Source organism: Triticum urartu, chromosome 7A (assembly GCF_056163025.1).
Source record: "Triticum urartu cultivar PI428250 chromosome 7A, HENAU_Tu73, whole genome shotgun sequence".
Lineage (NCBI taxonomy): Eukaryota > Viridiplantae > Streptophyta > Magnoliopsida > Poales > Poaceae > Triticum > Triticum urartu.
The window spans coordinates 548,557,584-548,629,672 of NC_141879.1; positions in this window are offsets into that span (position 1 = coordinate 548,557,584).

A 72,089-nucleotide genomic window follows, 5' to 3' on the forward strand; every position below is an offset into this window, starting at 1 on the left:
TAGTTAATTCTTTTTGCAGATTATTAATAGATAAATTTCTCACGTCCAGCAATTTATTGTAGAATTTTTGGGGTTCCAGATCTTGCGATAGATACATATTACTACAAACTGTTCTGTTTTTTGACAGATTCTGTTTTTCGTGTGTTGTTTGCTTATTTTGATGAATCTATGGCTAGTAAAATAGTTTATGAACCATATAGAAGTTGGAATACAGTAGGTATAACACCCATATAAATAAAGGAATGAGTTCATTACAGTACCTTGAAGTGGTCTTTTGTTTTCTTTCGCTAACGGAGCTCACGAGATTTTCTACTTTAAGTTTTGTGTTGTGAAGTTTTCAAGTTTTGGGTAAAGATTTGATGGATTATGGAACAAGGAGTGGCAAGAGCCTAATATTGGGGATGCCCATGGCACCCCCAAGATAATCTAAGGACACCTACAAGCGAAAGCTTGGGGATGCCCCAGAAGGCATCCCCTCTTTCGTCTACTTCTATCGGTAACTTTACTTGGAGCTATATTTTTATTCACCACATGATATGTGTTTTGCTTGGAGCGTCTTTTATGATCCGAGTCTTTGCTTTTTAGTCTACCACAATCATACTTGCTGTACACACCTTTTGAGAGAGCCATACATAATTTGGAATTTGATAGAATACTCTATGTGCTTCACTTATATCTTTTGAGCTCTATAGTTTTACTCTAGTGCTTCACTTATATCTTTTGAGTTTTATAATTTTGCTCTAGTGCTTCACTTATATCTTTTAGAGCACGGTGGTGGATTTGTTTTATAGAAACTATTGATCTCTCATGCTTCACTTAGATTATTTTGAGAGTCTTAATAGCATGGTAATTTGCTTAAAATCCTAATATGCTTGGTATGCAAGATTAATAATAAAACTTTCTTATGAGTGTGTTGAATACTAAGAGAAGTTTGATGCTTGATGATTGTTTTGAGACATGGAGGTAATAATATCAAATTCATGCTAGTTGAGTAGTTGTGAAATTGAGAAATACTTGTGTTGAAGTTTGCAAGTCCCGTAGCATGCACGTATGGTAAACGTTATGCAACAAATTTGAAACATGAGGTGTTATTTGATTGTCTTCCTTATGAGTGACGGTCGGGGACGAGCGATGGTCTTTTCCTACCAATCTATCCCCCTAGGAGCATGCGCGTAGTACCAAGGTTTTTGATCACTTGTAGATTTTTGCAATAAGTATGTGAGTTCTTTATGACTAATGTTGAGTCCATGGATTATACGCACTCTCACCCTTCCATCCTTGCTAGCCTCTTCGGTACCGTGCATTGCCCTTTCTCACATTGAGAGTTGGCGCAAACTTTGCCGGTGCATCCAAACCCTGTGATATGATACGCTCTTTCACACATAAACCTCCTTATATCTTCCTCAAAACAGCCACCATACCTACCTATTATGGCGTTTCCATAGCCATTCTGAGATATATTGCCATGCAACTTTCCATCATTCCATTCATCATGACACATTCATCATTGTCATATTTCTTAGCATGATCATGTAGTAGACATAGTATTTTTGGAAAAGCCACCATTCATAATTCTTTCATACATGTCACTCTTGGTTCATTGCATATCCCGGTACACCGCCGGAGACATTCATATAGAGTCATCTTTGTTCTACTATCGAGTTGTAATCATTGAGTTGTAAATAAATAGAAGTGTGATGATCATCATTTTCTAGAGCATTGTCCCAAGTAAGGAATATAAAAAAAGATAAAGGCCATAAAAAAAGAGAAGTCCCAAAAAAGAGAGAAAAAGAGAGAAGGGACAATGTTACTATCCTTTGCCACACTTGTGCTTCAAAGTTGCACCATGATCTTCATAGTAGAGAGTCTCTCATGTTATCACTTTCATATACTAGTGGGAATTTCTCATTATAGAACTTGGCTTGTATATTCCAACAATGGGCCTCCTCAAGTGCCCTAGGTCTTCGTGAACAAGCAAGTTGGATGCACACCCACTAGTTTCTTTTGTTGAGCTTTCATACATTTATAGCTCTAGTGCATCCGTTGCATGGCAATCCCTACTCCTTGCATTAACATCAATCGATGGGCATCTCCATAGCCCATTAATTAGCCTCGTTGATGTGAGACTTCCTCCTTTTTTGTCTTCTCCACATAACCCCCTCATTATATTCTATTCCACCTATAGTGCTATGTCCATGGCTCGCACTCATATATTGCGTGAAAGTTCATAGGTTTGAGATTACTAAAGTATGAAACAATTGCTTGGCTTGTCATCGGGGTTGTGCATGATGATAGCATTCTTGTGTGACAAAAATGAAACATGACTAAACCATATGATTTTGTAGGGATGAACTTTCTTTGGCCATGTTATTTTGAGAAGACATAATTGCTTAGTTAGTATGCTTGAAGTATTATAATTTTTATGTCAATATGAACTTTTGTATTGAATCTTTCGGATCTGAATATTCATACCACAATTAAGAAGAATTACATTAAAATTATGCCAAGTAGCACTCCGCATCAAAAATTCTGTTTTTATCATTTACCTACTCGAGGACGAGCATGAATTAAGCTTGGGGATGCTTGATACGTCTCCAATGTATATATAATTTTTGATTGCTCCATGCTATATTATCTACTGTTTTGGACATTATTGGGCTTTATTATCCACTTTTATACTATTTTTGGGACTAACCTATTAACCGGAGGCCCAGCCCAGAATTGTTGTTTTTTGCCTGTTTTAGGGTTTCGAAGAAACATAATATCAAATGGAGTCCAAACAGAATGAAACCTCCGGTAACATGATTTTCTCACCGAATACAACTCAGGAGACTTGGACCCTACGTCAAGCCAATTAACAGGAGGCCACGAGGTAGGGGCACGCGCCTGCCCCCCAGGCGCACCCTCCACCCTCGTGGGCCCCCTGTTGCTCCATCGACGTACTTCTTCCTCCTATATATACCCACGAACCCGAAACGATCTGATACGGAACAAAAACCCTAATTCCACCGCCGTAACTTTTTGTATCCATGAGATCCCATCTTGGGGCCTGTTCCGGAGCTCCGCCGGAGGGGCATCGATCACGGAGGGCTTCTACATCATCATCCAAGCCCCTCCGATGAAGTGTGAGTAGTTACTTCAGACCTACGGGTCCATAGTTAGTAGCTAGATGGCTTCTTCTCTCCTTTTGGATCTCAATACAATGTTCTCCCCCTGTCTCGTGGAGATCTATTCGATGTAATCTTCTTTTTGCGGTGTGTTTGTTGAGACCGATGAATTGTGGGTTTATGATCCAGTCTATCTATGAATAATATTTGAATCTTCTCTGAATTCTTTTATGTATGATTGCTTATCTTTGCAAGTCTCTTCGAATTATCAGTTTGGTTTGGCCTACTAGATAGGTTTTTCTTTCCACGGGAGAAGTGCTTAGCTTTGGGTTCGATCTTGCGGTGTCCTTTCCCAGTGACAGAAGGGGCAGCAAGGCACATATTGTATTGTTGCCATCGAGGATAACAAGATGGGGTTTTTATCATATTGCATGAAACTATCTCTCTACATCATGTCATGTTGCTTAAGGCGTTACTCCGTTTTTAACTTAATACTCTAGATGCATGCTATATAGCGGCCGATGAGTGGAGTAATAGTAGTAGATGCAGGCACGAGTCGGTCTACTTGGCTCGGACGTAATGCCTATATACATGATCATACCTAGATATTCTCATAACTATGCCTAATTCTGCCAATTGCTCAACAGTAATTTGTTCAGCCACTGTAGAATACTTATGCTCTTGAGAGAAGCCACTAGTGAAACCTATGGTCCCCGGGTCTCTTTCTCATCATATCAATCTTCATCACTTTATTATTGCTTTGCTTTTTTACTTTGCCTTTTACTTTTCACTTTGCATCTCTATACCAAAAATACCAAAAATATTATTTATCATCTCTATCAAATCGCACTTTCGTAAGTGACCGTGAAGGGATTGACAACCCCTAAGCGCGTTGGTTGCGTTGAGCTATTCTTTTTGTGTAGGTACGAGGGACTCGCGCGTAGCCTCCTACTGGATTGATACCTTGGTTCTCAAAAACTAAGGGAAATACTTACGCTACTTTGCTGCATCATCCTCTCCTCTTCAGGGAAATCCAACGCAGTGCTCAAGAGGTAGCACCGCCACCCTTGACCAAAGATCGCGGGCTCAACTTTAAGCGTCGGGCCAATTCGGTAAGCCATCAAGATATAGTCTTTAAGGACACACTTGGAGGAACGATACTAAGGCTTCTTGTTAATTTCTTTTTCAGGCCTGGGTCGACCTAGCGGGACGGATTAATAGTCTAGCTCCGTTGCCCGAAGACGAAGAAACCCCACTCCTTATGAAGATGCTTTTTCCGGTGCCTTACGACGTGCTGGAGAAGACGGTCAAAACCACGGCCAAGGGGACCAGGAGTGGGCTTCGCCGAAGGAGCACCTTGGGCATCTCGTCTGACAATGAGACAGACCCCTCTGCCACCGACGATGACGACGAGGAGGGAGGCGACTCCCCTCCTGCGAGAGGACGGGAGAAATGGGGGGCCTCCACGAGTTTGGAGGCGGAGGCGCCCAAGAGGGGGAGAGGCTCCCTCGCGGATTACTCCGCGTGGGATGTTGACAGCAGTCCAGAGCGACCTCGCCGGACCAAGCCTCGGGCCGCCTCGTGAGTACCAGAATCAAAAACATCTGGCCTTCTTGGTTTGTAATATTGATGTATCTTAAACCTTGTCATTGTAGTCCGACATGCAACGACTCCCCGTGATCCTCGACAGAGGATTCGCTGGACTCAAAGGAGATGGCTAACATGTCTCCGCCATCTACTCATTCCATCTCACCGAAGGGTGATGAAGAGGTGGTGTCCAGAAAGACTTTACCAGGCCGGGGGGAGGTTCCGGAGACCATCGGGGTGACGTCCCAGGATGATTCTTCGGCCGCCGGACGTACAGGGGAAAAAGTCCCCACGGGAACTGGTGAAGGGGGCCGAGTTCCCTTCGGGCCTCAGCCGGATACCACTCCAAAGATCTACATGGCCCCAGGGTCTAGCGAACGGCATTCCTCCCAAGGAGGGGATGTGCCTGTTCCACCGGTGACCTCTGTCCAACCAGAGGCATCGGATAATCTACTAGAGGCGCTACGAGGCGCTTCTATTGTGGATGAGCATTGTGTCCTTATAGACACGATAATAGAGAAGGTTCAGTTCGAAAGCGGACTGGCCGAAGCCTGCGCCAGCCATCTAACGGGCTTTGAGGTAAGTAAAGTGATTGTAGGAAAAATATCACCGTATAGACAGTAGCCCCTGATGCGCTGTTTGGTGTTCGGGAGGAAAAGCCAAATAGAGGATCGAGAATAAATATCGCAGGAGTCTAACATGAGTTGTCTATGTGAATAAGCAGGTATTGCTGCAGGCTGCTACTGCTCATGTTACGGAAGTTTCTGGACTGAAGCGGAGACTAGAGCGGGCCGAAGAGGAGCTCGGCCTCGTGAAGAAGCAGCTGGAAGATAGCCAAGGTATGCAGTAACCTGTGGGTACATTTCAAAAAAGTGAGTGGTCCAGCCGGACTAAAGTGTCATAAACTTTATTAGTGGCCACGACCGAGGTGGCGGCCCTTATGAAGGCGCTGGCTGAGGCCGAGGACAAAGCGGCCAAGGAACACGCCTCGCGCGAGGAGCACGAGGCTCGGGTTGGCGAGGCGCAGCAACAGCTCCAGGGCGCGATAGAGAGGTTTGAGTCCTTGGAGCGCGATTGTAAGGTGCAAGAGTCTGAATTGGCGAAGGCCTGCCAGAGCGCGCAGGATGCACGAGCCAAAGCCCAGAGCGCTCTCGAGGATATTCAGGCGGGCAAGAAGATTACGGCGGGTAAATCTTTCACCTTACATAGCAAGTGTGTGTAAGAAACGTTCCTTGTACTTATCCGAATTCGGGTTTTCCAGGGGCGTTTACGGATCTTCCACGCAGTATATTGGATGCTGCTGAGTATTACAGAGCCGAAGAAGGGATGTCTACGGAGAAGCTACTCTGGTCCCAGTATCTTGGACCAGAACATCCGTTACCCTTCATCGACCAGCTGAAGCAGTTGGTCGAGGTGCACAAGTCGGCGGAGCTAGCCATGAAGGACCTGATAGTCCGGCTGTGGCCTGTCGAGCATGTACCTAGCAGCTATTTTGGACTTGTAAAGCGGTTTGTTAATGCTCGTCCGTGGCTTGAAACCGTGAAGCGGTCGGTCTGCATTGAAGGTGCACGTATGGCCTTTGCCCGCGTCAAGACGCATTGGGCAAAGCTGGATGCCAAGAAGCTGATGACCGAGGGGCCGTTAGAGGGCAAGGAGCATCGTCGACCCGAGCTCTATTTTGATGCTGTCTTGGAGGGGTCCCGCCTTGTGGCGGAACAATGTTCGAAGGATATCATTTTCCCATGAGAACATTTGTATTATCCTGTCCTATAATATGGAGCGGTGATGTTATGTATTATAATGCTTATGATTTACATTTTACCTCCTGTGAGGCCGTTTATGAAATCTGAGGGTTGACCAGTCGTCGGCTTCTGCCCCCACGTAGATAGTACGGGGGTGTTCGGGATAAATCTAAACACTCTTTACTCCACATTCTGGTCCTTAAAGGAGGTGTTTAGCGCAACGAACAAGGCAATCAGACTATGCGGCCTTTACCACCCTCACTTAGCCATAGGAGTTTGACAAAAAGGTTTGGCGAAGTCCCTGGTATTCGGAAGGCTGAACTAGGGGCGCTGTACACGCCTAATCAGAGGGACCGATTCTTCGCGCGAAGTGGAAAAAAATCCCTAACGATTTGGAACCTCTCGAACAGCTGACCGGCTCTCGCGGCATCATGACAGCCAGTTTTCGGCTTTCTCTACTGAGGTGCTCGTCCGAAAGAACCGGGACACAATCGCAGTAGTTCTCCCTTTACTACCCTAGCCGATATAGCGGAACATAAGGTAGTAAGCACAGGAGCTGGGCAACCCAACTATTGACCAAAGACATGATTCGGAGCCGATGCATATAATGCTATAAGTTCGGGGTGCCGAACTATACTATAAAAGTGTTCAGACTTTTTATTGCCATAGTGTTGGGTGTAATGAAGCCCCTGGCGCAGTAATACGTACCGTGGTGTACGTGTGCAATAAGTAATATATACAATGGATAATTAGATTTATGCCCCTAGTTGTGTCCCACTCGTCTGTTTTATCCCTAGTTCCCAAAAGTCACCGGTTCTGTCCAAGTCACTTTGATCCTCTTATGCTTTTGCCCTTTGACCGTTTGACCGTCAGTTTGAAAACTTCATAACTAATTCAAACAAAATCAAAAAAATGCAAATAAGATACCAAAATGTTCAGAAAAACATCACCTATATGTCAGTGTCATTTGCATTCATGAATAAAGTGTTGGGAAGTGCACATCCGAGTTTTAGCTCTTCTGATACCACCATGAATAGTAAAATCTAAAAAAATTAAAAAAAATTCAAAACAAATATGGTGGCAAAGAACGACAAGTGTTCTAAGTGCTTTCCAAGTTTCATTAGGGAACGACATTGCTAGAAGTCGTGGCAAAATATTAATCTATTTTGGAGTGCTGATTGTTTTTTTTGCCGCGACACCCACGAATGTTATTCCCTGATGAAACTTGGCAGACACTTAAAACATTTGTCATTCTTTGCCACCAAATTATTTTTGAATTTTTTTGAATTTTTTTAGATTTTACTATTCATGGTGGTAGCATAAGAGCTAAAACTCGGATGGGCACTTTCCAACACTTTTCTCATGGATGCAAATGACACTAACATATAGGTGATGTTTTTCTGAACATTTTGGTATCTTATTTGCATTTTTCTGATTTGGTATGAATTAGTTATGAAGTTTTCAAACTGACGGTCAAATGGCAAAAGCATAAGAGGAGCAAAGTGATTTGGACAAAACCGGCGACTTTTGGGAATTAGGGGTAAAACAGATGAGTGGAACACAACTAGGGGCATAAACCTAATTATCCCTATATACAAAGGTGAGAAAACAAGAAAATTAGGTAACAAGCTGACGCCACCGTTCATTCACCATTGTGATGTAATTGGTACGTCGAGGCGTACTTTGTGCAAATAATGCGGTAAGCAAGTAAAGCTATTTATCATGCCGTAACCAAGGGCGAGCTGCGTGCGGGTATGTAAAACAAATATGGCGATCGTTAATAGAGACCACCTAGGGGTTCCCTTGTACGCCAGAGCTCCTTGCCTCCTTGGTGTGTTCTGCCAACGAGTCATCCGCATAGACCTCAAAAAGAGAAAGAACTCGTAATAAAAAGCAAAAGTAAAGGTGTGTGAATCCCGGTGTCGGTCAAGCCATACAGTGGATTGCGGACGAGTTATGGCTCCGTCGATTCCCATGGTGTTTCGAGTGCGTAGTTTGTGTATGCGTGGTATTAGTGACGTTGCCTCATCGGGGCTGGGACGGAGGTCAAATTGCTAATTCGGCTCTTGTCAAGCTGAGTTGTCCTGCTGCAGTGTGGTCCGGACCCTCTTGATGATGTCCAGGGGCTCGGCAGCCGGATTGTAATGCTGCTTGAGAAGGCCGCTTTGTACCTCTGCTGCTAGGGCAGAAGTGTGCTCCTCTGTACGGAGGGAGCATTCTGTTTTTCCATTACCATAATGATGCCACATGGGCCGGGCATCTTGAGCTTGAGATAAGCATAGTGTGGTACCGCATTGAATCTAGTGAATCCGGTTCATCCGAAAAGGGTGTGATAGCCGCTGCGAAATGCGACGATATTGAAGATCAGTTCTTCGCTTCGGAAGTTATCTGGGGAATCGAAGACCACCTCCAGCGTGATCGAGCCCGTACAACGGGCCTCTACGCCAGGTATAACTCCTTTAAAGGTAGTTATCGTGGGCTTGATTCATGAGGGATTAATGCCAATTTTGCGTACTGTATCCTGATAGAGCAGGTTGAGGCTGCTACCACCGTCCATTAGAACTCGTGTCATGTGAAATCCGTCGATGATTGGGTCGAGTACCAATGCGGCCGAGCCGCTATGACGGATGCTGGTTGGATGATCACGACGATCAAAGGTGATCGGGACTGACGACCATGGGTTGCATTTTGGGGCGACTGGGTCTACCGCATAAACGTCCCTAAGTGCGCGCTTGCGCTCCCTTTTGGGGATGTGTGTAGCATATATTATGTTCACCGTTTTGACTTGAGGCGGGAATTTCTTCTGCCCCTAGTGTTCGGCTGCCGGGGCTCCTCGTCTTCGTCCTCACTCTGTGATTCCCCTTCCTTGTTTCCTCTATTTACCTTGCTGGCTTGCTTAAAGACCCGGCAATCTCTGTTAGTATGGTTGGCCGGTTTGGCTGCGATGCCATAGGACGATCGAGTATGCGGTCCAAGCTGGATGGTCCTCCACCGTTCCTTTTATAGGGCTTCTTTCGCTGGACGGACTTGGAGCCACTGAATCCGGCGTAGATGGTAGTGTCATCGGTGTTATCGCCGTTGCTTCGGCGCTTGTGTCTGTTGCGCCGAAGCTTGTTGGTGCTGTTTTTGGCCTCGGAGGGGCCTGCTTCGTTGGTTGTGTTGGTACTGCGAGCCAGCCAACTATCCTCTCCCGCGCAAAAGCGGGTCATGAGTGCCGTGAGGGCTGCCATGGACCTCGGCTTTTCTTGGCCAAGGTGGCGGGCGAGCCATTCGTCATGGATGCTATGCTTAAAGGCCGCTAGGGCTTCGGCATCCAGACAGTCAACGATCTGGTTCTTTTTGGTTAGGAACCTAGCCCAGAATTTTCTGGCTGATTCTCCAGGTTGTTGAACTATGTGGCTTAAGTCATCGGCATCGGGTGACCGGACATATGTACATTGGAAGTTGTCAAGGAAGGCTTCTTCCAAGTCCTCCCAGCTGCCGATGGAGTTCTCGGGCAGACTATTTAGCCAGTGTCGAGCTGGTCCTTTGAGCTTTAATGGGAGGTATTTGATGGCATGGAGGTCATCTCCTCGGGCCATGTGTATGTGAAGAATAAAATCTTCGATCCACAATGCGGGGTCGGTTGTTCCGTCGTATGATTCAATATTGACAGGCTTGAACCCCTTGGGGAATTCATGATCCAGCACCTCGTCTGTGAAACAGAGAGGGTGTGTGGCACCTCTATAGCGGGCCGCGTCACGGCGTGTCTCCGACGACGTCCGTCTGTGGTTATCGACCCGGGTGTGATTATGTTTGTCACGTCTGAATAGGTAGTTGTCGTCCCGAGTATGGAAACGTCCTCGCGATCCGTATATAGATCTGTTGTGTCCTGCTCTATTGTCCAATTCCTGCCGAAGATCGTATGTATAGTCCCGAGCTGGTATGTCCCTGTTTTTGCGAGGCAGTGGGGTGTGCTGCTTTTCGGCCTGAGTTGCCGCTTTATCCCGACCGTAGGGTGGCCGTTCAGCCACCCTGTCCCGACCACATGGTGGTCGGTCCGCACTACCCGAGGGAGATATGTGCTCCGGCACCACCTCATCGAATTGAGGTAGCAGTATGCACTTCGGGTAGCTCTTGGCTGGGTGGTTGAGGCCGTATTCCTCGGCTGTCAGGACATCAGTCTATCTGTCGACGAGCAGGTCTTGTTCAGCTTGAAGCTGCTATTGTTTCTTTTTCAGGCTCCTTGAAGTGGCTATGAGCTGAAGCTTAAAGCGCTCCTGCTCGAGAGGATCCTCAGGCACGATGAAGTCTTTGTTGCCAAGGCTTGTCTCCTCCTCGGAAGGTGGAAGGTAACTATTGTCCTCCGAGTCATCTTCTATGGCATGTTCGTCAGGGTTGTCTTGCCTGCTGTCGTGTTCTTGTTCGGATGTAGCCCCGACAGGGTCTTCATTGTTTTCGGCGTTGCCCGGAGTACTATTTTATCCGGTGCCAGTGTTGTCGTCCTTTGAGCGGCGGGGCTCGGGGCGGCATTTGGGCCGCCGGCGCTTGGACTGTGTCTCGGAGGTTTTATTCGCATCTGGCTCTTCTTTGTTGTTGCCAGATTCTTTAGGTGTATCAACCATGTATACGTCGTGCGAAGAGGTAGCCGTCCAACGTCCAGTGAATGGCGGGTCTTGGCCTTGCTCCTTGTCGGCATCATCGTCCATACCGTCAATGTCTTCCGAGCCATAGTCAAGCACGTCGGTTAAGTCATCGACGGTGGCTATGAAGTGGGTTGCGGGCGGGAAGCAAAATTCCTCATCATCTGTCTCTAGCTCGAACCGGACATAGTTCGGCTGTGAGTCCTTCTCCAAGGACAAATACTTTAAAGATTTTAGCACGTCACCAAAAGGCGAGTGCTGGAAAACATCAGTGGCACTGAACTCAAAGATCAATAACTGATCTAGCTCGGTGTCTGCGAGCGTACACAGTCCGGAACTTATAGCCAGAGATGAGTCCGAAGTTCCGTTAAAGCGAAGGGCGTCGAGTCCATGTGCGGTTCCAACACCGCGGACTCAGCGGCCTCGTATGGCTCGATCTACTTCGGCTCTAAGGTCGTTGCAGCCGCAGGAACCATCTCCTGGGTGTGGTCTGATGACAGATTTATGTCACGTTCATCAGGATGAGGGGGAGCGATCGCCGCGGGCTCAAATCCCTCGAAGATCAGGTCTCCTCGGATATCCATGGCGTAGTTTACGCTACTGAATCCGACTTGATGGCTAGGGGCGTAGCTGTCGATCTGCTCCAGATGGCCAAGCAAGTTGGCCCGCAGTACGAAGCCGCCAAATACGAAGATCTATCCGGGGAGGAAGATTCCACCTTGGACAGCGTCATTATTAACGATTGAAGGGGCTATCGAACCTTTTGTCGACGACATAGTGGAACTCTCAATGAAAGCACCAATGTCGGTGTCAAAACCGGCGGATCTCGGGTAGGGGTTCCTGAACTGTGCGTCTAGGATCGATGGTAACAGGAGACAGGGTACACAATGTTTATCCAGGTTCAGACGCTCTCTACGGAGGTAATACCCTACGTCCTGCTTGATTGATATTGATGAATATGGGTGTTACACAGAGTTGATCTACCATAAGATCGTAATGGCTAAACCCTAGAAGCCTAGCCTATGAATATGGTAATGAGTATATATGTGTTGTCCTTTCCGGACTATCCCCTTCGGTTTATATAGACACCGAGGGGATCTAGGGTTTACATGGAGTCGGTTACGTAAGAAGGAATCTTCGGTCGCCAAGCTTGCCTCCCACGCCCAGTAGAGTCCAACCCGAACATAGTGCAGTCTTCGGCCTTCATGTCTTCACGGCCCATCAGTCTGGCCCATGGATAACAGGTTGGACGCCCGAGGACCCATTAGTCTAGGACTCCCTCAGCCGCTCCGGCCCGTCGCCGCCCCCCGTCGCCCAGCTGTGAGACCCCCTGCCGCCATGGTTGCGCCCTCATCTGATCGAGCCCGCTCGCGCACACACTGATGTGCCCCTCGTAATATAAGTACCGAGGTCGTCAATGTTGCACCTGAATTTAGTGTTGTCCAAAAATACGCTACATATACACCGGATTATGTACGACCAAGTTACAAACGTGCATGCACGTACGCATATGTTGGAGGGCTCGGTTTGCATGGTATTGGTGCACATCAAGAATCCATATTTTTAGGAGATGCTCAAGGGGATAAGGCAAGTGACTTTCTGTTTAATTATTTGTTAGTTGCAGCTGGGGCTAAATCAAGTCCGTTTGAATACAAAAAAGAGCATCCTGGAACCATGTGATATCCGGATGGAGATGGAAATAGAATTCTAATAGAGATGTCCTTCTTCCTATTTTTATCAAAGAAAGAGAAGGTTTCTTGTCATGGCAGGAGGCTACTACGTGAGTTGTTCTCGTTAAAGGACATGGGCTAGGGTCCACCTACAGCACTGCCTTCATTAAAGTATATGGCGAGATGTAAAAGGCATCTTAATTAGATAAGAGCCTAGTTTGCTTTACGTACTTGAATTTTTATCTCTTGCGGGTCAAGTTAGAAAGAGCCTGACTACTATTATAAAGTCTGGCTACGAGTCATGTGGTAGTTAGGTTATTTTGAGATGAATTAGACACTGTGTGTGTTTCGGCCGCCGGCCATTATCGAGTTTAGAGAATTCTTGCCCAAAATCTCTACTGGCGTGTGAGTTCCTATGACTTGACACGTAGAGGATTACAAGCTGAGCCTATACGGTTCGTCCATGTTATTCCTTCAAATTGAGGGGTTGACGTGTTGTTTTCGTGGGATTTGCGAACATCTTTATAAACCCGCGACTTGTTCTTGCTGCGATGGAGGTTTGTGCCGTGAAAGATCGGGCCAACAACAGATCGACCCTCGTCTCGAGGTTCGCTCCTCATCACACACACAGAGTATACACACACACATACACACACACATTTTTCTTAATTATTTTCTATTTTCTGTTTTTTTGTTTTTTATACTTTTAGTTATAGAAATGTTATATTAATTAGATATATATAAATGTTAGATTAATGCCAAAGTTTTAGCTATATGAATTAGATTAATGTCAAATGTTAGATGAATTAGAAATATTAATGTTAAATGGTAGATGAATTAGATAGAAATGTTAGATGAATTAGATAGAAATGTTAGATGAATTTTTTTTATATTTTTAGTTATAGATGAATTAAATATATTAATGTTAGATGAATTAGTTTTCATACTTTTGTCAAATGTTAGATGAATTAGCTAGCTAGATATCATATGTCAAAGTTTGAATTTTGACATATGCAACATTTGATCATATATAAAAGTTTGATCATATGCCAAAGTTTGAATTTTGACATATGCAACATTTGATCATATGTCAAAGTTTGAATTTTGACATATCCAACATTTGATCATATGTCAAAGTTTGAATTTTGACATAAGCAACAATATTTGATCATATGTCAAAGTTTAACTTTTGACATAGATTTATCAAGAATGCCCCTATTATGTATGTGCACAAGGTGATCCAATTTTTTTATGAAATCAAGAAGGCCCCCATTATATATATATATATATATATATTCTTTCTATATGTCACGTTGTCTATCAAAGTATTGAAGAAATTCATGGCTTCATCATTAGCCGGAAGTAACAGGCGTGTGATGCTACGAAGCTCTTCAAAGTTGTTTTGGAATGGAGTTCCAGATAGAATAATTCGTTTTTTGGTACAAATTTCAGCAAAGGCCTTCCAAATTGTGATATTCGGAAGGCTCTTGCTGAACTTCGTATCAAAAAGCTAATTATCCTATCCAGGACTTCGTTCCAAAACAATTTTGGAGAGCTTCGTACCATTATGCGACTATTACTTCCGGCTAATGATGAAGCCATGGTTTTCTTGAATCCTTTGACACTAGAAAACGTGACATATAGAAGGGTAGATGAGATCAGGTAAAATATGAACCATTTTCTGCACATCCAGGATGGCACCATTTTGTTAAATCCCTTAAAGGTTAAGAGAATCTGTTATGTTACATTTGCATATAGAATTTATATATAAGAAATCACAATCCAATCATTTAAAAAATGTTACATTTGCAGATAGAATTTGTTATCGACATCAGCGATGCCCGGCTCGCATCCTCGCCGTCGACCCGTTCGTGACGACGTCCTACTTCAAAGGAGCAATGTCCGAGACTAGGCTCCGCTGGGCTGGCACTAGGAGGTGCTACCTTCAGGGGGCGCCGCTTGGTGAGGAACCCGGCCCTGGGTCCCGTCGTCGACCCAGAACTCCTTTGTGGCGTTCGCGTGGGCCACTTTTCGGTGCGAAGGGAGCCGGCCCCGTCGGAGGTGGTACGTCATCGTGTCAGGGAGGAGGACGAGCACGTCCGTCGCTACATGGCTGCATTGGACGTCAGGTTCTCCAATACCTGGCAGGTTCTTCGGGGATCTCACCCAAGCTATGATCATGTGATGGTTCCTTCTCTTTAGGTGTCTACCGCCGGCGCCTCAGGAACCGCGAGTGAACTAGATTATTCGATAGTATTCGATCTGTATTAGCTAGCTCGTGATGTATTTGATAATATTCAAGACGATGTATTCGAGATTATATTATTCGGTAATATTCGAGACGATGTATTCGAGATTATATTATTCGATAATATTCGAGATGATGTATTCAATATTATATTTGATGATGCATATTATGTACTATGATTCAGTTTTTCCTTATTGATTGCATGCATGCATTCTAATTTGAATACTAAATTGTTTTATATTTCTTCTAGATTAGTTAAATAAAAGCAATGGACAATACCGACTGAGAAGGAGAGGAGGCCCTATTCAACATCATACGCTCATCCCCTCGCCCAGATGAGTTTGAAGAAGATGACGGCTCGCAATATCTGAACCATACCGGTGAGGGTATGATATTTTATGAAGACGAATGAATAGATTAAGTTGAGAACTACGATGACGAAGAAAATGTTGTTCTTGAAATAACAAAGACCGGCGAGGTATATTTATATATATAAGCAGGCATATTGTGATCATCACATGTTTTAATTGATTTTTATATATATTAACGAATCGATCTTTCTTCTTTCATCCCTCCGAATCAAGAAAATCTTCTACAGGTAGCAGAACAGTGCGAGGCCCAGCCAAAAAGATGAAGGATGGCTTAAAGTACAACATCGATGCCATCAAAGCTAATGGCAAACCAAGCGAGCCTAAGAAGAATACGGGCAAGTTCGTTCGTCAGTGCGGAGTTCTTGTGAAGGACCTAATCCTGATCTCCATTCAAGAATGGAAAAAGCCAGCAAAGGAACGTCCAGATCTTACTTTTGTCGACCAAAGAGCAAAAGATCGGCTTTGGGAATCTCTCATGTGACATTTCACCCTACCAGATCATTACACAGATGCAGATGTGGAGAAAGTCAAGAACGCTGCTCTTAGGAAGATGGCGGCAGCATTCAACAACCACAAGAAAAGTATATGGGCCAAGTACGTCGAAGGAGGACAGAAGACTCCAGAATTCAAGGGAACACCGGAGAACTAAAGAGATCACGAGAACACTTTCGTGAAATTCAAGGAATCAGAATTAGCTCAGGAACGGTCAAGAATAAACAAGATCAATGTCGCGAATAAGGAGTGGCACCATAAGTTGGGGCTAGGTGGCTACGCAGTGGCCCGGCCTAAGTGGAATAAGGCTGAGCAACAGATGGTGGATGCAGGGGTCATTCCAGTTACATTGAGATGGCCCCCCAGGTCCAGGACTTGGTTCTATGTGCATGGGGCGACGTTGGACCCAAAGACATGCCCGGTTTTGGAGCGGGCAAGTCATAAAGGAGCCGACCTCAATATACTTGTTGTAATAGAAGAGGCTCGAACGAGGGTGTTCACGCCGAATAGAGAGAAAGACGAGCTTACGCGCGCCCTGGGAAATCCTGAACACTCGGGAAAAAACGAGGCAAAGGCGTTGTTTCGTGGTATGAGGGGTTTGCAGAATGGAACGCCGACTACAGAAGCCATGTGAGAAAGAAGATGCAGGAGGAGAAGAAGAGGAAGTTGGAGGATGAGGAGAGGAAGCAGGAAGCAGAACGCCTTCGCATAGTAGAATCAAAGCACGCAGAGTTGGCACTCGCTTTCCAACGGCAGCAACAGCAAATCGACTCACTTAGCCAGGAAAGGGGGTCTCAGCAGCGGCAGCGGCTAGCGGATCCAGCATTGGATAGCACCGTCCCATCCATGCCGAGAAGCAGCGTGGGTTCCGCCCTGGGTGATGAGGCACTGCTAGATAGATACCATGTGGATGACATCATGGATAACACTAATTGTGAGCTACACTCCAAAATGAAGAACATATCAATGAGGGTGGCGGACGGCGTTGCTTATACAAATCCCCCTGAAGCAACCTTTCATTACAATCCGATTCTAGCTGGCTATGCTCGTGTCGTGGTTGATGAAGTGGTGTCACAATATTCGGGGCTAGAGCTTGACATTCCTGGAGGTGACGACGAGCGCACACCGGGAGATGCCATCATCGTATCATTCTATGTAGAAAGGATTGCATCGTCTTTCCAAGGCCACCGACACTGCGTCAGCCGGCTCCTCCTCCAAGTCCGCCACCGCGTCAGTAGACTCCCGCTTCTCCAAGTCGGCCACAGCCTCAGTAGAGTCCTGCTCCTCCAAGTCCACCAACGCGTCCGGCCACTCCTCCTCATCCAAGTCTGGCACCATGTCAGCCCACTCCTCCTCCAAGTCCGGCACCGCGTCAGCCCAATCCTCCTCCTCCAAGTCAGGCACTGCGTCAGCCGTCTCCGCCGCCTAAGCAACAGCGGAAGAGAGCTGCCGCATCTCCGATGGCTAGCGGTACAAGTACAAGAGGCAAGAGATACCAATTTGGTCCAAGCCTCAAGCCTCTTCCGAAGAGGCCTTATGACTTGTCTCTGGAGGAAAACGAACTTGAAGTGCAAGCCCAAGTGAGGGCCCATTTTGGACCGAAACCGCCACCGCCACCAAAGGAGAGAGTACCTGAGCATGTCATTGACCACTTTATTCATATGGCTGAACCACCAGCTCCCATGCAGAGGGACTTGGACTATGAGCGCCAAATCAAGAAGGCATATCAAGCACAAAAGCATGACTCGAGCTCGAGCTCCAGCCATGCAGCTGCCAAAAAAAGGGGAAAACTGTTCCCCAGCTGGGAGAACAGGTGGTGCAATCAACCCCCCCCCCCTCATTGTACGAACACATGTGAGTACCGGCGCCGATCAACTGGTAATAACCGACGATCATAGAAGGCAGGCTGCAGAGATCGGATACACTATAGAACAACTCCTAGGCATCGAGCCCATGGAAAAGTTTACAGAGCAGCAACTAAAATGGAAATATGCCCGCAGCCAGCCTCTGGTGAAGCCTTAGGAGGTCAAGCTTCTATCGAAGAGAATGTATGAATTGCATGAATGGTACATGAAAGAAGCCAAGACTATCGACCGAGAGTCCCTCATGGTGAAAGTCGGGCCAAAGCATTACTAGCATGAAAATGCTCTGTATGTTGAGTTCACAGAAATGTTTTAGTTATTCAATCAAGACGCACTCGACAAATCAATCGTCGGTTGCTATTGTCTGTAAGTGATTTCTTTCTGTAATTTCTTTAAGTCTCTAGCTAGCTATAGTGCTCATTGATCATTACTTGTAATTATCTTCACTATATTCTTTTCTGTGGTATTATGCAGAATGAATATCTATGAAATGAAAAAAAGCTGGACGCTATGGCATTGGGTTCATTGACCCAAATGCCATTAATCAAGAGACATGGATGCGTGAATGGGATCGAAGAGACACAGAGAAAAGCTTGCTAGAGTTCTTGAAGCGCCTAAATACCTGTCCAGAAATACTACTTCCTTACAACTTCGGGCGAGTCACACTATCTTGTACTACAAATTCTGTTTTTGCTTACTAGCTAGATGTTACTAAGTGTATAGAGGGTTTAAGGTAGTTGATGAGTTATGCACATGCCCGCTTAATTATACATGGAAAAGTGTGTGCATGCAGTTTTTCACTGGATCTTGTTAATCATTGAAGTTGACGAGGGAAAAGTTCAAGTACTAGGCTCACTACTTAAAGACATTAATGACTACTCAATTGTGAGGGGGATGATCGATAGGTAATTTCAACCATTATCGATCTATATGTCGGCCTATTTAGTTTGTCATTTCCTGATATCAACTAATTAATAACTCCTTTATTCATTTTCTTTGCCGGCAGGCATAGCTTGAGAAAAGTTCATCAAACAGGTTGATGGCCAGAGGGAAAAAGAGTTGACATGGTGTCAACCCAAGGTAATTAATTAAGTAGCTAGTACCAGCTAGCTACCATCTCTTTAATTCTAGTTTCAATACCATTATCATGATTGACTAATTATTATCTGATTGAATTCTATTCTCGTAAAGGCACTAAAGCAGGCGGCGGGGACTGATTTATGTAAATACTACATTTGCGAGAACATTCGCATGATGATGTCCGAAAGGACCAGAACTGATAGAGACCAATGGGTACATTTGCCAGAACACAATTCACAATTTTTACATCATTATCTAATATATATATATATAAATATATATACACACACACACAACTAATAATACATGCATATTTTGATCTCTTCTTTAAACATGAAGGAGATGCGGGATCGGCTCCTACCAGAGGATCGCGTACGAGCAGTTTAAGAGAAAATAGCAGGATTTTTGATCGACCAGGTCATACATCCCAATGGAGAATTCTATTACCCGCTACCGCAGTAATGCCTCCATGTAATGATCAGCAAATCGTAGGAGAAATTGTATATATACATGTGTATGTGTGAATGGTCGTGCGAGACATTCGATGATATATATATATATATATGTGTGTGTGTGTGTGTGTAGGACAGCACTATTCTAATCCCAGGATTAGAGTAGTTATTTGGATCACAACAGCCTGATAACCCACAAGTATAGGGGATCGCAACAGTTTTCGATAAGTAAGAGTGTCGAACCCAACGAGGAGCTAAAGGTAGAACAAATATTCCCTCAAATTCTATCGACCACCGATACAACTCCAAGCACGCTTGGCGTTCGCTTTACCTAGAACAAGTATGGAACTAGAAGTACTTTGTAGGTGTTGTTGGATAGGTTTGCAAGATAATAAAGAGCAAGTAAATAAAAGGTAGGGGCTGTTTAGGTTAAGAAACAATAAAGTAAATATAGCGAGTGTGGAAAAGTGGTGGTAGGAGTTGCGAAATTGCCCTTAAGAAATTGACTACTTTACTAGACCGAGAGCAAGTATTATGTGGAAGAGGCCACTTCTAGCATGTCATCCCTGACTTGGAATTCTATGCACTTATGATTGGAACTATTAGCAAGCATCCGCAACTACTAATGTTCATTAAGGTAAAACTCAACCATAGCATTAAGGTATATTGGCCCCCCTTCAATCCCGTATACATCAATTTCTATGCTAGGTTGAAGCTTCTGTCACTCTTGCCCTCCAATACATAGTCCTATCAACATACAACTAACCCTAGGGTGTGATCCACGCGCGCAATCATATGATGGGCACCAAAGGACAGCAACATAACCACAAGCAAATTAAATCAATCATAGCAATTCATCAACCATCGATAGGACAATGAAAATCTACTCAGACATCATAGGATGGCAACACATCATTGGATAATAATATGAAGCATAAAGCACCATGTTCAAGTAGAGGGTACAGTGGGTTGCGGGAGAGTGGACCGCTATAGATAGAGGGGGGAAGGTGATGGAGATGTTCGTGAAGATGGCGGAGGTGTTGGTGTAGATCGCGGTGATGATGATGGCTCCCGGTGGCACTCCGGTGCCACCGGAAGCGAGGGGGAGAGAGCCCCCCTCCTTCTTCTTCTACCTTGACCTCCTCCCTAGATGGGAGAAGGGTTTCCCCTCTGGTCCATGGCCTCCATGGCAAGGGAGGGGCGAGAGCCCCTCCGAGATTGGTTCTTTCTCTCTGTCTCTCTCTGTTTCTGCGTTCCCAGATTCTTCCCTTTCACCGTTTCTTATATTCCCGGAGATCCGTAACTCTAGTTGGGCTGAAATTTTAACGCGATCTCTATCCGGATATTAGCTTTCTTGCGGCGAAAGAAGGGCACCAACCGCCTTATGGGTGGCCCACGAGGGTCAGGGCGCGCCCAGGGGGGCAGGCGCGCCCCCTGCCTCGTGGCCACCTCGGGCACCGTCTCGCGTGGATTTTTCTTCCCAAAAATCATATATATTCCAAAAAAATCTCCGTCAGTTTTTATCCCGTTTGGACTCCGTTTGATATGGATATTTAATACGTCTCCAACGTATCTGTAATTTTTGATTGTTCCATGCTATATTATCTACTGTTTTGGATGTTTATGGGCTTTATTATACACTTTTATATCATTTTTGGGACTAACCTATTAACCCAGAGCCCAGTGCCAGTTTCTGTTTTTACCTTGTTTTAGAATATCGCAGAAAAGGAAAACCAAACGGAGTCCAATTGACCTGAAACTTCACGGAACCCATTTTTGGAAGGAAAGAAACCCAGAAGACTTGGAGTGCACGTAAGGGGATCAACGAGGAAGCCACGAGGCAGGGAGGCGCGCCCACCCCCCCGGGCGCGCCCTCCACCCTCGTGGGCCCCTCGTGGCCCCCCTGACGTACTTCTTCTGCCTATATATCTCCATATACCCTAAAAACATCCGAGAGCACAATAGATCAGGAGTTCCGCCGCCAGAAGCCTCCGTAGCCACCGAAAACCAATCTAGACCCATTCCGGCACCCTGCTGGAGGGGGCAATCCTTCTCCGGTGGCCATCTTCATCATCCCGATGCTCTCCATGACGAGGAGGGAGTAGTTCTCCCTCGGGGCTGAGGGTATGTACCAGTAGCTATGTGTTTGATCTCTCTCTCATGTTCTTGAGGTGATACGATCTTGATGTATCGCGAGCTTTGCTATTATATTTGGATCCTATGATGTTTCTTCCCCCCTCTACTCTCTTGTAATGAATTGAGTTTCCCCTTTGAATTTATCTTATTGGATTGAGTCTTTAAAGATTTGAAAACACTTGATGTATGTCTTGTCGTGCGTATCTGTGGTGACAATGGGATATCACGTGATTCACTTGATGTATGTTTTGGTGATCAACTTGCGGGTTCCGCCCACGAACCTATGCATAGGGGTTGGCACACGTTTTCGTCGTGATTCCCCAGTAGAAACTTTGGGGCACTCTTTTAGGTTCTATGTGTTGGTTGAATAGATGAATCTGAGATTGTGTGATGCATATCGTATAATCATACCCAAGGATACTTGAGGTGACATTGGAGTATCTAGGTGACATTAGGGTTTTGGTTGATTTGTGTCTTAAGGTGTTATTCTAGTACGAACTCTAGGGCTGTTTGTGACACTTATAGGAATAGCCCAACGGATTGATTGGAAAGAATAACTTTGAGGTGGTTTCCTACCCTACCATAATCTCTTCGTTCGTTCTCCACTATTAGTGACTTTGGAGTGACTCTTTGTTGCATGTTGAGGGATAGTTATGTGATCCAATTATGTTAGTATTGTTGAGGGAACTTGCACAAGTGAAAGTATGAACCCTAGGCCTTATTTCCACGCATTGCAATACCGTTTACGCTCACTTTTATCATTAGTTACCTTGCTGTTTTTATAATTTCAGATGACAAATACCTTTATCTACTATCCATATACCACTTGTATCACCATCTCTTCGCCTAACTAGTGCACCTATACAGTTTACCATTGTATTAGGTGTGTTGGGGACACAAGAGACTCTTTGTTATTTGGTTGCAGGGTTGCTTGAGACAGACCATCTTCATCCTACGCCTCCCACAGATTGATAAACCTTAGGTCATCCACTTGAGGGAAATTTGCTACTGTCCTACAAACCTCTGCACTTGGAGGCCCAACAACGTCTACAAGAAGAAGGTTGTGTAGTAGACATCAATATTCTGTGAAACAAAAAACATGCAACAAACAGGAACTGGCACTGGGCAGTGGATCAATATGTTAGTCCCAAAAATAGTATAAAGAGTTGCCAAAAGTATATGAAAGTTGAATAATATTGGCATGGAACAATAAAAAATTATAGATACGACGGAGCCGTATCAGCATCCCTAAGCTTAATTCCTGCTCGTCCTCGAGTAGGTAAATGATAAAAAAGATAATTTTTGATGTGGAATCCTACCTAGCATAATCTTGATCATATGTCTAATCATGGCATGAATATTAAGACACGAGTGATTCAAAGCAATAGTCTATCATTTGACATAAAACAATAATACTTCAAGCCTACTAATAAAGCAATCATGTCTTTTCAAAATAACATGGCCAAAGAAAGTTATCCCTACAAAATCATATAGTCTGGCTATGCTCCATCTTCACCACACAAAATACTAACATTATGCACAACCCCGATGACAAGCCAAGCAATTGGTTCATACTTTTTAACGCGCTTCAGCATTTTCAACCTTCACGCAATACATGAGCATGAGCCATGGACATAGCACTATAGGTGGAATAGAATGGTGGTTGTGGAGAAGACAAAAAGGAGAAGATAGTCTCGCATCAACTAGGCGTATCAACGAGCTATGGAGATGTCCATCAATAGATATCAATGTGAGTGAGTAGGGATTGCCATGCAACGGATGCACTAGAGCTACAAGTATATGAAAGCTCAAACTGAAACTAAGTGGGTGTACATCCAACTTGCTTGCTCATGAAGACCTAGGGCATTTGAGGAAGCCCATCGTTGGAATATACAAGCCAAGTTCTATAATGAAAATTCCCACTAGTATATGAAAGTGATAACTCAAGAGACTCTCTATATGAAGAACATGGTGCTACTTTGAAGCACAAGTGTGGTAAAAGGATAGTAACATTGCCCCTTCTCTCTTTTTCTCTCATTTTTTGTTTTTTTTGTTTTTTTCTTCTTTTTTTGTAGGCTTCTTTAGCCTCTCTCTCTTTTTTGGGGGGCTTCTTTGCACACTTTTATTTTGATAACCTCACATGGGACAATGTTCTAATAATGATGATCATCACACTTTTATTTACTTACAACTCAATATTACAACTCGATATCTAGAACAAAGATATGACTCTATATGAATGCCTCCGGCGGTGTACCGGGATGTGCAATGATCTAGCATAGCAATGCCATCAAAAAACGGACAAGCCATGGAAACACCCTGCTAGCTATCTTACGATCATGCAAAGCAATATGACAATGAATGCTCAAGTCATGTATATGACGATGATGGAACTTGCATGGCAATATATCTCGGAATGGCTATGGAAATGCCATGATAGGTAGGTATGGTGGCAGTTTTGAGGAGAAGGTATATGGTGGGTTTATGGTACCGGCGAAAGTTGCGCGATACGAGGGAGAGGCTAGCAATGATGGAAGGGTGAGAGTGCGTATAATCCATGGACTCAACATTAGTCATAAAGAACTCACATACTTATTGCAAAAGTTTATTAGACGTTGAAGCAAAGTACTACTACGCATGCCCCTAGGGGGATAGATTGGTAGGAAAAGACCATCGCTCGTCCCCGACCACCACTCATAAGGAAGACAATCAATAAATACCTCATGCTCCAACTTCGTTACATAACGGTTCACCATACGTGCATGCTACGGGAATCACAAACCTCAACACAAGTATTTCTACAATTCACAACCACCCACTAGCATGACTCTAATATCACCATCTTTATATCGCAAAACTATTGCAAGGAATCAAACATATCATATTCAGTGATCTACAAGTTTTATGTAGGATTTTATGACTAACCATGTGAATGACCAATTCCTGTCATCTCTCTAAATAGATATAAGTGAAGCAAGAGAGTTTAATTATTTCTACAAAAGATATGCCCACACTCTAACAAATATAAGTGAAGCAAAAGAGCAATCTACAAATGGCGGTTTTCTATGTAAAGAGAAACAGGCAATCCAAACTTCAAATGATATAAGAGAAGCACATGAAGCATTCTATAAAGCCATACTCAAAAGATATAAGTGAAGTGCAATGAGAATTCTATAAATCAACCAAGGACTATGTCATACCAGCATGGTGCATAAAATAAAGATGAAAACTAAATGCAAAAGACCATCCAAGTTTGCACATATCGCATGAACGAAACGAATCCGAAAACATACCGATGCTTGTTGAAGAAAGAGGGGATGCCTTCCAGGGCATCCCCAAGATTAGACGCTTGAGTCTCCTTGAATATTTACATGGGGTGCCTCGGGCATCCCCAAGCTTTAGCTCTTGCCTCTCTTCCTTCTTCTCACATCAAGACCTTCTCGATCATCGAACACTTCATCCATAGAAAACTTCAATAGAAAACTCGTTAGATCCGTTAGTATAATGAAGCAAATCACTACTCTAAGTACTGTTGCAAACCAATTCATATTTTTTTTGCATTGTGTCTACTGTAATATAACTTTTTCATGGCTAAATCCACTGATATGAATCGATAGTTTCATCAAAACAAGGAAACTATGCATCAAAAACAGAATCTGTCTAAAACAGAACAGTCTGTAATAATCTGAAAATTCACCATACTTCTGATACTTGAAAACTTCTACCAAAATTAGTAAAAATAAAAAATTTGTATAGGAAGACAGTGCAAAAAGAATCAGAACCATTTGATGTTCCAGAAAAAAATGTAAAATCGCGCACTACAGCCAAAGTTTCTGTCCTGCACCGTACAAACCATCAAGCAAATGTAAACATCCTAAAGGCAAACCTTGGCACATTATTTTTATAATACAATGGAATTGTAGAAGGGGATAATTATTGTTGTTGAAAATTTTCTGTAATCAAGATTCACAAAGTTTCCGTGAGCATGAACAAAGTTCAAGGCTAGCTCCCACTTCAACAATGCTTGTCTTTCTCACTTTCGCTTTCCTTTTTGAAAAAGTTTTGGGTTCCCCTCTTTATTTTTGTTGTTTTTAAACTATATAAAAGCACTCAACAGAAATAAATGACTCTCTAAAACATCTGGGTTGTCTCCCTGGCAGCACTTTCTTTAAAGCCATTAAGCTAGGCATATAGTTCTCAAGTAGTGAATCCACCCGGATCCCAAGGTATATCAAAGCCAATTTTAATTAACAATGATTTCTAATTTAGTAGTGAGCACAAAGTAACATATATCATGCAACAACAAAGTCTAACTCTCTTCCTATGCATCGGCATGTCATAAAAGAACAATTCATGCACACATAGTAAAGGCCAATACATAGTATAAACAGTTTCTTGCAATTTTATCATATTGGAAACATAGAGAGGTGGAGATATAGTTCCTCTGTCATAATAATTGCAAGTAGGAGCGGCAAGCACATGCATATTATATTCATCAAAATCATCATGTGCAATGGTAAAAGGCAACCCATCAATATATTCCTTAATAAGAGCAAACTTCTCCGATATAGTGTAGTTTGGAGAATTCAAAAGATAATAGGACTATCATGTGTGTGTGCAATAGCAACAATTTCATGTTTAACATAAGGAACTATAGCAAGTTCATCTCCATAAGCATAATTCGTAGTTGCATCTTGGCCACAAGCATAGCAAGCATGATCAAAAAGGGATATTTCAAAAGAAGCAACGGGATCATAACAATCATCATAGCAATCATCCTCCGGTAAGCAAGAACGGAAATTAAACAATGTATGAGTTGAAGAGTTACTCTCATTAGAAGGTGGGAATGGGTAGCTAATCCGCTCTTCCTCCTTTTGTTCTTCGCTCTCCTCCTCATCTTTTTCATCCAATGACCTCACAGTTTCATCAATTTCTTCTTCCATAGACCCCTGCAAAATATTAGTCTCTTCTTGGAGAGCAGAGACTTTCTCAATAAGCGCATTAATGTAGGAATTATATTCATAATTATCATAGAAATATTTTAAGATAACTAAATTTCCAGGCCTATAAACATCATCATCATAAGCTTCATGCTTTTCAAACAAAGATTCAATTTCATAAGCACCCTTAAAAGCAACAAATTCTTCTATTTGTTCCACATCATAGTAATCATATATACCATTAGCATAAGAAGCTACGGTTTCATTATCATTAAATTCACATGAAAAGGGAAGGTGTGGAGCCTTCACCTTAGAGCAACAAGTATAATCATATCTCAAGCATAGTTGCCTAGCATACCAATTCAATATATGAATTTCATCCCATAATAGTTTCCTTTTTTGTGTCAAGCGGTAATCCCTGAAGTATTCAAGTTGATCCAACGTTACTCCCATTACATAATTGAATGGGGTTTTCTCTGGATTATTAAAGTAGTACATAATATTGTTCACATAACCAGCATCGAGGGTTTTAGGAGGTTCCCCAACTCCATGAGTAGCAAGTACACCTAATTTTTTTGGTATTTCGTGTTGCATATCCATAACTAAAGATAGAGAACAACTAAGAACAACAAATAAAAATTACTTAGTGATAAAGCAAACAAGCACACACGAGAATATTCACCCCACGCTATTGCTCCCCGGCAACGGCGCCAGAAAAAGGTCTTGATAACCCACAAGTATAGGGAATCGCAACAGTTTTTGATAAGTAAGAGTGTCGAACCCAACGAGGAGCTAAAGGTATAACAAATATTCCCTCAAGTTCTATCGACCATCGATACAACTCCAAGCACGCTTGACGTTCGCTTTACCTAGAACAAGTTTGGAACTAGAAGTACTTTGTAGGTGTTGTTGGATAGGTTTGCAAGATAATAAAGAGCAAGTAAATAAAAGGTAGGGGCTGTTTAGGTTAAGAAACAATGAAGTAAATATAGCGAGTGTGGAAAAGTGGTGGTAGGAGTTGCGAAATTACCCCTAAGCAATTGACTACTTTACTAGACCGATAGCAAGTATTATGTGGGAGAGGCCATTGCTAGCATGTCATCCCTGACTTGGAATTCTATGCACTTATGATTGGAACTATTAGCAAGCATCCGCAACTACTAATGTTCATTAAGGTAAAACCCAACCATAGCATTAAGGTATATTGGCCCCCTTCAATCCCGTATGCATCAAAATCTATGCTAGGTTGAAGCTTCTGTCACTCTTGCCCTCCAATACATAGTCCTATCAACATACAACTAAGCCTAAGGTGTGATCCACGCGCGCAATCATATGATGGGAACCAAAGGACAACAACATAACCACAAGCAAATTAAATCAATCATAGCAATTCGTCAACAACTGATAGGGCAACGAAAATCTACTCAGACATCATAGGATGGCAACACATCATTGGATAATAATATGAAGCATAAAGCACCATGTTCAAGTAGAGGGTACAGTCGGTTGCGGGAGAGTGGACCGCTGTAGATAGGGGGGCCGGGAAGGTGATGGAGATGTTGGTGAACATGGCGGAGGTGTTGGAGTAGATCGCGGTGATGATGATGGCCCCCGGTGGCACTCTGGTGCCACCGGAAGCGAGGGGGAGAGAGCCCCCCTCCTTCTTCTTCTTCCTTGACCTCCTCCCCAGATGGGAGAAGGGTTTCCCCTCTGGTCCATGGCCTCCATGGCAAGGGAGGGGCAAGAGCCCCTCCGAGATTGGATCTGTCCCTCTGTCTCTCTCTATTTCTGCATTCCCAGATTCTTCCCTTTCACCATTTCTTATATTCCCGGAGATCCGTAACTCCGATTGGGCTGAAATTTTAATCCAATCTCCATCCGGATATTAGCTTTATTGCGGCGAAAGAAGGGCACCAACCGCCTTACGGGTGGCCCATGAGGGTCAGGGGCGCGCCCCCTACCTCGTGGCCACCTCGGGCACCGTCTCGCGTGGATTTTTCTTCATAAAAATCATATACATTCCAAAAAAAATCTTCGTCAGTTTTTATCCCGTTTGGACTCTATTTGATATGGATATTCTGCGAAACAAAAAACATGCAACAAACAGGAACTGGCACTGGGCACTGGATCAATATGTTAGTCCCAAAAATAGTATAAAAAGTTGCCAAAAGTATATGAAAGTTGAATAATATTGGCATGGAACAATCAAAAATTATAGATATGATGAAGACGTATCAGCATCCCCAAGCTTAATTCCTTCTCGTCCTCGAGTAGGTAAATGATAAAAAAGATAATTTTTGATGTGGAATGCTACCTAGCATAATCTTGATCATATGTCTAATCATGGCATGAATATTAAGACACGAGTGATTCAAAGCAATACTCTATCATTTGACATAAAAACAATAATACTTCAAGCATACTAAAGCAATCATGTCTTTTCAAAATAACATGGCCAAAGAAAGTTATCCCTACAAAATCATATAGTCTGGCTATGCTCCATCTTCACCACTCAAAATACTCACATCATGCACAACCCCGATGACAAGCCGAGCAATTGGTTCATACTTTTTAACGCGCTTCAGCATTTTCAACCTTCATGCAATACATGAGCGTGAGCCATGGACATAGCACTATAGGTGGAATAGAATGGTGGTTGTGGAGAAGACAAAAAGGAGAAGATAGTCTCATATCAACTAGGCGTATCAACGAGCTATGGAGATGCCCATCAATAGATATCAATGTGAGTGAGTAGGGATTGCCATGCAACGGATGCACTAGAGCTATAAGTATATGAAAGCTCAAACTGAAACTAAGTGGGTGTACGTCCAACTTGCTTGATCATGAAGACCTAGGGCATTTGAGGAAGCCCATCGTTGGAATATGCAAGCCAAGTTCTATAATGAAAATTCCCACTAGTATATGAAAGTGATAACTCAAGAGACTCTCTATATGAAGAACATGGTGCTACTTTGAAGCACAAGTGTGGTAAAAGGATAGTAACATTGCCCCTTCTCTCTTTTTCTCTCATTTTTTGGTTTTTTTCTTCTTTTTTTGTAGGCTTCTTTGGCCTCTCTCTCTATTTTTTGGCGGGCTTCTTTGGCCACTTTTATTTTGATAACCTCACATGGGACAATGTTCTAATAATGATGATCATCACACTTTTATTTACCTACAACTCAATATTACAACTCAATATCTAGAACAAAGTTATGACTCTATATAAATGCCTTCGGCGGTGTACCGGGATGTGCCATGATCTAGCGTAGCAATGACATCAAAAAATGGACAAGCCATGGAAACATCATGCTAGCTATCTTACGATCATGCAAAGCAATATGGCAATGAATGCTCAAGTCATGTATATGATGATGGAAGTTGCATGGCAATATATCTCGGAATGGCTATGGAAATGCCATGATAGGTAGGTATGGTGACCGTTTTGAGGAGAAGGTATATGGTGGGTTTATGGTACCGGCGAAAGTTGCGCGATACTAGAGAGGCTAGCAATGATGGAAGGGTGAGAGTGCGTATAATCCATGGAATCAACATTAGTCATAAAGAACTGACATACCTATTGCAAAAGTTTATTAGCCGTTGAAGCAAAGTACTACTATGCATGCCCCTAGGGGGATAGATTGGTAGGAAAAGACCATCGATCGTCCCCGACCGCCACTCATAAGGAAGACAATCAATAAATACCTCATGCTCCAACTTCGTTACATAACGGTTCACCATACGTGCATCCTACGGGAATCACAAACGTCGACACGAGTATTTTTACAATTCACAGCCACCCACTAGCATGACTCTAATATCACCATCTTTCTATCGCAAAACTATTGAAAGGAATCAAACATATCATATTCAGTGATCTACAAGTTTTATGTAGGATTTTATGACTAACCATGTGAATGACCAATTCCTGTCATCTCTCTAAATAGTTATAAGTGAAGCAAGAGAGTTTAATTCTTTCTACAAAAGATATGCCCACGCTCTAACAAATATAAGTGAAGCAAAAGAGCAATCTACAAATGGCGGTTTTCTATGTAAAGAGAAACAGGCAATCCAAACTTCAAATGATATAAGCGAAGCACATGAAGCATTCTATAAAGCCATGATCAAAAGATATAAGTGAAGTGCAATGAGAATTCTATAAATCAACCAAGGACTATATCATACCAGCATGGTGCATAAAATAAAGATGAAAACTAAATGCAAAAGACGCTCCAAGTTTGCACATATCGCATGAACGAAATGAATCTAAAAACATACCGATGCTTGTTGAAGAAAGAGGGGATGCCTCCTGGGGCTTCCCCAAGCTTAGACGCTTGAGTCTCCTTGAATATTTACTTGGGGTGCCTCAGGCATCCCCAAGCTTGAGCTCTTGCCTCTCTTCCTTCTTCTCACATCGAGACCTTCTCGATCATCGAACACTTCATGCACAGAAAACTTCAATAGAAAACTCGGTAAGATCTGTTAGTATAATGAAGCAAATCACTACTCTAAGTACTGTTGCAAAACAATTCATATTTTGTTTTTGCATTGTGTCTACTGTGATATAACTTTTTCATGGCTAAATGCACTGATATGAATCGATAGTTTCATCAAAACGAGCAAACTATGCATCAAAAACAGAATCTTTCTATAACAGAACAGTCTGTAATAATCTGAAAATTTACCATACTTATGATACTTGAAAACTTCTACCAAAATTAATAAAAATAAACAATTTGTATAGGAAGACAGTGCAAAAAGAATCAGAACCATTTGATGTTCCAGCAAAAAATGTAAAATTGCGCACTACAGCCAAAGTTTCTGTCCTGCACCATACAAACCATCAAACAAATGTAAACATCCTGAAGGCAAACCTTGGCACATTATTTTTATAATACAATGGAATTGTAGAAGGGGATAATTATTTTTGTTGAAAAGTTTCTATAATCAAGATTCACAAAGTTTCCGTGAGCATGAACAAAGTTCAAGGCTAGCTCCCACTTCAACAATGCTTGTCTTTCTCACTTTCGCTTTCCTTTTTGAAAAAGTTTTGGGTTCCCCTCTTTATTTTTGTTGTTTTTAAACTATATAAAAGCACTCAACAGAAATAAATGACTCTCTAAAACTTCCGGGTTGTCTCCCTGGCAGCGCTTTCTTTAAAGCCATTAAGCTAGGCATATAGTGCTCAAGTAGTGAATCCACCCGGATCCCAAGGTATATCAAAGCCCATTTTAATTAACAATGATTTGTAATTTAGTAGTGAGCACAAAGTAACATATATCATGCAACAACGAAGTCTAACTCTCTTCCTATGCATCAGCATGTCATAAAAGAACAATTCATGCACACATAGTAAAGGCCAATTCATAGTATAAACAATTTCTTGCAATTTTATCATATTGGAAACATAGAGAGGTGGAGATATAGTTCCTCTCTCATAATAATTGCAAGTAGGAGCAGCAAGCACATGCATATTATATTCATCAAAATCATCATGTGCAAAGGTAATAGGCAACCCATCAATATATTCCTTAATAAGAGCAAACTTCTCCGATATAGTGTAGTTTGGAGAATTCAAAAAGATAATAGGACTATCATGTGTGGGTGCAATAGCAACAATTTCATGTTTAACATAAGGAACTATAGCAAGTTCATCTCCATAAGCATAATTCATATTGGCATCTTGGCCACAAGCATAGCAAGCATCATCAAAAAGGGATATTTCAAAAGAATCAATGGGATCATAACAATCATCCTCCGGTAAGCACGAAGGGAAATTAAACAATGTATGAGTTGAAGAGTTACTCTCATTAGAAGGTGGGCACGGGTAGCGAATCCGCTCTTCCTCCTTTTATTCTTCGCTCTCCTCATCTTTTTCATCCAATGAGCTCACAGTTTCATCAATTTCTTCTTCCATAGACTCCTGCAAAATATTAGTCTCTTCTTGGACAGCAGAGACTTTCTCAATAAGCGCATTAACATAGGAATTATATTCATAATTATCATAGTAATATTTTAAGATAACTAAATTTTCAGGCCTATAAACATCATCATCATAAGCTTCATGCTTTTCAAACAAAGATTCAATTTCATAAGCACCCTTAAAAGCAACAAATTCTTCTATTTGTTCCACATCATAGTAATCATATATACCATTAGCATAAGAAGCTAAGGTTTCATTATCATTAAATTCACATGAAAAGGGAAGGTGTGGAGCCTTCACCTTAGAGCAACAAGTATAATCATATCTCAAGCATAGTTGCCTAGCATACCAATTCAATATATGAATTTGATCCCATAATAGTTTCCCTTTTGTGTCAAGCAGTAATCCCTAAAGTATTCACGTTGATCCAACGTTACTCCCATTACATAATTGAATGGGGTTTTCTCAGGATTATTAAAGTAGTACATAAATTTTTCACATAACCAGCATCGAGGGTTTTAGGAGGTTCCCCATCTCCATGAGTAGCAAGTACACCTAATTTTTTTGGTAGTTCGTGTTGCATATCCATAACTAAAGATAGAGAACAACTAAGAACAACAAATAAAAATTACTTAGTGATAAAGCAAACAAGCACACACGAGAATATTTACTCCACGCTATTGCTCCCCGGCAACGGCGCCAGAAAAAGGTCTTGATAACCCACAAGTATAGGGAATCGCAACAGTTTTTGATAAGTAAGAGTGTCGAACCCAACGAGGAGCTAAAGGTATAACAAATATTCCCTCAAGTTCTATCGACCATCGATACAACTCCAAGCACGCTTGACGTTCGCTTTACCTAGAACAAGTTTGGAACTAGAAGTACTTTGTAGGTGTTGTTGGATAGGTTTGCAAGATAATAAAGAGCAAGTAAATAAAAGGTAGGGGCTGTTTAGGTTAAGAAACAATGAAGTAAATATAGCGAGTGTGGAAAAGTGGTGGTAGGAGTTGCGAAATTACCCCTAAGCAATTGACTACTTTACTAGACCGATAGCAAGTATTATGTGGGAGAGGCCATTGCTAGCATGTCATCCCTGACTTGGAATTCTATGCACTTATGATTGGAACTATTAGCAAGCATCCGCAACTACTAATGTTCATTAAGGTAAAACCCAACCATAGCATTAAGGTATATTGGCCCCCCTTCAATCCCGTATGCATCAATTTCTATGCTAGGTTGAAGCTTCTGTCACTCTTGCCCTCCAATACATAGTCCTATCAACATACAACTAACCCTAAGGTGTGATCCACGCGCGCAATCATATGATGGGCACCAAAGGACAACAACATAACCACAAGAAAATTAAATCAATCATAGCAATTCATCAACCACCGATAGGACAACGAAAATCTACTCAGAGATCATGGGATGGCAACACATCATTGGATAATAATATGAAGCATAAAGAACCATGTTCAAGTAGAGGGTACAGTGGGTTGCGGGAGAGTGGACCGCTGTAGATAGAGGGGGGAAGGTGATGGAGATGTTGGTGAACATGGCGGAGGTGTTGGTGTAGATCGAGCTGATGATGATGGCCCTCGGTGGCACTCCGGTGCCACCGGAAGCGAGGGGGAGAGAGCCCCCCTCCTTCTTCTTCTTCCTTGACCTCCTCCCTAGATGGGAGAAGGGTTTCCCCTCTGGTCCATGCCCTCCATGGCAAGGGAGGGGCGAGATCCCCTCCGAGATTGGATCTGTCTCTCTCTGTTTCTGCGTTCCCAAGTTCTTCCCTTTCACCGTTTCTTATATTCCCGGAGATCCGTAACTAAGATTGGGCTGAAATTTTAACGCGATCTCTATCCGGATATTAGCTTTCTTGCGGCGAAAGAAGGGCACCAACCGCCTTATGGGTGGCCCACAAGGGTCAGGGGCGCGCCCAGGGGGGCAGGCACGCCCCCTGCCTCGTGGCCACCTCGGGCACCGTCTCGCGTGGATTTTTCTTCCCAAAAATCATATATATTCCAAAAAAATCTCTGTCAGTTTTTATCCGTTTGGACTCCGTTTGATATGGATATTCTGCGAAACAAAAAACATGCAACAAACAGGAACTGGCACTGGGCACTGGATCAATATGTTAGTCCCAAAAATAGTATAAAAAGTTGCCAAAAGTATATGAAAGTTGAATAATATTGGCATGGAACAATAAAAAATTATAGATATGACGGAGACGTATCACAACCCTATATAGGGCCTGAAGACAGGTTCCCGAACTTTCGGGAACTGCCAGCCCGGCCCAGCAGAATCCCACCTGGACCCCGATCCCGATCGAGCCGCCCCTCCCCAACCTCCCGCTCCTCCCCTCAATCCCCGGCCTCCACCATGATTCGCCTGCCGAAAATCCGCCGGATCCAGCGCCTCCCCTCCTTCTCCTGATCCTGGCCAACCAGATCAAGCTTCGTCCCCTCCGACTCCACCTCCTGCCCGACCGCCGGCGCGAGGGAGCCCGCGTCGCCTGGAGGCGGCGAAGCCGCCAGACTTTCTGCCACTAACAGCCATGGAATTTCGAAAGCCTCCTCCTCGGTCCATCGTCACCGCCCGACGGCTTAGCAGTGCTCATGACGGCCAAGGAGCAACCTACGATGAACAGCGCACCCAAGGAAGCATCTCAGTGGCGGAGGCCGCATCGGTGGTGCCTTCAAATCTAAGAACGGTATATGAATTTCCTCCCTAATCTTGCGAACTCCTTCACTCTTACCTTACCTGACCTTCTTGCTTCATGCAGGTGAACTTCACGCCCTATGAAAGACATGGATTGCCGTGTGGTTCCTCTCCTAGATCTCCGACAAATTGCTCTCAAGGTGGCCTATCAGCTACTGGAAAAAGGTTGGCCGAAGTTCTAGCCAGGGTATGGTTGAACTTCTTCCTTCTGTTTGTTATTTTCTTACAGCCACGTGAAGTTCAGGTGGTGTGTGAGCATCAGTCCAGGATACAAAAAGATTTTTTAAAATCTGCCTGCTTACAGCCATGTGAAGTTCAGGTAGTTTGTGAGCCTCAGTCCAGGCTACAAACAGTAGAAAATCTGCCTGCATTCACATGTGAAAAGCCATGTGAAGTTCAACTATTTAGTGTGCTAGAGTTCAGGTTGGTATGTAACCTGACCTTCATGTGATCACATGAAGGTCAGGTTGTTATGCACTAGTGGTTCAACCATTCAAACTCATGAAGGTTCAGGTTTTTTAACTGTAGACAGTATTTCCCCTATGCAAAACAAGAAGTTCAGGTTGTGGAGAGTGCTTAGTTCAGGTACATATAAGTAAGCAAATAGTGTATAATTAACAGAATGTGAGGTTCATTCTGTGAAGGATGCTCAGTCCAGGTACAAAAGTATTGGCAGATCCTCAGCTCAGTTAAGAGTGTGATGCCTGTCCAAGGGGGAAAATATGTACATGAACACCACTTTTATAATAGAAGTTCAAGCTGTGAATAATGCTCAGTTCACTTACAAAGGGATAGGCAGATGTAACTTGTGTGCTAATAGACAATTTTTTTATTTATGTCAGCAAGACGAGAGACGCATGAAGAAGCTTAGAAGTTCCCAGCAGCAAGTACACAATCCTAAGCCTGTAAGCGTTGCACCACCCCCTCAATGGGTCACACCTCAAACGCACCAACAGCATTACCATCCTGCTCCAGACCAAAAATGGATGACAACCGAAACACATGGAGACTTCCAAGATGCTGGGTCACAGCCCTATCCGCACAACTTTGCACCTCCACCTAATAGGGTGACGCCGGAAATCCCATGCGGATTCTTTGTATCCACCAGCAGACTCCCAACGACGCTGATGGAGGAGGGGGTTAGCTCAACTCCTGCGTGTAACTCTGGAGGTTATCTTGGTGTGCCTCATCAATGCCAAAGAGAAGCAACTAAACCAGATCCCAGGACAAATCCAACAGGAATACACACACTGAGGAGAGTGCTCTGCACACTACCACCGTTGTATCCTGCTGCTGCTACAAGTCAGAATTGTACGGGACATAAAGTACATGGATTGCTTCACAAAACAAGAGAGCAAACCAAGACCAGGATCGCAATGCCTCCGCAACCACCTCAAGCAAAAAGGACGCAAACAAGAGAGAGGCCATCTTCAGCCCTCCTTTCTCCTCATGAGCCACTCCTGCATCCTGCTATGATTACTCCGCCGTGCCCCATCCCAGAGGGACACTAGCAGACTCCGGTGGAGTTGCAATCATACACGCACGTGAGTGAAAACAAAAATATTTATATACGCATCTAATATTATCTGCAAATTTTATGCTCCCTCTAGCATAACAAGTTCATAAACAGCATTTTAACGTGACGTTTGGATTATTTTTTCTTTTTCTGCAGATGATGGATCTCCCGGATTATCTAATACCAAGACTAAAGATGCGATTCCAAGATGTAGAGAAAGAAAGGGAATTTTATAACAGATACACCAGACACGCTAGTTTTGGAATCAGGAAGACCGGGGGAATGACAACCACAAGTATTTTGTTTGCGCATTCCAAGGGATACACACATCTTATGTTTCAGAGGCTAACAGGAAGCGAAACAAAACATCACAGAGGACAGGCTGCAATGCAAGAATGAGGGTGAAGGTGTAGAAGGATAAAACATGCATGGAAATGGACATTGAGTACAATCATAATCACCAACTCATGCAAACTGATGACATGCTGGTATTCTTGCACTCACACAAGAATTATGACCCCACTATTTTGGAGTACGTAAAGCTCCGGCAGTACCATGATGTCAAGCACAAACAATCATGTCCATGCTATCGGAAAATGAAGATGGAAGTTACTTCCTAAGCATGACCGGACGAGACCTACTAAACCAGCAAGTATTCAAACATCCACATACTGCAAATGTAAATAGCATCCTAGGTCAAAACCCTTTGAAAGCAAAAATAACAAATGCATGTTTGCATGTAATTTGTAGGAAAGCCATGAATGCAAGGAATATGATTTGGATGATGTGCTGAAACTTGTTTCATTCTTCAAAGACATGAAGGCAATCAATCATGAGTTTTTCTATGACATACAAGTAGACAAGGACAAGTCAATTAAAAACATTTTCTGGTCCAATGCAAGCTGTCGAGGAGCCTATCAAGACTTTGGCGATTGCGTAACATTTGACACAACATACAAGACCAACAGATTTCATATGCCTCTGGGAGTGTTTGTTGGAACAAACCATCACTTGTAGTCAACGATATTTGCTGTTGCCCTTATCAGAGACGAAGATGCAAACTCATTCAAGTGGCTATTCGATACATTTGTACGGTGCATGACCAACAAGCACCCAACTTGCATTCTAACAGGGAGTTCAAAAAAAACTCTTCAAGTTTCATCATGTTTTTCAGTCTAAGGGTCTCTATTGAGTACATTGGTTTTATCTAAAAAAATAATGTAAAGCAAGCAGTTCAACCACTGTTAGCACAGAAGTCCAACTAACAGTACAAGAAAGCAAAATTATCTGTCACATGTTTAGAAAAAAAATAGTTATGAATGTGAAGTTCAAATACAGGAATCACAGAAGTTCAAGGACAAAAAGCTGTAAGAAAAATATATGTAACATGTTCAGAAAAATATAGTTATTTATGTGAAGTTCTAGCACTGGTACCACAGAAGCTCAACAACACTGCTTTAAGAAAAAATTTGAGTGTGACACTACTAGTTAGTCCTACTGCTACCTGTGAAGTTCAAGCACTGGTACCACAGAAGTTCAGCAACACTGCTGTAAGAAAAAATACATGTGACATTCTTAGATAGCCATACTGCTAGATGTGAACTTCAAGTACTTGTAGAACATAAGTTCACCATCAGTGCAAAAAAGAATCAAGTTTCATTTTTTTTAATTCATGCAGACCAGTGCCCATCGATGGCGAAAGCTATACCACAATCATTTCCAAACATCGTCCACAAGCTATGCCGTTGGCACATCATGAAGAAGTATAGGGAATACCTCGCGTTGTTGTACAAAAAGTATAAAACATTCAAAGAGGAGTTCACAACTATATTAAACTGGTCGCTGATGCCAACGGAATTTGAAGATGCCTAGGCTAAACTCGTACATAAGTACAACCTGGAGAATGACCAGATGATGATGCAGCTGTGGATTGATGGGAAGATGTGGATTTCGGCATATTACAAGCACATTTTCTGTGCTAGAATGACTTCCACACAACGAAGTGAGAGCATGAACCACGTGCTCAAGAAAGGGTTTGTCAAGGGGACCCAGAACCTACACAAGTTTGCTAGGCGGGTCAATGCTTGCATACGAACTCGGATGCAGAAGGAGAACGAGCAAACAATGACCAGCATGGTATGATGACAAAAAGAAAACACCCCCATCATGTTCTGTTTTGCTTCAAAATGTGCACTTTGAATTTAAAAAAATGAAACCCATGACTATGATTCGACTAATATCTTACTTTTTGACATGTGCAGACCAATCCTGTGACAAAAACAACTTACGGCTATGAGGAAGACATGTCTATCAAGTACACGAGAGCCGTGTACACCGAGATGAGGAATAGGATGAGAAAAGCCACGCTATTTCACGCAAAGCGTACAACAGAGCACACTAAGTACCTTGTGTACTAGCACAACAAGCCTGGCCATGATGATGAAGAAAGATTTTCCTGGTCAAAGCATGAATTCCAGGTTGTAGCTGACTCAGAGAATGAAATACATGAGTGTGAATGCAAGCTTTGGACACACATAGGTGATCAGAAAAACAAACTCATTAAATATCTAAACTAGTAGTATCATATCAAAAAATATGAAACTCATTGCTAGCTCACAAACTATGTATTCTGCATTCAATACAAAAAATGCAGGCATGTTCTGCCTTCACATCATGAACATACTGGACTACCTGAAGCCTGACAAATTTCCAAACAAGTATATCCTCAAACGGCACACAAAGACTGCAAAATCACAACCAAACTTTGATACAAGGTACTACAACACAACCGCATCGGATGGAAGCTCAAGGCTATCGAAGCAAGAAATCTTGCTGCAGCTAAATTTGATGGTTAACAAGAAAGCGATGCGATGTGACCAGCAATATGACAGAGCCTACTATGTTCTCAAGAGGCTCGTGGAAGAGCTTGATGTAATACATTCAGCAAATCAAGCAGATGATGACGAAAGGATGGCTGAAGAGGACGCTGAAATTGAAGATGACCTTCATTATTATGCAGCTGAAATGCTCAACGCCACCGCTGAAGCCAACCAATGCAAGCAGGGTGATGGCCAATCAATGGAGCAGCGACAGCAAGAGACGATGAAACAGCCGCCGTATTCTGAAACAATGGGTAGGAAGAAAATTTCTGTAGCAAAGAAAAGTGACAAGAGAGCTCAAATAAAGGCACCACCTGCAGCAAGAGTTGTCGTGCTCGATGAGAACGGAGTGCCACTTGGACACAGGAATGTAGTGTGTGCAACCAGGTTGCGGGACACAACAAGCTAACTTGTCCAACACTCTTGGAAAGAAACAATGCCGAGGAGGTCAAGCAACCCAAATTTCAAAAAGAGCAACCCAAAGTTATAGAACAAAAGAAGGGACCACACCACAGAAAGCAAGCACCAAACTTTGTAGCATATGCAAGGAGTATGAACCACATAATGCAAGAACATGCCTGAAGCGCGGAGATGCTGAAAAGACAAGCAAAAAGCCAGAGAAGAAACAGAAAGAAAAACCTAGAGCCAGCAACAAGATAGTGGTGGAAGATGAAGATGAAGACACCATCGAAGAAGAGGAAGACGAAGAGGAAGAGGAAGAGGAAGATGGAGAGGAAGAGGAAGAGGATAATGTAGAGGAAGAGGAAGAGGACGATGAAGAGGAAGAGGTACATGTCAAGCAAAAACCACTACCACTAAATCCTAGGAGGAGCGCAAGGCTCATGAACAATTAGACTAGGTCAATTCAACATAGCAAACTTATGTCATGTCAATGTGCATAATGTTATTCCACTTTTGAAACAGTATTTTAGGAGAATCTTACTTGAACTGCTATTGTTGAAGTTTCACAGAAATTATGCACTAGAAGTTCAAGTAAGCTTACTGCAGAAGTCTTGGTATAGTATGAGAGGATATGCTTGTGATGTATTGCATGAAAGAGCAAGCAGTAATAAAATGAAAAATATAAATTGTGAAGTTCAAGTAATATTACTGCAGAAGTCCTACTATATTATGGCAGGAAGTGCTGAGCTTGTGATCTATTGCATGAAAGAGCAAGCAGTAATAAAATGAAAAATATACACTGTGGAGTTCAAGTAATATTACTATAGAAGTCCTTGTATATTATGAGAGGAAGTGTTGTGCTGGTGATGTATTACATGCAAAGTGCAAGCAAGAACAAAAATGAAAAATATAGACTATGAAGTTCAAGTAAGATTATAGTGGAAGTTCTGGTATATTATAGCAGGAGGTGCTAGTGTTGTATTCCATAAAAGAGCAACCAACAAATAATCATATAGTTTTGAAGTTCAGGTCAGCTAACAGAAGAAGTTCTGGTATATAAAATCGATGTAGGAAAAAATATGCTTAAAAAATAAAGTTTTGCATTATGAACTAAGGTTAGCAAGCCTAAGATAACGCGCTCAGATGTGAAGTTCTGTTTGTATACATGCAGAAGTTCATGTACAATGCCGACAAAAGATAAAGAAACGTCAAGGAGTGTGTGAGTATATTTTTGCACGAAGTTATAGCTGAAATCCATTCGCACTTGAAAAAACACAACAAAAACAGATATAGATTCTATGCAAAAGGCTACATACTAGTTGGGTTGAAAAATACCAATACATTACACAACATAGAATATCCTCTCCATCTGAAACTAGCAGCCCAGCCACATTCTCAAAGCAGAAGTTCAAGTCTACGATCATATGTTGGGTCCCAAAAATAAACAACACAAAAAAAAACAAGCAGTTCAACCATAACCGAGGGAGAAGTTACGGTACATCTGTTGGGGCAAAAACATGCAACACATGGATACTGAAAATGATGCAGTACATTGAAATTCACAAAGCCAAATCATTCTTCACACCAAATACATTTGTCCTGAATATCATAAGTAAATAGTGCTGCACCTATAGATACACAAATCACTAAAACATTCTCACAACCAAATCTTTACGGAATTGTTCCAATCATTATCAAACCTAAAAATTTGCACGAAATCAAATCTACAATGAAACTAATGCTTCGAATTCACGGGCCAAAGGACTGGATCTCTTTAGGGAGCTCTGAACGAATGACTTCATTCTTCTCGCTAAACATCAAAGTGTGCATGAACTCAGCCTTCTAGTCATCTGCAGCAGCCTGCAAACAAAGAAAATGAAACGATGGTTTAGTAACGGATAACTAAAACCACAACAGGAGCGTCTCGGCAAAAACACACAAGAAAAGTGAAAGGATGATGAGACAAGAACAAGGACAAAACATACTTCCACATCACCAAAATCTTCAACAATCTCATCGCCATCATATTAAGAGCAGAACTTCACGGCAAAGAAACCACAACCATTATTCTTCTGCTTTGGAACATTGATAAAAGTTGGCCTCTTTGCAATAGTGATACGTCTCCAACGTATCTATAATTTTTGATTGCTCCATGCTATATTATCTACTGTTTTGGACATTATTGGGCTTTATTATCCACTTTTATATTAGTTTTGGGACTAACCTATTAACCGGAGGCCCAACCTAGAATTGCTGTTTTTTTGCCTGTTTTAGGGTTTCGAAGAAAAGGAATATCAAATGGAGTCCAAACGGAATGAAACCTTCGGGAACGTGATTTTCTCAACCAACAAGACCCGGGAGACTTGGACCCTACGTCAAGAAAGAAAAGAGGAGGCCACGAGGTAGGGGGCGTGCCTACCCCCCCTCCCAGGCGCGCCCTCCACCTTCGTGGGCCCCCTGTTGCTCCACCGACGTACTCCTTCCTCCTATATATATCTACGTACCCCCAAACAATCATAAACGGAGCCAAAACCCTAATTCCACCGCCGTAACTTTCTGTATCCACTAGATCCCATCTTGGGGCCTGTTCCGGAGCTCCGTCGGAGGGGGCATTGATCACGGAGGGCTTCTACATCAACACCATAGCCTCTCCGATGAAGTGTGAGTAGTTTACCTCAGACCTACGGGTCCATAGTTAGTAGCTAGATGGCTTCTTATCTCTTTTTGGATCTCAATACAATGTTCTCCCCCTCTCTTGTGGAGATCTATTCAATGTAATCTTCTTTTTGCGCTGTGTTTGTTGAGACCAATGAATTGTGGGTTTATGATCAAGTCTATCTATGAATAATATTTGAATCTTCTCTGAATTCTTTTATGTATGATTGGTTATCTTTGCAAGTCTCTTTGAATTATCAGTTTGGTTTGGCCTACTAGATTGATCTTTCTTGCAATGGGAGAAGTGCCTAGCTTTGGGTTCAATCTTGCAGTGTCCTTTCCCAGTGACAGTAGGGGAAGCAAGGCACGTATTGTATTGTTTCCATCGAGGATAACAAGATGGGGTTTTCTTCATATTGCATGAGTCTATCCCTCTACATCATATCATCTTGCTTAAGGTGTTACTCTGGCTTTAACTTAATACTCTAGATGCATGCTGGATAGCGGTCGATGAGTGGAGTATTAGTAGTAGATGCAGGCAGGAGTCGGTCTACTTGTCTCGGACGTGATGCCTATATACATATCACACCTAGATATTCTCATAACTATGCTCCATTCTGTCAATTGCTCAACAGTAATTTGTTCACCCACAGTAGAATACTTATGCTCTTGAGAGAAGCCACTAGTGAAACCTATGGCCCCCGGGTTTATCTTTATCATATTGATCTCCTACTACTTAGTTATTTCCTTTGCTATTTACTTTGCCTTCATTTTACTTTACATCTTTTATCATAAAAATACCAAAAATATTATCTTATCATATCTATCAGATCTCACTCTCGTAAGTGGCCTTATAGGGATTGACAACCCCTATTTGCGTTGGTTGCGAGGATTTATTTGTTTTGTGCAGGAACGAGGGACTCGCGCGTAGCCTCCTACTGGATTGATACCTTGGTTCTAAAAAACTGAGGGAAATACTTACGCTACTTTGCTGCATCATCCCTTCCTCTTCGGGGAAAACCAACGCAGTGCTCAAGAGGTAGCAAGAAGGATTTTTGGCGCCATTGTCGGGGAGGTCTACGCAAAAGTCAACATACCAAGTACCCATCACATACCCTTATCTCCCGCATTACATTATTTGCCATTTGCCTCTTGTTTTCCTCTCCCCCACTTCACCCTTGCCGTTTTATTCGCCCTCTCTCTCTATCCTCCCTCTCTTTCCCTATTGGCCTCTTTTTGCCCGCTTGCTTTCTGTTTGCTTGTGTGTTAGTTTGTTTGCTTGTCGTTATGGTTAGTCCTTTACCTTCTGCCTCTTTGTCTGAAATTGGGGAAACTACCATCGATAATAATTCTGATGCTCCTACTAAAGAACCCACTATCTCACATACAAAAAGATTCTGTGTTGGTAGTGGTAATATTATTGGAAAAGGAGTTATTCAAGATTTCTTTACTCGTGTCAGTGCTTTACCTTCTATGGGTAGTTCTATCTGATGAAGCTATGTACCTAGGGTAGGGTCATAGACCTGACCTAGACATCCTCCCCTAGGACGTCACCCTAAAGCCAGGATCATTCAAAGGGTACCATCATCCACTCGACCAGAGACGTTCTACTCGGAAGAATCAATGTCACTCGACCATCGCAGAAGTCACTCGACGGGCAGAAGAGCTAAGGCCACTCTGCATGAACAACGGTCGAGCATTTACTTATAGGCTTAATTGTCATTTATGGCACTTTAGTATGGGCGTTACCAGTAACGTTCTCTCTTCAATGTACCTTAAACCCTCTGCGACGTGAGCTGGCCAGGGTCCTAGCGCACTCTATATAAGCCACCCCCTCCACAGGCACAAGGGTTCGCACCCCCTGTAACTCACACGCATATAATCCAGTCGACCGCCTCCGGGCTCCGAGACGTAGGGCTATTACTTCCCCCGAGAAGGGCCTGAACTCGTAAAACTAGCGTGTACAACTCCTCCATAGCTAGGATCTTGCCTCTACATTCCTACCCCCCATTCTACTGTCAGACTTAGAACCACGACAGTTGGCGCCCACTGTGGGGCCTGTGTCTTAGCAACTTGTTGGAGAAGTTGCGATTTTTCCAATCCCCATCAACATGGTTTCAGGCGGAGGTTTGGCCGAGGGCCGCAAGATCCGTCTCGGCGCGCTCGTATTCGTCGCCGATGACTCCGCTTGGCTGCAAGAAGCGCCACTCGACGTCGAGGCGCTCCCCGCCCGCGGGGCGACGCACTTCCGCGCGTGCGTCCGTGGCGTCCTCCTACGGTAGCCGTCGACTCAGTATCGGTCGGCTCCTGTGCTGACCTCCCTCCATGCAGCCCGCTGGAGCAAACGTTCCGGTCGATCGAGGCTTTAGCGGTGGGTGAGGCATGCGGTGGCACGCTAGTCGGCCACCCCCAAGTCTCGGCAATCGAGCCCGAAGAAACTCTCTACGGCCTGTTCGACTGGCTCCGTAGAGACTACATCCGAGTGCGACAGCAGCGACCCCGCGGCAGAAATTTTGATGGTCAATGGACCACACATTCCTCCTGGCTTCACCCGTGAAGACGGAGGTGATGGAGGCGGCGATCCGTCGCGTGTTCACGAAGAGTACCGCCCCGAACCCCTCTCATCACAGCGGAGGGAAGAACTTCGCCGCTGGAACATGGATGCGCTTCACACTCCTATCGTTGGAGAAACCCCTAAGGCCCAGGCCTTGGAGGAGGCGCGCCTGGCCAACTTGGCTGAGCGCACTTGACTGGAGAACCTCCAGCGCGCACTCGACGAGCGTGCTCGGCAGCGTAACCCCGAGTCCAGTCGACGCCAACTTTTTCCGCCTCCGACTCAGGTATATCGAACTCCGATCCAGAATCTCGCAGCTGCGGCCGGAATAGCGGAGTAAATTCAACCTTCCCAGTCAGAAGCTGGTCGAGGTTTGGTGCAGATCCGGGCTTTGCTCCGAGCAGCGGGAGAGTAGAATACAACAGTATCTCAGTCGTGGAATAGGATCCATAGCAGATACGTGGTTGTAGACACAGTCCAGTCAGCTCACAGCCCGAGATCTCCCCCGAGGTGTGAGGGACGTGGGGACCGGCTAGATTAGCACAGAAACCGCAAGCAGTATGATTACCGACTCGATCACGATGATCGTCATTGAGTGCCCACGCCTCCCCCAAGGAGTGGGTCATACGTGCCCCAGCAGCATGATGACAGACGTCCTCACAGTGGTGGGCGAAGGATTCCAGTCGACCCCAGGGAACCGGGCTTTGATGCGAGATCTATTCTCGTTCAGGGTCTGGTCGACAGAAACAGAGCTCACAAAGAAGGCCACGACAGAGATTTTTCAACCAGCAGCAAAGTGCATGTCTCAGGTCCAGAGTTCTTCAGCAGAGTCATCAGGGCTGCGGTGATTCCTCCCAACTTCAGGTTGGCGACTGGAGTCAGTAAGTTCACTGGTGAGTCCAAGCCTGACACTTGGCTTGAGGATTACCGAGTGGCTGTGCAGATTGGTGGTGGCAACGATGAAGTTGCCATGAAGCATCTCCCTTTCATGTTAGAGGGCTCGGCCAGAGCGTGGCTGAATCAGTTAGCACCTGGTAGTATTTATACTTGGGAAGATCTTACCCGGGTATTTGTCAAAACATTTGAAGGTACATGCAAACGGCCAGCACGGCTGACAGAATTACAGTGTTGCGTTTAGAAACCGAATGAAACTCTGAGAGATTATATCCAGAGATGGATCACATTACACCATACAGTGGAGAATGTGTCAGATCACCAAGCAATTTGTGCCTTCAAAGAAGGCGTTAAGTATCAGGAATTGAATCTGAAATTCGGTCGGACAGGAGATATGATTCTGACTCGGATGATGGAGATTGCCACCAAATACGCCAATGGTGAAGAGGAAGACCGAATCCGGAGTGGCAAGCACAAAACAGTCGCCCACGAAACCGGAGGAGGGAACTCCAGTCGGAAGAAGAAGCGCAAAGCCGAGCTAGCCGCTCCTGGAGAATCCTTAGTCGTGATTCAAGGAAAGTTCAAAGGGAAACCCAAAGGACCGTGGAACCCCAAGAAAGTAAAAGATCAAGATGGAAATGATGCGCTAGATTTACCATGCCACATTCACACTAAGAAAGATGAAGAGGGTAATTTCATTTACCTGAAGCATACCACTCGACAGTGTCGACTCCTAATCCAGCAATTCTGAGAGAAACAGCCAAAGGAAAAGGAGAAGGAAACGGACAAAGTTGAGGATGAGGAAGAGGACGATGATGGTTACCCCCATGTCAATTCCACTCTGATGATTTCTGCTGATGTTGAGAGTAAGAGTCGACTGAAAGTCATCAACAGAGAAGTGAACATGGTCGCTCCGGTGACACCCAGTTATTTGAAGTGGTCTCAGACTGCCATTACATTCGACTAGTCCGATCACCCAGCACACATAGCCACCCCTAGGAGGCAAGAGCTGGTGGTTAACCCAGTAGTCGAAGGCACTCGATTGACTAAGGTTCTGATGGACGGTGGCAGTGGTCTGAATATACTGTATGCAGAGACGTTGAAAGGAATGGGCATTCTGATGTCCAGACTCAGTGAAAGCAATATGAGTTTCCTTGGAGTTATCCCTGGCAAGAAGGCCGCGTCACTCGGCCAGATCGCCCTTGATGTAGTTTTCGGTGATACCAAGAATTACCGCAAATAAAAGTTGACATTTGAAGTTGTGGATTTCCAGAGTGCTTATCATGCTATTCTGGGCAGGCCAGCTTATGCACGTTTTATGGCTCGGCCATGTTACATGTACCTCAAATTGAAGATGCCTGGTCCTAAAGGGGTGATCACTATCACTGGCAGTCGAAAGAAGGCAGAAGAGTGCTTCCAGAAGGGCTCAAAGATCGCCGATGCATAGATGGCAGTAGTGGAATTGCAGGAGTATCAAAAAAATGCAGATCCGAGTGATTTCTTGCGAGCTAAGAAGCCTGCCACAGATTCAGCATTCCAGTCGTCTGGTGAAACGAAGCCGATTCATATTCACCCAACGGATCCCAATGTTGCTCTGACTCACATTTCAACAACACTCGACTCCAAATAGGAAGAAGCGCTCATCCAGTTCCTCCATGAGAACTGGGAAATCTTTGCATGGAAACCTTCTGACATGCCATGTGTTCCCAGGGGACTGGCTGAGCATCGTTTGTGAGTCGACCCAAAAGTGAAGCCAGTCAAAAACATCTTCGACGGTCCACCGTACAGAAGAGAAAGGCAATCGGTGAAGAAGTGGCTCGGCTTCTAGCAGCTGAGTTTATCCGAGAGATTTATCACTCCGAGTGGTTAGCTAGTGTTTTCATGGTCCCAAAGAAGGACGACTCATTCCGCATGTGCATTGACTTCAAACATATCAATCGGGCCTGCCCGAAAGATCATTTTCCTCTCCCTAGCATCAACCAAATAGTCGACTCGACTGCGGGGTGTGAGCGTTTGTCCTTTTTGGACGCTTATTCCGGGTATCATCAGATCCGTCTGTATGGACCTGATGAGATAAAAACAGCTTTCATCACCCCATTTGGGTGCTTCTGTTATGTCACTATGCCATTCGGCTTGAAGAACGCTGGAGCCACATTCATGCGGATGATTCAGAAGTGTTTACTCACTCAGATCAGTCGGAATGTAGAAGCATACATGGATGAAATTGTGGTCAATTCACGTAAAGGTTCTGACCTACTGGCTGACCTTGCTGAAACTATTCCCAACCTCAGAAGGTATGATATCAAGCTTAATCCATCAAAGTGCACGTTTGGAGTTCCAGGCGGAAAATTACTCGGTTTTCTCGTTTCTGAACGAGGGATCGACGCTAACCCAGAGAAAGTGGGTGCCATACTCCGGATGAAACGCCCTGTGCGTGTGCATGATGTCCAGAAGCTTACTAGTTGTTTGGCCGCCCTAAGTCGATTCATTTCTCGCCTCGGTGAAAAGGCACTTCCTCTTTACCGACTGATGAAGAAGTCAGATAAGTTTGAGTGGACTCCTGAAGCTGATGCAGCATTTGCAGAGCTTAAAGCCCTGCTTTCCACCCAGCCGGTGCTTGCTGCTCCAATCAGCAAAAAGCCTTTACAGCTTTACATTGCAGCCACTGGACAAGTCGTCAATACAGTACTTACGGTCGAGCGGGGAGAAGAAGGAAAAGCTTACAAAGTTCAGCGCCCAGTATACTATGTTTCTGAAGTTTTGACTCCATCAAAGCAAAGATATCCACATTATCAGAAGCTTGTTTATGGGATTTATATGACCACGAAGAAGGTTGCGCATTACTTCTCTGACCACTCCATTACAGTCGGCAGCGACGCTCCATTATCAGAGATTCTGAACAACAGAGATGCAACTGGTCGAGTGGCAAAGTGGGCGATTGAACTCCTTCCCTTAGATATCAAGTTTGAGGCAAAGGACTCTATCAAGTCCCCAGCAATAGCGGATTTCCTTGCCGAGTGGATCGAACAGAAACTGCCGACTCAAGTTCACTCGGAGCACTGGACCATGTTCTTTGATGGTTCCAAGATGTTGAATGGTTCCGGTGCTGGGGTGGTACTGGTATCCCCCCGAGGAGACAAGCTCAGATATGTCCTACAGATTCACTTTTATTCCTCCAACAACGAAGCAGAATATGAAGCACTCTTGTATGGGTTATGTATGGCCATCTCACTCGGCGCCCGTCGCCTCATGATCTATGGCGACTCAGATTTGGTAGTCAATCAAGTGATGAAGGAGTGGGACGTTAGAAGGCCAGCCATGACTGGCTACTGTAACGAGGTGAGGAAGTTGGAAAAGAAGTTTGAGGGGTTAGAGCTCCATCATATACCCCGACTGAAAAATCAAGCAGTCAATGATTTAGCAAAGATAGGCTCCAAGAGAGAAGCCATTCCCAGTAATGTGTTCCTGGAGCATATTCATACACCTTCAGTACAAGAAGATCCCTTCACTGAAGAGCCCCCACAGACAAAGAGTGCCATCGATCCGACTGAAGTCGAGATTCCAGCCGTGGTCAACCTAATCATGGATATTTTGGTTATTACTCCCGACTGGACAGTGTCGTACATTGCGTATATCCTTAGGAAGGAACTCCCAGAGGATGAAGAAGAGGCTCGACAGATCGTCCGTCGATCCAAAGCCTTACTGTGATAAGAGGACAGCTGTTCAGGGAAAGTGTAACCGGAGTCAGCCAGAAATGCATAACCCCGGAAGAAGGTATAGCGATCATCAACGACATCCACTCGGGGACCTGTGGCCACCATGCGTCCTCTAGGACCATTGTGGCTAAAGCATACCGAGCTGGATTTTATTGGCCACGAGCAAATGAAATGGCGAAAGATATAGTCGACAGATGTGAAGGCTGCCAGTTTTACTCCAATATGTCCCACAAACCTACGTCAGCCCTAAAGACCATTCCACTCGTCTGGCCCTTTGCTGTTTGGGGATTAGATATGGTTGGACCGCTGAGGACTGGTAGGAGCGGAGGACTGGTAGGAGCGGCTTCACTCACGTGCTTGTAGCAGTCGACAAGTTTACCAAGTGGATTGAAGCCAAGCCTATCAAGAATCTGGAAGCTAGTACTACCGTCAGCTTCATCAGAGAATTGATGTTCAGATACGGAGTTCCACACAGCATCATCACTGACAATGGATCAAACTTCGATTCAGATGAGTTCAGAGCCTTCTGCGCCTCCCAAGGCACGCGAGTCGACTATGCTTCAGTCGCCCATCCCCAGTCGAATGGACAAGCAGAGAGAGCAAATGGCCTGATTCTCGAAGGATTGAAACCCCGACTGATACGAGACCTCAAGCATGCAGCGGGCGCCTGGGTTGATGAACTTCCATTGGTTCTTTGGGGATTCAGGACAACTCCCAATCGGTCGACCGGCCGAACTCCATTCTTCTTGGTCTATGGAGCTGAAGCTGTTCTACCGAGTGACTTGCTTCATAATGCACCACGAGTCAAGCTTTTCTCTGAAGATGAAGCAGAGCAAGCTCGGCAGGACACAGTTGACCTCCTAGAGGAGGAAAGAGAGATGGCCTTGATCTGGTCGACCATTTATCAGCAAGACTTGCGTCGATTCCACGCCAGAAATGAGAAAGGTCGAGCCTTTCAAGAGGAAGACTTGGTTCTTCGAGTGGATCAGCAGAAACCACACAAGCTCGCTCCTGCTTGGGAAGGCCCCTTCATTGTCACCAGAGTGCTCCACAATGGAGCATACCACCTTTACAATGTTGAGCATAAGAAGGACGAGCCACGGGCTTGGAATGCGGAGTTGCTCCGCCCCTTTTACACTTAAGTACTCATTCGAATAAAATGTAATAATAAATACCTTTGTAATTTTCTTATCAAAGACAAGAGCTTTACAGTCCTCTTAAACGATTGTTGTTGCTTTTATTTGCATCTGAAATCCCCTAGTGGGTGACTTAGCTGCGAATCAATTTCGCATAAGTTTAAAAGAAAATCCTACCAAGTGGTGAGCAACCCTCCCACTCGGGGGCTTAGCTGCAGTCCAGTACTCGCCTAAGTTTGTAAAATACTACTGAGTGGTGAGCAACCCTCCCACTCGGGGGGAGGGGGCTTACTCCAGTACTCGCATAAGTTTAAAAAATCCTACTGAGTGGAGAGCAACCCTCCCACTCGGAGGCTTAGCTGCAATCCAGTACTCGCCTAAGGTTAAATAATCCTGCCGAGTGGTGAGCAACCCTCCCACTCGGGGGGCTTAGCTGCAGTCCATTACTCGCCTAAGTTTGTAAAATCCTACCGAGTGGTGAGCAACCCTCCCACTCGGGGGCTTAGCTGCAGTCCAGTACTCGCCTAAGTTTGTAAAATCCAACCGAGTGGTGAGCAACCCTCCCACTCGGAGGCTTAGCTGCAGTCCAGTACTCGCCTAAGTTTAAAATATCCTACCAAGTGGTGAGCAACCCTCCCACTCGGAGGCTTAGCTGTAGTCCAGTACTCGCCTAAGGTTAAAAAATCCTGCCGAGTGGTGAGCAACCCTCCCACTCGGGGGGCTTAGCTGCAGTCCAGTACTCGCCTAAGTTTGTAAAATCCTACCGAATGGTGAGCAACCCTCCCACTCGGAGGCTTAGCTGCAGTCCACTACTCGCCTAAGGTCAAAGAATCCTGCTGAGTGGTGAGCGAACCTCCCACTCGGTGCAGGTCGACTACAACCTTCTCCTTTGGAGCTGCGCCACAAATACAACGTGCGCTCCATCCTTATTTGTAAGGACGACGAGGTGCAGGTCGAGTACAACCTTCTCCTTCGGAACTGCGCCACAAATACAACGTGCGCTCTATCACCATCTACAAGGACGACGAGGTGCAGGTCAACTGCAACCTTCTCCTTCGGAGCCGCGCCACAAATACAACGTGCGCTCCATCCCCATCTGCAAGGACGACGAAGTGCAGGTCGACTACAACCTTCTCCTTAGGAGCTGCGCCACAAGTACAACGTACGCTCCATCCATATCCGCAAGGACGACAAGGTACAGGTCGACTGCGACCTTCTCCTTCGGGGCTGCGCCACAAATACAATGTGCGTTCCATCCCCATCCGCAAGGACGACGAGGTGTAGGTCGACTGCAACCTCCTCCTTTGGAGCTGCGCCACAAATACAATGTGTGCTCCATCCCTATTCGCAAGGACAACGAGATGCAGGTCTAAAGATTATTCAGAGTAAACAGCAAATTCCACTCAAAGGAAAATACAAGCATATTCAGAAATTAACCAAGTTCAGATAAATCCTAAAGTTCCGGACGACGGATCAAAAGTATTCGAGCATCAGGCCTGAAGGAGTTTAACGGTTACAACAACCACTGGGCATTCCGAGGCAAATTTAAGGCAGGTTTAAATCCCAAAGTTTGTTCATTCAGCAGGAGGGGGGCTAGCAGGTTCGACGAATTCGTCCAAGTCAATTCCATCTGAAATCCGAGTGGCAGCAGCGATGAAAGTCTCCATAAAGGACTGGAAATCATGTCTTTTGGTGTTGGTGACCTTGATCGCCGCCAGCTTTGTTGGGGATCGTAGCAGAAATTAAAAAATTTCTACGCATCACCAAGATCAATCTATGGAGTATTCTAGCAATGAGGGGAATAGGAGTGCATCTACATACCCTTGTAGATCGCGAGCGGAAGCGTTCAAGTGAACGGGGATGATGGAGTCGTACTCGCCGTGATCCAAATCACCGATGACCAAGTGCCGAACGGACAGCACCTCCGTGTTCAACACACGTATGGTTGGGAAGACGTCTCCTCCTTCTTGATCCAGCAAGGGGGAAGGAGAGGTTGATGAAGATCCAGCAGCACGACGACGTGGTGGTGGATGCAGCAGGATCCCGGCAGGGCTTCGCCAAGCACAAGCGGGGAGGAGAGGTGTTATGGAGGGATAGGGAGGCGCCAAGAGCAAAGGTACGACTGCCCTCCCTCCCTTCCACTATATATAGGGGCTAGGGGGGCGCATGCCCCCTTGGAGATCCCATCTAAAAGGGGGGGCGGCAGCCCCTGGGGGTGTCGGGTGGTAGGTGCGACATATGCCAACGGGTGGCTTATCATTGTGGGAGCCAGTAAGACATCGCCGGTGCCTGGAAACGGGATAAGGCGAAGACATGCACGCCGGCGGATCTTACCCAGCTTCGGGGCTCTCCGTGGAGATAACACCCCTATTGCTGCTCTGCGGGGTCTCCGCATGTTCACTAGATGATTCAAGTAGCTTCACAACGCTCCTTGAGCTGTTTGGTGGGAGGAGGAAGAAGGGCACAGCTAGCCTGCTTCTTCTCCTTGTGTGGTGTCTAGGACTAGAAAGGGGGTCGAACCCTTTGCACGGGTGCTCCGGGGGGTTTATATAGGCCTACCCCCCGGTGATACAATGGTAATCCGACTGGGCGCGGGGCCCAGCCGTCTGTGACTGCACTCGCCGGCTTCTGCGCCGGCTGCTGCGGCCCGTCGACTGGTGGGTCCCGCCGGCTGCCGGCCCCTTGGTCGACAGGCAGGCCCCACTGTCCAGGGCCTGGTCGGCGGTCGGTTACTGTGGCTCCATCTTGTTGACGTGAGCTTCATCGTGGTAAGCGCGGCTACAGTACCGCCGCCTGTCTGGCGATCGCTGTAGCCTCACCGCGTCTTGTCTCCTTAATGGGGCGTCTTGGTCGAAGGGGGCGGCAAGCCGGCTGCGGGGAGCCGTCTCTCTGCATCGTGGTTCATAGGGGCCGCATTCGGGCGTCTCTCTGCTCAAAGGGGCCCACCGTCTATGGGCCACGCTGGCGGCCCGTCGTGGGTGATGCCAGGGTCAACATGGCAACAGTGCCGCGCCGGACGGGTCATGCCTACCCCGTACGGCGCACTGTGCCAGGCGTGCTCCGGGATTCGGGGGTGGCAGGCTTCACTGTAGCCACGCCCCATCGCACCGCCGTTAGGTGGGTGCAAACTTTGTGGGTACGGTCTTGACCGCTTTATGGAGAGCCGGCTTCTTGGAGTCGGCCTTCTCATGGCCGGCTTCTTGGAGTCGGCCTTCTCATGAGGGCTAAAGTCGGACCGCCTTCGAAAGCCGGCCTGGGTGGCAGTCGGCAAGGGGAAGGCGGCCCCATGTCTTTGATTCTTGAGAGCCGGGTGGGCTCGTAACTTTTTCAGAAGGGTCAGGGGAAACCGGCTAGGCTACCCGTGGCTATTTACTCCGATAGTAGTCCCCGAAGCTGATCGAGCTCCGAGGCGAGCAGGGGGACGAGAAGCTTGGTCAGCTTCCCCTCCTGAAGAGCCGGCTTCGCGGGCATATGCTGACTTCAGAGAGCCCCACGTCTTGTAGGAGGGAGGAGGGGGGACCTGCGTGCTGACCACGGGCCCTCCCGCGGCCACGTGGCGGCGAGATCCTACGAGCGCATGCGCATGATGGGACGCCGCCACAGGCCCGGGCCCGCCACTCGTGAGCATTGGTCCCGGCGCGGATCTTCCGTGGCCCGTAGGGGCCGCTCGCCTTCTCGAAGCAGTTTTGCTTCGCCGTTAAGGCTCAATAATCGCGGGACGTGGGGAGTGGGCACGATCGATCCACACGCTTCCCCACGCCGTGCCTCCTCGGCTCCGCCACGTGAGCCTATAAGTAGGGGGAGGAGGGAGAGCGACAGAGGTTCGCACGCTCTCTCCCGCTCCGCCCCTCCTAACCCTCGTTTCTTCCTCTCACCGCCGTCGCAGCTTCCCGTCTCAGCGCCGCCGCGTCTCTACACCGCCTCGCTCCCATGGCATTGTCAAGCTCGTGGGACGGCTCCAACGTCCATGAAGACCATGTGGAGTTCCTCCGCCAGACTCGGCGCCTGCCCGGCGCCGACCTCGTACAGGTCTGCCTGGTGCCGGAGAAGGAGATCTCGCCGGCACCGGAGGAGGGCGAGCGGGTCGTCTTCCGTTCGCACTGCCTGCGCGGCTTCGGCCTTCCGGCGAGCGGGTTTCTACGCTCTTTCCTGGAGTTCTACAACCTTCAGCCGCATCACCTCACGCCCAATGCGGTGATACTGCTGTCGGCCTTCGTCTCCCTCTGCGAAGGCTTCTTGGGGCTGCTCCCCACGCTGGAACTCTGGGGAGAGTTCTTCCAGAGCAAGCTCGGCACAGTCGTCGCCGGCGTGCCCGCCCCCTGCGGGGCCTTCATCGCCATGAGGAGGGTGAGCGAGAACAACTCGTTCCCGCCCATCCCCCTGATCCAGTCAGTGAAGGTCTGGCAGAGATCATATTTCTACGTGAGGAACGTCGCCGAGCAAGGAGACTACATCAACCTGTCGGCTTACGTAGCCCGCCCGCCGGCTAGGAGGCAGCCCTCGTGGAGCTTCCGGTCCCGGTCACTGTCTCCGGCCGGGAACGCCGCCATCTCCCGGCTTCGGGTGATGATTCAGTCGGAAGGCCTGCGCGGGGCCGACTTGGTGGCCGCCTTCGTGGAGCGCCGGATCCTTCCTCTCCAAAGCCGGCCCCATATGATGTGTCAGATGAGCGGCCGCTTCGACCCAAGCCGGCTGAGCACATGGGACATGCCCCACGTGGAGGTGGCGCTCATGGTTAACTACATTGCCAACTGCAAGCTCGCCGGGGACTGGCAATACGGCAAGGTGCCGTATTCTCGCGCCAATCCTCCGCCCGTGGTAAGCTTCTCTCTCTATCTTCTTTTTTGTCGTCAGCCGGCTTCATAACGGCCGGCTTCTGACCAGTCGGTTCTTTGAGCAGAACCCTCTTCTTGCGCCGCCGGCCGGGGCGGCAGGGATTGAACGCCACTATGCCCCCGACCGCACGGTGGACGACGTTGACGACCCAGACTTGGGGGCGGCCGCCATGGAAGACGCCATGGTGGGGGACAGCGCCGAGTCCGGAGGCTCAAGGTTCACCGCGAGCTTCGAGGACTGGCTGGACGATTTCGAAGCCGAAGTCGCCCCGCGTCGCCAGCCGGCGGCCGACCATCAGGGCGCGGGCTCGTCTATCGCGCCGGCGGCCGGCGGCGGCGCACAGAAGCGCCGGGCCGCTTCAGGCCTCTTTGGCAGTCGGCCGAAGAAGTCCAAAGCCTCCGCCGCGGCGACCAAGCGAGACGAGGCGGCTGCGAAAGCGGCCCGCTTCCGCAAGGCGGTGAAGCAGCCTCCGGCGGTCTCAGCGTAAGTCTTCGATTGCCTTGCCGCATGCTAGTCATCATTCTCTTTCTCTTCGAATATTCTTCTTATCTTTTCTCGCTTGCTGGACAGGGCGCCGCTTTCCCTTGAGCGGGGTCCGGGCGGCTCCGTCGTGGGGCCGGCTGGTGGGTCTTCGAGCTCCCGCCGCGTGGACCCCCGCGCCGATCTCAGGGAGGCCACAGAGCGGAACGCCCGCGAAGCGCGGGAGGAGCGCGAGGCGGCGGAGAAGGCGGCCGCCCAGGCGGCGAGGGAGCCGGCCGACGCGGCAGCCAAGGCCCAGACGGAGGCGGCTACCACGGAGACGGAGGCGGAAAGCTCGCGCAACCAGCCTCCGCTGCTTGCCATTCCTCTCCGAGCCGTAGCCCCCGACACCCCGTTGCCCTTGGCGGAGGAGATCGTCCAAGACCCGCCGCTAATGGAGAGGGGGGAAGACCCTGTGGCCTTTGCGAGGAGAGCGCCACCAGCAGCACTAACCGGAGCGGGCCAAGGCGGCCAATCATCAGCGGCACCAGAGGGGCCGACCGGAGGCGAGCCGGAGAACAGGGCCGGCCTCGAGGTGCAGCCGGCGACGAGCCGGCGCGCGGGGGGAGGCGCCGCTCCGCCGGAGTTGCGCCGAGTCGCGGGCACCGGCCAGTCGGTGGAAGACCTGGAGGCGGCCAGCACTGCCACGTCCGAGTGGACTCCCAGCGGGGGCACTGGCGAGCTGAATGTGGCGGCTCAAGGGGTCCGGAGCCGGCTGCAGGCTCAGGCCGCCCTGCTGCAACAGTTTACCCAGGAGTTCTTGTCAACGCGAGCCACTATCCGGGTGAGTCCTTCGTTCTTGGCTTCTTTGCTTTCTAAATTTCTTCCGTGGGGGCGCCTCAGCGCACCCACTGGGTGTAGTCCCCGAGATTCAGGCCGACTGCTGCGCAGTCGGGTCGGATCTTTCTCGACGGCTACCTTACTTTGCTTTTTTCTGAACTTTCAGGAATACCACAACCTTCATGCTGCCGCCTTCAACTCCCAGGCTCGGGAGTTGAGCCGGAGGACCGACGACCTGGCCGACAGTCGAAGTAAGTACTCGATCTTGTCTATCTCCTGTGGGGGCGCGTCAGCACACCCACTGGGTGTAGTCCCTGAGATTCGGGCCGACTACTGCGCAGTCGGGTCGGATCTTTCTTGACGACTCTTTCCTTATTGGTTTTTCTTTTTCTTTGTCTTCAGGGGCCAACGCCGACTTGAGGAAGGAGCTCGGCGACGCGAAGGCCGCCCTTCATACCAAGGAGGCCGAGTACGCCGCCTTGGTCCAGGAACGGGATCGCCAGGCCAAGAAGCTGACCGACCAACAGGAGAGCCACAAAGCGGCCCTGCAGGCAGCGCAGGAAAGCGAAGCCGCCTTGAAGGCGGAGTATGAGACCGAGGCGGCGAGCTGGTCTGAGACCCGGCGAGCCCTGGACGAGGGCTTCGGCCGGATCGAGGATTTGATCGACGGTAAGTCGCCTTCTTAGCCCTTCTCCTGCCCCTTGCCGCCTGGGTTTTGGCTTATCCTTAGCTACTGCTTGTTGTTTCTTGCAGATTACTTCCCGGGCTACTCCGCCTTCGCCGCCCAAAGCATTGAGGCCCATCGCGAGGCGCGTCGTCAGGCGGGGCCCAACATCGTGCCAGATGCAAACCGGACGCTTGAGGAGCAGCTCTTGGCTGTCCAGGCGCGGTTGCAGCCGGCTCATCGGATGCTTCGTCGGCTCCAATGTGCCGGGGCGCAAGTGCTGGCCGCCCTCTGGCCCGGCGAGACGATCCCCCGCACCCCAAGCCGAACTGCCGACTGGCTAGAGATCGCAGTTGGTCGCTTTGAGGCTTGGAAGGCGTCGGCGGCCCGCCTTGGAGCCGGGCGGGCGTTGGAGTTCGTTCGGGCTTGGTACCCAGGGCTGAGCCTGGACCAGCTGCGCACTTGGCGGATGGAGGCCGACGCGGAGCTGGAGGAGGTGAGGCCGGCTATCGCCCAGCGAGCTTCAACGATCGCCGAGTGCACCGACATCAGCGTTTTCGCACCCGAAATCTATGATGACGGTGTTGCTCAGCCGGAGGAGTGGTTCGGGCTGTACCCGGCGGTGGGCGAGGACTCGGCGGAGGAGATTGCCTCCAGCGACGAAGGCGAGGATGACGAAGAGGAGCACGGCGAAGACGTCGAGCCGGCTGGTGGAACAACCGGCCGACCTCAGGCCGACCGTGCCTCCAGCAACGAGGCGCGTGGAAGCGCGCCCTCTACGGGAGGCGGCGACAAAGCCGAAGTTCGCCAGTCGGCCGCTCCTTCAGCCGGCACGACCGTCTCCGCCAACCAATCTGGCTCGTCGGCCGCTCCGCCAGCTTGACCTGCCGTCTTTATCTTTCCTGCTTTGTTGTCTTTGAAAAATCTTTGTTAAGTTTTCGCAGTTCCACCCACTGGGGGTGTCTGCAAACTATGTTGAATGCTGGCCTCTCGGAGGTCTTTTTATGTAAATATTATTATGTGCATGTTTGGTTTCCATTCGCGTATGCTTTTTTATCCTTAGGCTTTTTCCTTTGCCGCCTTCCCTCTTTGGGGAGGCAAGTACTTGAGCTCTCTTGGATTGAAGTGAAGTGAATGGAAACCGGCCGGCCGGCTACTCTGGTAGCCGGTCGGCGGTGGGAGAAAAACCGGCTTTTGTTATATTAATCCGTTAGTCCCTAGCCGTTTTTCGTGTGGGCACCCGTTCCTGCTTTTAACTCTTGCCAGCCGGACAGCCGGTTCTTCGAACTGCGACTTTTGACAAGAGAAGGCTTGGGAGCCGGCACACTACTTGTCTGACTGCGGGTAGGATTTCTAACATAACTCCAGTCGGCCAATCCCCGAGCCGACTTAGTCGAACTCGGTGCTGGACGGAACAAGTAAATGAAATGACAAGGTCATAAGCATGATACTTTTCATTCATAAATAAGGGATGGCAGTCCCCGAGCCCTCCTCGGGGGGCCTGTTGTCTTGTACTTAATACAAAAGTTAGCGTGATACATACTGCCTTTCAACTGTAAAACCTTCGAAGGAGGTTGGCGTTCCATGGTTGTTCTGACTCCTTGCCGGAGTCGTCTCTCTTGCGTGCCTTCGGCTTCTGTGCATCGATCAGGTTGTAGGAGTCGTTGCCTAGAGCTCTGCTAATGACGAAGGGGCCTTCCCAAGGGGCTGAGAGCTTGTGCTGGCCGGCTGTTCGTTGGATCAGCCGGAGCACAAGATCACCCTCTTGGAAAGATCTTGGCCTGACCTTCCGGCTGTGGTAGCGGCGCAAACCCTGCTGGTAGATGGCAGACCGGCTGAGGGCTAACAGCCGGCTTTCTTCCAGCAGGTCGACACCGTCTTCTCGTGCTTCCTTGGCCTCCGCTTCCATGTACATGGTTACTCGAGGCGAGTCGAACTCGATGTCTGTTAGGATGACTGCCTCGGCACCATACACAAGGAAGAAAGGGGTGAAGCCGGTTGACTTGTTTGGTGTAGTGCGCAGGCTCCAGAGGACAGCCGGCAGCTCATCGAGCCAACAGCCGGCTGAGCGCTCCAGAGGTACAACCAGTCGGGGCTTGATGCCGGAGAGGATGAGGCCGTTAGCTCGCTCGACCTGGCCGTTTGACTGCGGGTGGGCGACGGATGCTAAGTCCAGCCGGATGCCTTGGGCTGCGTAGAAACGTGCCAGGGCTCCTTTGGCAAAATTCGTGCCATTGTCGGTGATGATGCTGTGTGGCACGCCGTACCGTGCTGTTATGTCTGCGATGAATGTCACAGCAGTCAGCCCATTCAGCTTCTTGATCGGCTTTTCCTCAATCCACTTGGTGAATTTGTCCACGGCGACGAGCAAATGCGTCATGCCGCCGCGCGCCGTCTTGAATGGGCCCACCATGTCCAGTCCCCAAACGGCAAAGGGCCAAGTGAGGGGAATGGTCTTGAGTGCCGAGGCCGGCATGTGTTGCTTGGAGCTGAAGAGTTGGCACCCCTTGCAATGTTTAACTAATTCTTTGGCATCATCCAAAGCAGTCGGCCAGAAGAAACCATGGCGGAAGGCTTTGGCGACAAGTGATCTTGAGGCCGCATGGTGGCCGCATTCTCCTTGGTGAATGTCTCTGAGGATTGCAATGCCTTTCTCTTGCTCGACGCACCGTTGGAGGACTCCAGTGACACTGCGCTTGACGAGCTCTCTGTTGACGATTGTGTATGCTCCGGCTCGAAGTTGGACTTGTCTTGCTTCTGTTTCGTTAGCCGGCAGGTCTTGGTTTACTAGGAAGTTGACGATGGACTGAGCCCATGATGGAGCCGCGACTTCTTCTACTGCCAATGTGGCTACTGCCACCAGGGTGGGCGGGCTGGGCGGTGAGGTGCTGGAGTTGGCCGCCAGCTGTTGTGCTGGTGCAGTCCCCGTGCCGGCTACCGCAGTCCCCGAGCCGGCTGCCGAAGTCCCCGAGCCGGCTGCCGAAGTCCTGGGGTCGCCTACTTGGTTCTTCGAGCCGGACCCGGCCGCATCGTGGTCAGGCGGCACGAAGATGGAATCGGATTCTGGAGACGGCTTTATAGATGACTTGAGGAGGCGTTGTAGAGCGACGCCGGTTGGAATTGCTTGCCGAGTGGAGCCTATTCGAGCCAGGGCATCGGCTGGCTCGTTGTCGGCTCGCGGTACGTGGAGGAACTCGCATCCTTCAAAGTATCCGTTGAGTTGTTGGACCAGGAAGCGGTAGCTCGCCATATTCGCGTCCTTGGCGTCCCAGTCGCCGGATGATTGCTGGACTACCAGGTCCGACTCGCCATAACATAGGATCCGGCGAATGCCAAGTTCTTTGGCAAGCCAGAGCCCGTGTATGACCGCCTCGTACTCGGCCACATTGTTGGAGGCGGCAAAGTGGATCTGTAGCTTGTATCTGAGCTTGTCGCCTTTTGGAGAGGTAAGGACGACGCCGGCTCCCAAGCCGGTGCGCATCTTGGACCCGTCGAAGTGCATGCGCCAATGGGTGGAGTCGGGAGCCGGCGGCAGGTACTGGGTCTCGGCCCAGTCGACGAGGAAGCCGGCTAGTGCTTGGGACTTGACGGCAGTGCGGGGCTGGTAGAAGATCATGTAGGGGGCATCTCGATGGCCCATTTCGCCACCCGGCCGGATGCGTCCCGGCTGCCTATGATCTCGGCTAGCGGGGCAGTGCATACGACCATGACGGGATGCTCTTGAAAGTAGGGTTCAGCTTCTTGTGAAGTATACGTCGTAACACATCTTCTGGTAGTGCGGGTAGTTCTGCTTTGAGGCGGACAGCACCTCGCTCAAATAATACATCGGCCTCTGGACCGGCTGGGCTCGGCCTTCTTCTGGGCGCTGGACTATGATGACGGTGCTGACCACCCGGCTGGTTGCGGCGATGTAGAGGAGCATGGGCTCTTTCTCAGTCGGCGCCGCAAGGACAGGCGGCGTGGCCAGCATCTTCTTCAGCTCGTGAAAAGCTTGGTCGGCCTGGTCGTTCCACTCGAAGTGAGTGCTTTTCTTCATGAGGCGGTAGAGGGGGAGAGCTTTCTCTCTGAGCTGGCTGATGAAGCAGTTCAAGGAGGCAAAGCACCCAGTGAACTTCTGGATGTCTCGAAGCTTGGTGGGGGTCGCCATTCTCTCGATGGCCTTGATCTTCACCGGGTTGCATTCGATGCCACGTTCGGAGACCAGGAAGCCTAGGAGCTGGCCGGCTGGTACTCCGAACACGCATTTCTCGGGGTTAAGCTTGATTTGGAACCGGCGTAGGTTCTCAAACGTTTCCTTGAGGTCTCCCAGCAAGGTGCCGCGCTTCTCCGTCTTCACCACGATGTCGTCCACGTAAACGTGAGCGTTCCTGCCGAGCTGCTTGAGGAGGCACTTCTGCATGCAACACTGAAAAGTGGCACCGGCATTTCTCAAGCCGAATGTCATAGTCAGGTTGCAGAAGGCTCCGAATGGCGTGATGAAGGCGGTCTTCAGGCGGTTGTTCGGATCTAGCTTTATCTGATGATATCCGGAGTAAACATCCAAGAAACTCAACAGCTCGCATCCGGCTGTGGAGTCTATCACTTGGTCAATCCTTGGCAGAGCAAAGGGATCTTTGGGGCAGGCCTTGTTGAGGCTCGTGTAGTCTATACACATGCGCCACTTGTTATTCTTCTTCAGTACGACGACCAGGTTGGCGAGCCACTCTGGAAAGAAAACTTCCATGATGAAGCCGGCTGCCAAAAGTCGGGCTATCTCCTCCCCTACAATCCTGCGTTTCTCCTCCGACAGTCGGCGAAGGGGTTGTCTGACTGGCTTTGCGTCTTCTCGAACGTGTAGTTTGTGCTCGCCGAATTTCCTCGGAACACCCGGCATGTCCTTGGGGGACCATGCAAAGATGTCCCGATTCTCACGGAGGAAATCGGGGAGCTCGCCTTCCTATTTGCTGTTCAGGCTTGCCCCGATGACGGCAAACCTCTCTGGATGCTCGGGGTCAAGAGGTATCTTCTTCGTCTTCTTGGCCGGCTGGAAAGATCCTTGAGTATCATGCTCCTTGGGGTCGGGGGACACGGCCGACTGCTTGCCGGCTATGGCCACGACTCGGTCCAACATCTTCTTCTCTTCGGCAATCACAAGGGACTCGGCTAGCCGGCTGCTGGCTGTTGCGCACTCAGAGGACTTCTTGTAATCGCCGGCTACGGTGACGACGCCTTTGGTGCTTGGTATCTTCATCTTGAGGTATGCATAGTGGGGAACTGCCATGAATTTGGCCAAGGCAGGTCGGCCAAGCAACGCATGGTCAGGTCCACCACTTCAAACTAGATCGCTTCCCGGCGGAAATGCTCCTTGTCCCCAAAAAGTACATCAATCTTGATCTTGCCAATGGGGGCGCAGGACAGGCGGGGTACGATGCCGTGGAACACTGTCCGAGTAGGCGTGAGCTGCTTCGTCTTGACATTTAGCTTCTCCAGGGTGTCACGGTACAGGATGTTGATGCTGCTCCCGCCGTCTATCAACACACGGGAGAAGCGGGCGGCGCGTCTGTCCGTTGCAAGGGTGGCTTCCAGGACCAAAGCATAAGAGCTGGGAGACGGCATCACCTCCGGATGGTCGGCCCGGCTCCAGCTGATGGGCTTTTTTGACCAATGCATGTGTCCAGTGGGGTTAGCAGCGACCACGCTAACTTCCTGGCGCTCTTGGCGTTTGATGCGCCGGTCTTCGGGCTGGCTTGTAAAGACGATGTAGGTTGCTTGCTCGTCAGGGAACTCGTCATGCACAGCTCCGACTGCGGGCCGGGCTGCCGGAGGCGGCGGAGGCAGAGGCGGCGGGCCGCCAGGCGGAGGCGGCGCGAGCCCTTCGCCCTTAGAGATTCGGGTGAGCCAATGGCACTTCCGGGTCGTGTGGTTGGACGGCTTCGCGCCACTGTGGAACTTGCAAGGGGCATCGAGAGTTTGCTCGTAGGAGAAGGTGGGCTGCCAAGCCAGCCTGCCGCCCTTGGGCTTCTTGGGCGCCGGTCGCTCTTCAGGCGGCGCGTCTTCGACTGTGGCCACCTGCCGACTGGCGGGAGGCGGCGCGGGGCCCTTGCGCTTGTGGTCGTTCGAATGGGGGAGCCGGCCGGAATCCCCAGCCGGCGTCTTGGGCGCCGGGTTGAGTACCTTTCCGGACGCGTCCACCCGAAGCTCGATCTTCATCGACGAGTCGGCGGTGGCGTACTTGTCCGCTATGTCCAGAAGCTCGTTGAGGGTAGCCGGCTCGTCGCAGAGGAGCTTGTGCTTGAGGAGGGTGCCTTCTCGGCATCCGGCTGTGAAGTATTCTATGGCTTGCACCTCGTGCACCCCTTCACAGGAGTTGCGGAGCTCGGCCCAACGCGTGAGGTAATCGCGAGTGGACTCGGCGGGGCCTTGTACGCACAAGGAGAGCTGTCTGGGCTTTGGAGCCCGCTTGTAGGTGCTGGTGAAGTTGCGGATGAAGACTTCTGTGAAATCTAGCCAGCTGTTGATGCTGCGCGGCTTGAGGCTGTTGAGCCAGGTCCGCGCCGTGCCTTGCAGCATGAGGGGCACGTACTTCAAGGCAACGCGCCGGTTGCCGTTGGCTATGCTAACCGCCGTGGAGTAGTCGATCAACCAATCTTCCGGCTTCACGGAGCCGTTGTACTTGGGCGTGTCTCTTGGGAGCGAGAACCCTTTGGGAAAGGGCTCGTCGCGGATGCGGGGGCCGAAACAAGCCGGGCTGACATTGTCTTCTTCTTCCAACACCAGGGATCGCGCCAGGCGGTCGATCCGATGGCGGGCGTCGTTCTCGCCGATACCTTCGCAGCGGCCTAGCCGGCCGCTGAGAGTCGGGTGCGCCACTGGCGGCGGCGCGGGATATCTCTCTCCACAGGGCGGAGGCGGAGGCGGGTCGCCCCGCCATTCCACGGCTCGAGGATGACCGTCCGCATCTCGCTCGATGGAGATCCGGGTCCGGCTGTGGCTGGCAGCTGGCTCCTTCTCGCGTCGCGCGCGGGTGATGCTCGTAGTCGGCGTCCGGGACGTCGCGCCGTGTTCTCGGCGTGGGGGAGGGCTTTCCGCGTGGGCGTCGGCTTCATGTCGCTGCGCGGCTGCGTCAATCAATCGCTGGATGTGCCGGGTCATGTGGGGGGGGGGTCTTCAGCCTCCAGGCCGTCCAGCTCGTCTACGGCCACCTGGGCGGCACGCAAGTTCTCGAGCGGAGTGGCATAGACCGGGCGGTCGACTTCCAGCGTGTCGGCGATGACGGCACCGTGTTGCTTGACAAGGCCGGCCCGGCTTGGCCCGCCCGGGGCCGGCGTGCCGAAGGCGGCGCGGTCAGCTTCGCGCTGATAGGCCTCGGTGAGGCGTCTTACGGAAGCCAGCCTCTGGCCCTCTATGATGGGGGCGAGGCGGCGTGCCTCCAGTGCTTCGTCGTCGGCATTAGCCAGGAGGGGAGCGGACAAGTCGTGGACCGCCGCGTGCGAGGCGTCGCGGGCGCTCTCGTCGGCCGGGATGCCGTGGCCGACAACCATCACTTCGGTGGTGACTGCATCGCAGCCGTCGGCTCCAGGAAGCGGGTCGTTGTAGATCGTGACGTTGGTGGGGAAGGTGTCATAGGAGGCCGTGTCGGAGTCGACATGCATCGGGTCGGTGGAGCCAACCGACTCCAGGTCCGCAGCGGGCTCGCTGGAGACATGGAGCTGGCCGAGAAGGTTGGCGAGGTGGTCGGTGCCCGCATCGGAAGCGAGCTCGTTGGAGATGAGAGTTTCGTCGAGGGGATCGGCGAGGCTGCTCGCCGCGCAGATGCTGGTGACACCTTGCAATGCGTCGTGGCAAGCGCCATCGGGTGTGCCGGGCTGGCGACGCTCGCGGGGGAGGAATAAGGTTCCCGTCCAGAACAGGTCTCCGGACAACGGTGCACCTGGCCCCACGGTGGGCGCCAAATGTCGGGTGGTAGGTGCGACATATGCCAACGGGTGGCTTATCATTGTGGGAGCCAGTAAGACATCGCCGGTGCCTGGAAACGGGATAAGGTGAAGAGATGCACGCCGGCGGATCTTACCCAGCTTCGGGGCTCTCCGTGGAGATAACACCCCTACTGCTGCTCTGCGGGGTCTCCGCATGTTCACTAGATGATTCAAGTAGCTTCACAACGCTCCTTGAGCTGTTTGGTGGGAGGAGGAAGAAGGGCACGGCTAGCCTGGTCTTCTCCTTGTGTGGTGTCTAGGACTAGCAAGGGGGTCGAACCCTTTGCATGGGTGCTCCGGGGGGTTTATATAGGCCTACCCCCCGGTGATACAATGGTAATCCGACTGGGCGCGGGGCCCAGCCGTCTATGACTGCACTCGCCGGCTTCTGCGCCGGCTGCTGGGTCTCGCCGACTGGTGGGTCCTGCCGGCTGCCGGCCCCTTGGTCGACAGGCAGGCCCCACTGTCCAGGGCCTGGTCGGCGGCTGGTTACTGTGGCTCCATCTTGTTTACGTGAGCTTCATCGTGGTAAGCGCGACTACAGTACCGCCGCCTGTCTGGCGATCGCTGTAGCCTCACCGCGTCTTGTCTCCTTAATGGGGCGTCTTCGTCGAAGGGGGCGGCAAGCCGGCTGCGGGGAGCCGGCTCTATCTTGGGCCGACTGGTCGGAGGCGTGGCCGCCTTCGGGCGTCTCTCTGCTCAAAGGGGCCCACCGTCTATGGGCCACGCTGGCGGCCCGTCGTGGGTGATGCCAGGGTCAACATGGCAACAGTGCCGTGCCGGACGGGTCATGCCTACCCCGTACGGCGCACTGTGCCAGGCGTGCTTCGGGATTCGGGGGTGGCAGGCTTCACTGTAGCCACGCCCCATCGCACCGCCGTTAGGTGGGTGCAAACTTTGTGGGTACGGTCTTGACCGCTTTATGGAGAGCCGGCTTCTTGGAGTCGGCCTTCTCATGGCCGGCTTCTTGGAGTCGGCCTTCTCATGAGGGCTAAAGTCGGACCGCCTTCCGAAAGCCGGCCTGGGTGGCAGCCGGCAAGGGGAAGGCGGCCCCATGTCTTTGATTCTTGAGAGCCGGGTGGGCTCATAACTTTTTCAGAAGGGCCAGGGGAAGCCGGCTAGGCTACCCGTGGCTATTTACTCCGAAAGTAGTCCTCGAAGCTGATCGAGCTCCGAGGCGAGCAGGGGGACGAGAAGCTTGGTCAGCTTCCCCTCCTGAAGAGCCGGCTTCACGGGCGTATGCTGACTTCAGAGAGCCCCGCGTCTTGTAGGAGGGAGGAGGCGGGACCTGCGTGCTGACCAAGGGCCCTCCCGCGGCCACGTGGCGGCGAGATCCTGCGAGCGCATGCGCGCGACGGGACGCCGCCGCAGGCCCGGGCTGGCCACTCGCGAGCATTGGTCCGGGCCCGGATCTTCCGTGGCCCGCAGGGGCCGATCGCCTTCTCGAGGCAGTATTGCTTCGCCGTTAAGGCTCAATAATCGCGGGACGTGGGGAGTGGGCACGATTGATCCCCACGCTTCCCCATGCCGCGCCTCCTCGGCTCCGCCACGTGAGCCTATAAGTAGGGGGAGGAGGGAGAGCGACAGAGGTTCGCACGCTCTCTCCCGCTCCGCCCCTCCTAACCCTCGTTTCTTCCTCTCGCTGCCGTCGCAACTTCCCGTCTCAGCGCCGCCGTGTCTCTACACCGCCTCGCTCCCATGGCGTTGTCAAGCTCGTGGGACGGCTCCAACGTCCATGAAGACCATGTGGAGTTCCTCCGCCAGACTCGGCGCCTACCCGGCGCCGACCTCGTATAGGTCCGCCTTGCGCCGGAGAAGGAGATCTCGCCGGCACCGGAGGAGGGCGAGCGGGTCGTCTTCCGTTCGCACTGCCTGCGCGGCTTCGGCCTTCCGGCGAGCGGGTTTCTACGCTCTTTCCTGGAGTTCTACAACCTCCAGCCGCATCACCTCACGCCCAATGCGGTGATGCTGCTGTCGGCCTTCGTCTCCCTCTGCGAAGGCTTCTTGGGGCTGCTCCCCACGCTGGAACTCTGGGGAGAGTTCTTCCAGAGCAAGCTCGGCACAGTCGTCGCCGGCGTGCCCGCCCCCTGCGGGGCCTTCATCGCCATGAGGAGGGTGAGCGAGAACAACTCGTTCCCGCCCATCCCCCTGATCCAGTCGGTGAAGGTCTGGCAGAGATCATATTTCTACGTGAGGAACGTCGCCGAGCAAGGAGACTACATCAACCTGTCGGCTTACGTAGCCAGCCCGCCGGCTGGGAGGCAGCCCTCGTGGAGCTTCCGGTCCCGGTCACTGTCTCCGGCCGGGAACGCCGCCATCTCCCGGCTTCGGGTGATGATTCAGTCGGAAGGCCTGCGCAGGGCCGACTTGGTGGCCGCCTTCGTGGAGCGCCGGATCCTTCCTCTCCAAAGCCGGCCCCATATGATGTGTCAGATGAGCGGCCGCTTCGACCCAAGCCGTCTGAGCACATGGGACATGCCCCACGTGGAGGTGGCGCTCATGGTTAACTACATTGCCAACTGCAAGCTCGCCGGGGACTGGCAATACGGCAAGGTGCCGTATTCTCGCGCCAATCCTCCGCCCGTGGTAAGCTTCTCTCTCTATCTTCTTTTTTGTCGTCAGCCGGCTTCATAACGGCCGGCTTCTGACCAGTCGGTTCTTTGAGCAGAACCCTCTTCTTGCGCCGCCGGCCGGGGCGGCAGGGATTGAACGCCAGTATGCCCCCGACCGCACGGTGGACGACGTTGACGACCCGGACTTGGGGGCGGCCGCCATGGAAGACGCCATGGTGGGGGACAGCGCCGAGCCCGGAGGCTCAAGGTTCACCACGATCTTCGAGGACTGGCCGGACGATTTCGAAGCTGAAGTCGCCCCGCGTCGCCAGCCGGCGGCCGGCCATCAGGGCGCGGTCTCGTCTATCGCGCCGGCGGCCGGCGGCGGCGCACATAAGCACCGGGCCGCTTCAAGCCTCTTTGGCAGTCGGCCGAAGAAGTCCAAAGCCTCCGTCGCGGCGACCAAGCGAGACGAGGCGGCTGCGAAAGCGGCCCGCTTCCGCAAGGCGGTGAAGCAGCCTCCGGCGGTCTCAGCGTAAGTCTTCGATTGCCTTGCCGCATGCTTGTCATCATTCTCTTTCTCTTCGAATATTCTTCTTATCTTTTCTCGCTTGCTGGACAGGGCGCCGCTTTCCCTTGAGCGGGGTCCTGGCGGCTCCGTCGTGGGGCCGGCTGGTGGGTCTTCGAGCTCCCGCCGCGTGGACCCCCGCGCCGATCTCAGGGAGGCCACAGAGCGGAACGCCTGCGAAGCGTGGGAGGAGCGCGAGGCGGCGGAGAAGGCGGCCGCCCAGGCGGCGAGGGAGCCGGCCGACGCGGCAGCCAAGGCCCAGACGGAGGCGGCTACCGCGGAGACGGAGGCGGAAAGCTCGCGCAACCAGCCTCCGCTGCTTGCCATTCCTCTCCGAGCCATAGCCCCCGACACCCCGTTGCCCTTGGCGGAGGAGATCGTCCAAGACCCGCCGCTAATGGAGAGGGGGGAAGACCCCGTGGCCTTTGCGAGGAGAGCGCCACCAGCAGCGCCAACCGGAGCAGGCCAAGGCGGCCAATCATCCGCGGTGCAGCCGGCGACGAGCCGGCGCGCAGGGGGAGGCGCCGCTCCGCCGGAGTTGCGCCGAGTCGCGGGCGCCGGCTAGTCGGCGGAAGACCTGGAGGCGGCCAGCATTGCCACGGCCGAGTGGACTCCCAGCGGGGGGACTGGCGAGCTGAATGTGGCGGCTCAAGGGGTCCAGAGCCGGCTGCAGGCTCAGGCCGCCCTACTGCAACAGTTTACCCAGGAGTTCTTGTCAACGCGAGCCACTATCCGGGTGAGTCCTTCGTTCTTGGCTGCTTTGCTTTCTTAATTTCTTCCGTGGGGACGCGTCAGCGCACCCACTGGGTGTAGTCCCCGAGATTCGATTATGGAGGTGGTAAAAGAGTTCGTCGTAAAAGGGTTACGCCGGTGCAAACTTTGACACTAATCCAGATTATTCTGAGTAGTAAACTAGATTCGTATAGTAGAATAGTTATTTGGAATAGCTCCAAATGTAGCATAGTAGTTGCATCTACAAGATGACGTAAGAAATTTGCGAAGTACATATGGATCTGAAAGATTCAGACCCGTTGACTATAACATCTCTCACAAGCATAACATGATCAAACCCAGAACTCATCAAGTGTTAATCACATGGTAATGTGAACTAGATTATTGACTCTAGTAAACTCTTTGGGTGTTAGTCACATGGGGATGTGACCTTGAGTGTTAATCACATATCGATGTGAACTGGATTATTGACTCTAGTGCAAGTGGGAGACTGTTGGAAATATGCCCTAGAGGCAATAATAAATTAGTTATTATTATATTTCCTTGTTCATGATAATCGTTTATTATCCATGCTAGAATTGTATTGATAGGAAACTCAGATACATGTGTGGATACATAGACAACACCATGTCCCTAGTAAGCCTCTAGTTGACTAGCTCGTTGATCAATAGATGGTTACGGTTTCCTGACCATGGACATTGGATGTTGTTGATAACGGGATCACATCATTAGGAGAATGATCTGATGGACAAGACCCAATCCTAAGCATAGCACAAGATCGTGTAGTTCGTATGCTAAAGCTTTTCTAATGTCAAGTATCATTTCCTTAGACCATGAGATTGTGCAACTCCCGGATACCGTAGGAGTGCATTGGGTGTGCCAAACGTCACAACGTAACTGGGTGACTATAAAGGTACACTACGAGTATCTCCGAAAGTGTCTATTGGGTTGGCACGAATCGAGACTGGGATTTGTCACTCCGTGTGACGGAGAGGTATCTCTGGGCCCACTCGGTAGGACATCATCATAATGTGCACAATGTGATCAAGGAGTTGATCACGGGATGATGTGTTACGGAACGAGTAAAAGGGACTTGCCGGTAACAAGATTGAACAAGGTATCGGGATACCGACGATCGAATCTCGGGCAAGTACAATACCGATAGACAAAGGGAATTGTATACGGGATTGATTAAGTCCTTGACATCGTGGTTCATCCGATGAGATCATCGTGGAACATGTGGGAGCCAACATGGGTATCCAGATCCCGCTGTTGGTTATTGACCGGAGGTTGATCTCGGTCATGTCTGCATGTCTCCCGAACCCGTAGGGTCTACACACTTAAGGTTCGGTGACGCTAGGGTTATAGAGATATTAGTATGCGGTAACCCGAAAGTTTTTCGGAGTCCCGGATGAGATCCCGGACGTCACGAGGAGTTCTGGAATGGTCCGGAGGTAAAGAATTATATATAGGAAGTGCTATTTCGGCCATCGGGACAAGTTTCGGGGTCACCGATATTGTACCGGGACCACCGAAAGGGTCCCGGGGGTCCACCGGGTGGGGCCACCTGCCCCGGGGGGCCACATGGGCTGTAGGGGTGTGCGCCTTGGCCTATATGGGCGAAGGGCACCAGCCCCAAGAGGCCCATGCGCCAAGGGATAAGGAAAGGAACAGTCCTAAAGGGGGAAGGCACCTCCTAGGTGCCTTGGGGAGGAGGGACTCCTCCCTAGCCGCACCCTTCCTTGGAGGAAGGGCCAAGGCTGCGCCCCCCTTCTCCCTTGGCCCTATATATAGTGGGGGGATGGGAGGGCAACCATACCTAAGTCCTGGCGCCTCCCTCTCCCTCCCATGACACATCTCCCTCCTCCCGCAACGCTTGGCGAAGCCCTGTTGGAATCCCGCTACTTGCACCACCACGCCGTCGTGCTGCTGGATCTCCATCAACCTCTCCTTCCCCTTGCTGGATCAAGAAGGAGGAGACGTCACTGCTCCGTACATGTGTTGAATGCGGAGGTGCCGTCCGTTCGGCGCTAGGATCATCGGTGATTTGGATCACGACGAGTACGACTCCATCAACCCCGTTCTCTTGAACGCTTCCGCGCGCGATCTACAAGGGTATGTAGATCCACTCCTCCCTCGTTGCTAGATGACTCCATAGATAGATCTTGGTGACACGTAGGAAAATTTTGAATTATTGCTACGTTCCCCAACAGTGGCATCCTGAGCTAGGTCTATGCGTAGTTTCTATGCACGAGTAGAACAGAAAGTAGTTGTTGGCGTTGATTTTGTTCAATATGCTTACCGTTACTAGTCTTATCTTGATTCAGCGGCATTGTGGGATGAAGCGGCCTGGACCGACCTTACACGTACTCTTACGTGAGACTGGTTCCACCGACTGACATGCACTAGTTGCATAAGGTGGCTAGCGGGTGTCTGTCTCTCCCACTTTAGTCGGATCGAATTCGATGAAAAGGGTCCTTATGAAGGGTAAATAGCAATTGGCATATCACGTTGTGATTTTTGCGTAGGTAAGAAACGTTCTTGCTAGAAACCCATAGCATCCACGTAAAACATGCAAACAACAATTAGAGGACGTCTAACTTGTTTTTGCAGGGTATGCTATGTGATGTGATATGGCCAAAAGGATGTGATGAATGATATATGTGATGTATGAGATTGATCATGTTCTTGTAATAGGAATCACGACTTCCATGTCGATGAGTATGACAACCGGCAGGAGCCATAGGAGTTGTCTTAATTTATTTATGACCTGTGTGTCAACATAAA